Here is a 72,089-nt window from a genome sequence, read left to right as displayed (position 1 = left end):
AAATAGTTTTCGGTCCAATGAAAGAAAATATTTCTAGGAGGAATTTTCCATTTTTTTTTTTTTTTTTGAGAAAAAAAGTTTATAAAAATCCTAGGAATTCTTCTTTATTTTATTTAGCTCGACGAAACTCGGGCTCAAGTGTTACGCGTCAACGCGTAGTAAACAGATCAGACTGATGCGCGAGAAAGGTCACAATTCGAGCCGATATGTAAATGTCCCTGATATAGACACTTTGCACAATACTGCTGTTGTTATTTGAAACCGATTCATTACATTACGATCTATTCACGAGTCTGGCTCAACATATTCATGTTTGGGCCAATTTTTCATTACGAATCAGACTCGTTAAAGCACGGCAAGGGGTTAATTATTATTTATTTATTTTTTCAAATCAAAAATTAAAGCTTGAAATATGTCCTTTAGCCCTTAAGCTGCGCGAACGGCATCCAATACAGTTACCTAAAATTCTGTCTTCCGTTATTGCTGACAACATAACCTCATGAACAAGCTGAGGTGTAAGCAAAACTTTCATAACTTTCATTATTTTTATTCAAAACACAGTTCTTAGCCACTATATGTGAAAAATAACGTCATTTAAGTATAGTGGCGAGTGTCAAAAAATTGCCATGAAAAGCACACATAGAAGAGATGGCGAGAAGGGCCAGTAGTCATGACGTGAAAATCGATTACAGAGAAAAGTTGGGGAGCATAACAAGGTTACTGCGATGGATCTGCAGGGCTATAGCCAGACCTATGACTTCCTACGAAGCAGTAGTCTGAGAGAATTGCACGACGAAACAAATAGCAATAAATACACCAACAAGCTTTTATTCGAGCTTACAACGAATACTTTAAAGAAGTGTTTCCCCACCCACCTAGAAACGCCAGCGACGAGCCCTCTTAGCTAAGACAGGAAAGCCCCTAAAGACCCTACCGCATTTCGTCGAATATATCTGCTGGACAAAAACTGCTGGCAAATAGCTAGCGTAATAGCAAACAGATTAACAACAGATACCGAGGCAGTTGGTATTCTATCAGAGACACAGTTTGGTTTTAGGAGAGGGGGTCTATAGTGTATATGGCCATACTGATGAAGCAGATCGCAAAAGAGACGATTAGCGGAGTTAGATGGAAAGGGGGCACAACAGAGTAATATTTGAGTAAGACTGGCAAAAAATTGAAAAGTTGTGTACTTTCAATATACTTAAGAATAATGGGGCTACTTGGAAGATGAGTGGTAGTATGTAATATGAAGGAAAGAACATAAAATCTCTGGAAGGGTGTCACAAAGAGCTGCCCTAGGCTCATTACTCATGAATGTAATGTAATGTATGATGGCATTCTGTGATTGCAAATCTCTAAACGTTCAAAAGTCATTGGCTTTGCAGACGTTATAGCTGCGAGTATTGTAGTCGTAAGGCAAGTATAAACATATATTAGCAACTTCACAAATCCAGACGCGGACAATCTACTTTCACCTTACAAATATTTTTAAGTTAATTAAAGACACATTATGAATTTATAGATAAAAAAACATGTTATTCATTTATTTCTTCATTATGTCAAAAGAGGAAAGGGTTAAGTGAATTGATTGTTGCCTGCCCTTCAGTAAGAATAGCTACGCTTCTGTTGTTAGTGAGGTTAGTTCAGCAAGAATATCAAACTTCCTCCGATTTTGAAGAAGGCCTCAGCCGATGGTAGCTTTGGTTCTTCTAAGGATAGCCCTCCTCGCTTGGGATGGGATATCAATGTGAGGAAGTGTGAGTTCTAATAGATGCCGTGGGACATATACACATGGCTCCTGCTATTCATACCCACGCAAGTCTTTGTAACCTTGTTGGTGTTTTTCTTTTTTGCTATTTTGTAGAGGTGGCACAAAGCATTGAAAGCCAAAATCGTTAGCCCAAGAGTGGTTATTTGAAAACTGGTACTGGTCTGAATATTTAAGACCCGAACAACCAGATATGTATCCTATGAGTTCCAGAGCACATACAAATTATTTATTTATTTATTTATTTACTGGGAATGAAAAGGCAAATAAATCACCAAGGCAAGGATGGCGCCCCCTTTATAGGCCCAGAGTCATTTGGTGGACTGGCCTTCTCTTTTCTTGTTCAGGATGTAGAGAAAATCAATTATAGGTAGCTTTAACCTAAGCCGAGTTCCATATTGTATGGAATTAAATAAGAGTAAGTTTAGACTCATCTAGGAAATAATTTTAGTTTGACCTACCTGGGTATATACTCTAATGGAATTTGCAGATTCTGTAGGGAAGATGAAATGGTCTAACATGCGCTGGCATCGTACCAGGACTGATTCATGAGCGGTAAAAACACCTGGGTTAACATATTTTACCAGAGAAAGAAATAAAACTCAATAAAATACGACAAATATTATATGAAAATTTATTGAGGAAATAGAGGTAATCGATTTTTCAGATCGCAGCGGTAAGCCCCCCCATAATAATAATAATAATATGGTTCGTTATTCATTTGACACGCACGGTTATGAAACCAGTAGATTATCCTGTAAGACATACACACCTTGCCCTCGTAAAGTATCTCAGCAGTTAATCAGGTTCATACGCATATGCTTGTATTTATGTGCCACCAATAGATTTTAGATACAATGACTAAAACTATAAGGATTTAACAAAAAGTACTTAATCCCTTTCAACGGACATAGATCCAGTAGTTGCATGCCATTTACATTCATGTGAAATTTGCAATTACGTGCAAATATTTTGTAGCGGTTCTTTTCTGCACAACCTCTATTGGTTTCTCGAAAATTTCGTTGACGGACGGAAGAATTTATGGACGAAGTAGCGAAATAGAGTTTGTTTGTGTATGCATTATCCTGTAGTCGTTCGATGCTTTCACGTTTATAAACACCCATCGTGTATGCGTTTATGTCCATATACACATCCATACATACATAACTCACTTGTAAGCAAACACTTCTCAGGCACTACAGGTGTTGAGACACAATAAGATCACCAAAGGCGAATAAGCAAATAGGGGAGTTCTCACGCAACCTGTGACATGTGTCGCACACATGTTGGCTGTCAAAGGCACATCGGCGGTATTTGGGAATTTCTTACTGGTTTTTTCAACTACTACTCAAAGTCAGTGAGCATAGAATACACTCGTATCGCCTATCCTATCCTATCTTATATCCTTGTCATTCACGCTGGCATCCTTTAACGCAGTGCGGCAAATAGTCGCGAAGTTTACTTGCTATTCCCCCATAACATGAATTACGAAATGTGTTTCTACTCCACTATTTACCTTCACTTGGTCTTCATCGACCGAAAATTTGTGTTCGTCGTTGTGTTGCAAAAGTCCAATCTCGAATTCAAATTCCACTTACGGAAAAGCAATTTTTACGATTCTCAGTGCAATTTGTGAGAGCTGTTGAAAAGCTACACGAAGAAATACATGAAAAAATCCCTATACACTTATCTGAATGTACACCTACCAATTTATGTAAATGTACATGTGTGTGTCTAAAACTCATTACCCTGTGGGAAAATCCTTTTCATCGTACTGGTACGATTCTACATAGTGAATTTAAAACTATATGAACTAAATCGCGTAGCCAATTCCATTTGGGCATGGCCGTCATTGGTAGCGATCGAACTCTCGATCCCCTGTGAGTATGAAACACCAAATGATAGAAACGAGACCACTCCTCAGTAGGCAATGGCAAATCTTCAAGTAAGTTATTTTTGTCATGCAAAAGCTTTATATAAAAACCCAACTGCTCTGCGGAGGTTGAATAAAAGTGGATGTCCCTCCATTTGACCAACAACCTCAAGATACAAACCTCAAATAGAGGAGAGTGGTCAAACACCCAAAAAAGGTTGTAAACACCAATTATACATGAACATCCAGGTATAAATGTTGTCTGTTTTTTACCGGGATGACGTCCGTGATGAGGAAACTCTCATAAATACTGCTATACCAGCATAGCTGTATGACCGACTTGTAGCCTCACAGCAACACCAATATCATTAGCATTCAAACAATACGTGATAAATATCTTCTTCAGTTTCCGTGCAGATCGGGCAGTTTGGTGAACTATCATGGCCAAACCTATGGAGGTATTTTCGAAATACCCCGTACCCCAAAAGAAATTTAGTTAGGTCCCCATGATTCCTTTCTAAATACTTCGTAAGGATGGGTATTAACTCATGTGCCCATCTAGTCTTAGGTAATCTGTTCCACCGGCTTTGCCAGTGGGCTATCGAGCAATACCTTTCTTTTGCTGTAATATCTTAAGCCTTATATATTTTGTAACATCTGCATTTCTTTTGCCAAAATATCAACCGAAATTAGTCCTGCACTGACCAAGAAAGAGTCATCATAAATTGTGGGGAAGCCGTAGATAATCTGCAAAGCGCTTAGCCGATAGATGGCTCTCACAGATGGCCGAACTGACTATATAATATTATTTTGCTATGGCTAGGGTCAACGTTGTTTAACATTATTCGTAACAGACAGAATTGCACACCGGTGCTTTCATTACAGCATTCCATATTCCAGGCGCGCTTAAAAGTTTAAACGAACATCAAACATCATTCCTAGGTATATAATAGCGGGGTTTGAATTGATGGTTGCAGTCCCAATATTTAAATTCGCCTTCCTGCTGCTTATCTTAGACCTAGACCATTAGTTTTGAGCTCAGCTAATGTCAGATCTATGGACGTCAACAGATCCTCTCAATTTCTTAGATATGTAGCGTTTTTCAATAAGAGGTGTTATTTTGATATTCGAAGAAAAATGCTATTTTTTAATATAGGGTTATTCAATAGGTGCGCTTCAACTTTTTTCCGATAGGGAGGGCAAACGACGCAATATTTTTTATTTTTAGCTTGTCATTTGTAAACTTCATTAGTATACATTTCCTCATGGAACGCTACACACTTGAGCAACGATTGCAAATCGTGCAAATTTTTTATGAAAATAATCGTTCTGTTGCTGCTACTTTAAGAGCATTACGGCCATTTTACGGTCCATTTAACAAGCCGTCCCGTTTTGGGGTTATGTGAAGTCATTGGTCTACAGTAACAAGCCGGCGACGATTTGTGAGCTCAGAGCCAATATTGAACGCGAAATTGCTGGAATTTCGGCCGATTTATGCAAAAGAGTGGTCGAAAATTGGGTTCAACGATTGGACTTCGTAAAACGTGCACGCGGTGGTCATGCAAAAGAAATCGAATTTCATACTTAAATGTATATGTTAAAACTCGATAATAAAAAAAAATTAGTTAAAAAAGTCAAACCGTTTGTGTTTTATTCAAAAAAGTTCAAAAGTTGAAGCGCTCTTACTGAAAATCTAATATAAATCATCGGAAGTCTTTTTCATTATAAAGAGGAAGGTATGGCGTTAATAGTGGAAAATAACAACGGGCACGACCACGAAATCAGAAAATTAAATAATTTTAATCTTTTTTAATTTTTAGCAATTTCTGCTTTTTCTTTGGCAATAATATAATCAGGGTGGCACTAAAACTTAAAACAAATATACATTCTGAGACTATTTACGTGCTCACTTTGCCTCGAAAGTCTGTGAGGTTAGCGAAAAGTGATATGCATGTAAATTCTGGTAGTTCTTCTTTATGGTACATTGGGTCTTCAAGGATTCCAATGGTGGTCAGATGCTGTCCCCATGGGTTGTGCCCTGTAATAATACCAATCATCAGCCGAACGTATTTCCTTCCAAGTTTTAGTAGAAAGTTTGGCAGTTTTCTGTTCGAACTTGTTACAGCATCCAACGATACCCATAAGAGTGTTTGTTTTTCTGCACTCTTGGCTTCGACACTCTCCCAAAACAGAAGTCGCTATTGCAAACGAGTATCGTATTAATTCGGTTTTGGCAATATCGCACTAGCCTCGAACTAACACTAACACCTGAAACTATAAATTTCCTGCACGTCTCATAAGCCTCATTCCGTGCACAACAAACTTGTAAATGTTTGAGTGCGGATATGGGTGCAGTGTACGTGGTTTAAGTATAAATGGGAAATTTTCTCGCCATCTACTCGAAAGAAAAATATTGTTACAAGCACGTATTAATGTTTCAAAATAAGCCATGACTTATAATCATAGAAAAATCACGAAAATTCGAAGAATTCAGTATAGTGTCCTTGCAAAAAGTAGTCAGCGTGATACCTTTAGCAGATGCATGTTACTCACTTTGCAACATAGTGCAGGTCTAAGGATATTACAAAACGCTTTGGTGCGATGAATAAGCCATGCAGAATTATATGCTCTTATATGAGATATGCCCATTTATGTTATTACGTTTTGACATAACAGACAAGCGTACAGTGATTCGATCAGAGCAAGTTGGCTGGAGAAATTGCGGGAGTGTTAACTTCCGATAGAGTGATTAATTTTGCATCACTTTGAAACATGTATTTATGCATTGAAAAGTTTTTCGAAATCGAGTTTATTTTTTGTATGTAAAATGAAAAACTTAAGCGGCCGCCGTAGCTGAATGGGTTGATGCGCGACTACCATTCGGAGTGCGGAGATTCGAATCACCGTTCAGAAAACATCACATGATAGAAAACACCTCGGCAGGCAATCGCAAACCTCCGACTGCACATATTTCTCCCACGAAAAAATTCTCGTAAAAAACCATGTGCCCTTCGGAGCCGGCTTAAAACTGTAGGCCCCTCAATTTTTGAAGCAAAACCAACGCGCATACCACAAATAGGGGGTAGCTCGGTCAAAACCCAAAACGGATGTAAGCGGTAATTTTATGTAATGGAAAACTAAACAGGTATGCAAAAAGTAAATAAGAGATCTTATATCAAGAATAATGCATTATTGTATTCTCCTATTTCATGACTTACATCGTATTAAAGGTCTTGGAACTTAGCATTCGAAAATCTAACTGATTGAACCAAAACAACCCCATATTTTACAATACTGCCATTTTCGCTGACGGTGTCCAGTAGGGCGAGTCGATTTAAAAGTCACTCATTGCTCTGTGAAAATCGTATTCTAGGGATCAAAATAAGAAACTTTGCCGAAGGAACCATACCTCTAAAACGAATTCTGATGTCCCCCAATTTCAAAATATCACCATTTTTGGCCTTTACATGACAAAATCAGCTAAATGGCTATGTTTTTTCTTTATTTTTATTTATTTATAATAATATTTATTATTTATTTATAATAATATCTATTTTTTCTCTTAAGAAATTTATTTAGTCAGAACATATGTAAATGAAAAAATTTATTTAAGTGAGTTATAGAAAAGAAACTAAAAAGTTCGACCCAAATTGGGCGACATCAGAATTCGTTTTAGAGGTATGGTTCCTTCGGCAAAGTTTCTTATTTTGATCCCTAGAATATGATTTTCACAGAGCAATGGGCGATTTTTTTGCCTCCCCATAAAAGACTCTAAAAGTTTGACCCAAATTCGGGGACATCAGAATTCGTTTTAGAGGTATGGTTCCTTCGGCAAAGTTTCTTATTTTGATCCCTAGAATATGATTTTCACAGAGCAATGGGCGATTTTTTTGCCTCCCCACAAATCGACCCGTCCTAGTGTCCAGTCTTTCTTCTTCCATTTATACATATTAGGTGCGCAACTAAGTTCCCGCTGCTTGTCTATAGATGTGACCAGCAGTGTGTGCCAGTCGATTCTAACATAACCTAAACGTCATAAACCAAGCTTAGATATATGGTAAACAAACTGCTTCGACACATTAGTGATTTTGTTTTGGTATCATATACTTTTGGTTTTGTGAAAATGTCTAATTTTGTGCGGAATAATCGTCACTTGTGGGAAGTGTTGATTTTCCTCTTTCATTCGAAAAAAAATGCGGCTGAAGCGAATTGAGAGCTACAAAAAGTTTATGGAGATGCTGCGTTAAGTGAAACAACGTGCCGAGATTGGTTCCGTCACTTCAAAGACGGTGATTTTAATGTTGACGACCGCCGGCGTGAAAGAAGGCCAAAAACCTTCGAAGACGCTGAATTGGAGGCATTGCTCAATGAGGATCTGTGTCAAACGCAAGAAGAGCTTGCTTCAGTATTAGGTGTTACCCGCCAGTCTATTTAAAATCCATTGCATGCTTTGGGAATGATGACTTGGGTTCCGTATGAGTTAAAACCAAGGGATGTTGAACGTCGTTTTTTCGCCTGAGAACAACTGCTCCAGCGGCAAAAAAGGAAGGGTTTTCTTCATCGCATCGTGAGTGGTGATGAAAAATGGATTCATTACAGCAATCCAAAGAAAAGAAAGTCATGGGAACTGCCCGGCCATGCTTCTACCTCGGGCCTCGGCCGAATATTCACGATGCGAAGGTTATGCTATGTATTTGGTGGAACCAAGTTGGTGTTATTTATTATGAACTGTCTAAGCCAAGCGAAACCATCACTGGGGATCGGTATCGACTTCAATTGATGCGACTGAGCCGAGCACTGCGCGAGAAGCAGACGCAATACGCGGAGAGGCATGAAAAAGTGATTCTCCAGCATGACAACGCTCGGCCTCACGTTGCCAAACCCGTTAAAACCTACCTGGAAACTTTGAAATGGAAAATCCTACCCCACCCGCCATATTCTCCAGATATTGCGCTATCCGAGTATCACCTGTTCCGATCGATGGCACATGGTCTAGCTGACGAACATATGAAAACATAAAAATATGGCTTGATCCGTGGATAGCCGCAAAAGATGAACAGTTTTACCGCGACGGTATACGAGATCTACCAGAGATAGGTAAAAGTAGTAGCCAGCGATGGGCAATACTTTCAATGATTCTCTTGTAACCAGTTTTTCAGAATAAAGTTGTATTTTCATCAGTTGGTTACCTAATATATAATATTATATAATTTTGTTATTGTCTTTAAAATATTAGTTGGTTAATACTTCGTTTTGATTTTAATTTCTTAATTTTCATTTAATTAATTTTCCATTTAGATTTTTGTGTAATAATAGGTGACAAAATAAAGAATGCGTAATTCAAGCTACGAAACTTGCAGAAAACGTAGTCTGAGGGCTCGACATTCTAGAGTATGCGAGCTTTATTTTTAATTTCTCACATTTTTCATTTACTAGAAGGAATATTTCAAGTGTTTAATGGCAAAATAATTTTTGTTTCAACCAGCTTTTCTGAGAAATTATTATTCCACAACGATGGAGTAGAACTTCCAATAAATGTACAAAAAACTATTTTCCAAGTACTGGATGCATTTTCGCATATAGTCTTATAATTCATCTTTAAACATCTCTTTTATTTAATAATTTTAATGTATTTATTTAAACATTATAGACACTAACTTTACATCTTGCGCTTGTCGTAATCATTTTATCGATTTTCTTTTAATATGGTTTAAATACGAGGATATGCAATTGAATTGAAATAATTTGCATCGCTTCATAAAATAATTCAAATTGTCGTACATAGAATTACTGGTGCAAAATCTTTTAACTAATTTCACTATTTTGACGATTGTTGTTTACCTAGAGCCATTCGAGTGTTTTAAACCTTTAGTTGGGCCTTTTAACTACGATGCGAATAATGGAAGCAAAAGTTCTCGTTATCTGCGTTCGCAGTTTCTTCTTCTTGTGAGAGTCCAATATTTTATGTTACTTTTAATAGTCAAATTATTTCTTCTAATATTTTCTGTAAAATCTTTAAAGCCGTTTCATCATTGTTAGTATTAGTTAGCGCAATATACAAAATTAGTTACCTTATATCTAATTTGAATACAAAAAATAGTTCCAATTGTTTAAAATTAGTTCGCTTATACGGCTTAATATTTGTCATGTTGGGAAAGATCCCCTGGGGATCCAGTGTCAAATCCTTTGGACTGCTCTTATTAAAGGGTTTTTCAATAAGGGCGGGTAGATGTTGAAATGGAATAAAATGGCGTTTGCTGTGTGGCACGTAGCGCCGTCCTGCTGGAACCACATGTCGTATGGGTCCATATGGTTCAATATGGGTCATAAGAAATTGGAAGGGCCACCACGTCTACCGAAAAATGGGCGCAATGAGCGCAACGTTTGCGTTAATGAACACTCATTTTGAAAATAAAGTTTTATCATTTGAACGTGCTGTTCAATCGTGTAACCTGCCATGATGATTTGGCTTAAACAACTGAATAATAAAAAAAGCTTTGACAGATGTCACAAAACCAAATGGCTGCCACAGGGCGCCAAAATCGACTCGCGCCAATTGAAAAACCCTTTACTTCACCTACATAACTGTACTATGTTTTAAGCCTAATAAAAATCTAAGCACTCTTAGTCACAGTTCTGCCACTCATTATGAATGTGGATGAATCATTCGTTGAATAGATTTGATGACAAATGACAGAATTATGAAGATTGTGACCAACAGGGATATTAACGGAATCCTTAACACAGCGGGAGCCAATAAACCTAAGTCAGGCTATTTATTGTGCGTATTGTGTTCTCTGAATCACCAGTAGTCATTAGCGCCACTTGACTTCCTCAGAGAGTAAACCAATAGGCAGAATATCAATACTATACAATGGAATTTTGTGAACTGCAACATGCATGTAATATCCGCAAGAAAGAATATTTGTATATACTAAATGGTGATCAGATTGGAGGTACTTTTTCTAATATGATATTTTTGACAGATCACGCATGTCTACTGTCAAACTAAATACATAATTTTTTTCAGTAAATCCATTGAAAACAACCGTTTGGTGCAACATAAGGGCTGGATTTCTCCACGCTATCGCACCATGATAAACGACTTTTTAATACCGGAAATTGAAGCTTGTCAAATTTGGTCCCAACAAGACAGCTCTACTTATCGCACAGCCCGTAAAACAATGGATTTACTGTATCGTCATTTCGGTGAGCAATTTATCTCTCGTTTCGGACCAGTGGATTGCCCACCAAGATCGTGTGATATCACACCTTTGGGCTTTTAATTGTGGGATTATGTAAAGTCTAAATGATTTGTGGGTAAACCAACTTCGATTGAGACTTTGGAAGCCAATATTAAGCTAAAGCTACTCACGAGATACGGATCGAAGTCCTCCTACGATTCATTCACAATTGGTTTTTACGGATGGCCGAATTTCGATGCAGTTGCAGCCAACATTTTCGTAAGTTAAGGAGTTTATTTGTTAACCCTCCTGATGGAAGGAGTTTTCTTGTGATATTAAATTTTGTTCTCGTTGATAAAGTTCTCTCATTAAGCAAGCAAACGCATCAAGAAGGAAAAAATAACAAGGTGAAGAATTTTTTGGAAGATACGCTCTCGAAAAAGGAAGAAGTCATAGAAACGGTTGACGTTTCATTTAAACCCATTTTGAGGTTTCACCATGATCATCTCGGTTTCTCTAAAGTTAGCGTAAAATAGTACGAAGCAACTCAACTCATTTCAGAAGCAACAGCGTGGGAATAAGTTCATGGCGTTTTTATATTTTCTTTTATTTTACAACGATTTGCTTGCAGTCAGGCAAAGGGTAAATATTCATTCGATATAACTCTTTTTGCTCTACAAAACTATGTTAATTGTAAATATTTTTGAGCTCGTTAATTTTTTATTAGTTTTGAGGCTTAGAAATGGAAAAATCAGAAGACAAAAATTACAATTTTCAACAACTGCCCTTCTTTGCTTTTCATCGACGACTAAAGCAGATGAAGCCCGGGACATGTGCGACGTACATATATGGAGAGAAGGTCGCCGTAGCCGAATGCGTTGATGCGTGACTACCATTCGGGATTTCGGGGAAACATTAGTTCGAATCTCCGTGAAACACAAAAATGTAGAGAAAGTTTTTTCTAATAAAGGAAAAATATCAAGGCGCACACCATAAATTGGAGGAGGAGCTCGGACAAACACCCAAATAGGGTGAAAGCGCCAATTATATATAATATATATATATATATATATATATGTATATATATATTTGGAGAAGTGGTCATTGGCGAGTTTACAGCACGGATATGGTTTGCAAAGTTCAACTTTGGAATTATTCATCCAAAGAAGATCATGATATGTGTTTGATGGGACTGGGAGGGCATGGTGTACTGGGAAATTCTCGAAAAGAATACCACTGTCAACAAGGAGCTCTACATTGCCGAATAAGGCTGCCGCGGGAATGAGGCTGTACGGCTGAAAAGACCTAATCGGCATGGTTGAATCCTACTCCTTCACGATAACGCCAGGCCCCATGCAGCACAAGTCGTCAAAGCCGTACTCCAACAGCTCGAATGGGAGGTAGTTCAGCATCCGCCATACTCTCCGGATCTTGCACCGAGCGATTACCATATTTTCCGCTCCCTGTCAAACCATATGAAGGGCGTTATTTTTGATAACAAAGAGTTCCTTAAAAACTTCTTTGACAACAGACCGGGCGATTTTTGGCGAAATGGTCGAGAGGTGAGAACAGGTTGTAAACAGCAACGAGGAATATATAATTGATTAACTTATTGCTATAATTATTGTTTTTTCGCATTAAAGTTGAGGCATGCGCCTTACTCGATTCTCTGTATTTAATAGTTCAACTGACAGCAAGTCGAATTCAAGCAAGTTTCGGGCATACATAAACACCTACAAAGGTGGCTTTTCAGTAACGAGACTGACGCCACAATAGAAAACGTGCTCATGTAACAAACGGCAGTGACGACCAGCTGCTTAGCGTCATGCCTTCTCTTCCATATGCAGTACGTCTCGCTTCTGTAAACACATCAGTGTAGTCATAATCTTCGTTCACGTTGGAGTTGTATGTATTTTCGTTTCGCAGAAAAAATGCTAAGTGTAGCAAAAAAAAAATGAATCGATTGAAAGTTGTATGTGAAGTTGGAAAAATCTGCTACAGAAATTCATAATTAATTGAAAGAAGTTTATGAGAAGGAACCTTTATTGTTTCCACGAGCTTTGAGTGATGCAAACGTTTCCGAAATAGCAAAGAAGTCGTTGCATTTCACCAACGCCTAAGACGTTCTTGCACATCCAAAATAGATGATTATTTATATATTTGCCAACTTTACTGGATTCCTTAAGGTCAAACTAGCAAATAAAATTACTAACTTCGCGTGCTCGCTGAACTCCCTGAAAGAATAAAGAGAAATTGAACATGAATTGGGAAACGACAAGCCTTGGGAATTAACCAAAGCAATATTCTGGTTCTTTCCGGATTGGTTCTAAAGAGATTTCTGACCAAGTACTTACAGTATTCCAGTAACAGTGGCCTTATTCACCGGCAGCCAGTTTCATCAACGAAAAATATTTGTAAATATATTTACTCTTAATTTATAATAATTAAATTAAATAAATATTTAGTCTCTTAAGCTGAAATCTGCCTTAAAAGAAACGAGGCTTGAGTGGTGCGTGCTGGAATAAGACTTTCAAGCTGCAGGCTCGATGAAAATGTTGAGAAAGTGAAGAAAATTGTTATGGAGAATCGCCGTCGTCGTTCAATTATTGAAGTTCCTGAGGATGTCGCATATCGGAGGATATGGCACATCGGTTGGCTCACGTCATGCAATCTTTTCCGAAATGTTGGGCATGAAGCGTATGGCAGGAAAGTTCGGTCCAACATTGCTGATTTTTTACCAAAAACAACGTCGCATGAGTATCGCTCAGGAATTGTTGATGATGATCCAGATTCGCTTAAAAGGGTCATAACTGGTGACGAATCATGGGTATACTCGTATGATTATGACATCGAAACCAAAGCCCAATCACCCCAATGGAAGAGCCCAGCAGAGCCAAGACCAAAAATGCACGCCAAGTTCGATCAAATGTTAACGTTTTGCTCACTGTTCTCTTCGATTACTATGGCGTAGTGCATCAGGAGTTCTTGCCACAAAATTGTACGATAAATAAGTAGTATTACCTTGCAGTTATGTGCCGTTCGCGTGAAGCAATACGAAAAAACCACTGAAGTTGTGGAAAAAATGTAATGCAGCTCACTCATATTTGCTTGAGAGATTTTATTATTTGACCAAAAACAACACCGTTATCATACCTCAGCCATCGTATTCACCAGATTTGGCCCCCTGAGACTATTTCCTGTTCCCAAGGTTGAAGAGGCCCATGAAAGGAAGGCGTTTTGCGACGATTGATTTGATAAAAACCGAATCGCTGAGAGACCTTAAGAACATACCAAAAAGTGCATATCAGAACTGCTTCGAGGATTGAAAAAAACGCTGGCACAATGGCATTATATTTGAGGCAGACTATTTTGAATGAGATAAAAAGAAATTGATGAATAAATAAATATTTTTTGAGAAAAATTAAAATTCCCTTTCTTTTCATTCAAATAAAATTTATAACATTTTTAAATGCAGTGTCATAAGTTTTAGTCTGTGCCGAAAGGCTTTTCACTTTTTTATTAACCTCACACTTGGAAAATTTTTTCGATAGTAAAACTAAAAGCATAACGCATTTTTCTCACTCCCAAGCTCAAACAAAAATATTCATTAATCAACATTAAACTGCGCTCAACTACTACTGCTCTTAATTGGTTGGACTTTAAATGATCAAGATTATGGAATGAGGAAGTCAGCAAGCAGTAATGAGATGTCTGGCTCAAGGGTCACATTGGAATGCCATTTGTAAGACGATATCATAAGCGCATATCAATGCCCACTATGTCAAGAGTTCGTATATATACTTGCATACAGACAGCGCAACCACCCACTACTCTGCAGGAAGAAGAAGAATGTAATAATAACTCTGGGATTTGAACAGTAAGCCAAGGCGGCAGTGCAATTTTTCGCGTTTCGGATTTCAAGTGCACAACATGTCATTGCAGCTTAACCATTGCTACGGCTAAACATTATGTATGAATGTATGTATGCATGTATGTATATGTGATTTAAGTACAGTACCACCCCTGTGATACACTACTATTAAAGCAAGGTAGGTATGTCGAACTGCCACTTCGGACATGTCTACCATTAGTCTCGCTCAACTGCTGGCATTGCATAAGTTATCCATTGGGGAGTGCTTGGGGAGTTCCCGAGCAAAACGAAGCACTTCTATAATACAAGTAGAAGGGTTGAAAGTGAAACAAAGAGTGGGTAGTAATCAGGATTACAGCCGTCCCAAGTCTGCGCCCATACCATCCACGACCAACAAGGGAACTGTGTGTGATGATGTGAGGAGAACACGTAATCACAACAGAATAGTTGCAACATGCGTCGTTAGACTAAGTTCACAAGCCGAATCCGTACAAGTGCAACTCACTCGGTAACTTTTCAATTTCACTCGGTAACACTTCAATTCAATAGTCTAGGCACCGTCAACTCGCCTACACCATTCGAAAGTGCCAGACGTGGCAATAAAGGTCGTGCCGGTTCACTTGACGACCCTCAGACGGCGTTATGGAGGTTATGCTTCATTGAAGCAGCATGCAACAGACATAACAAAACATGGGACGGCCATGTGACCATTCCTTCATATCCTTTTATAAATGTTTCGTCGTTAGTATAAAAAATTAAATCTAAATTGAATATTTCTCACTCAACTTTTTAGTTTCAAATGCCAAATAAATACTCTATTAACTTCAACCAAGTAAAAATGTCGTATTTATACACCCTCACCAAATGAAGTTGGAAAAAAATTGAGATTATGAACGAAAGTTCCACTTCCTGTCTAACTTTCGTAATAAAATGCCCATTAGAAGCACCCTTGCATCCTTAACCCCTCACAATATGCTGCTTTGGTGCAGCTATATGGTATTCAACTGCAATTCAGAGGCGTGGAGGGTTCCATAAGTGGTTACTGCCCCATTAGAACCCGCCACAATACTTGGCATTCTGCATGCTTTTGTTGTAGCGACGCCTAACATGCCGCAAAATGGCAACTAACTACTTGCCACAGTAATTAAAACTGCAATATGCCAAGTTGACTAAATGACACTTTACTCGTTCGCTCGTGTGCTCGTTTACTCATTAAGAATAAACTCAATCCGCACTTTTTTCTTTCGTTTATTTTTTGGGTGGCGAGAATATGAACTTTTTCATATGAACGAGTCTTAAAAAATTTTTTGTCTCCATTAAACTTTTCAGTTATTACACCACACATACATAACAAGCTTCAGCAGTCCAATAAATCATTAGTTATAAGTTATGGATGGTAGTACTAAGTGCAAATACTCATCTGTATGTACATACATACACATATCGGAACACTTGCTGTAGCACATGTCAACATGGCCGTTGCGTCGAATCAAACAGTCAACCGAATGTCCAGAGAGCAAACAGATCCTTTCGCTTGACTGCAGGAAATTGCACTACTTTACTAATATACTTGGCCTACAGTGGGCAACCACTGTTAGGCGGCAGTAAAATGTCCGACGGCAACGTTATTTGGCACTTATTAAATTCAGTTCGCGACTCAGTTCACTGCAACTGGGTCAAAAACTATACTATAATTGCCAATAACTGAGCCAACTAGCCACACATTTTTTTATGTATACGCATACTCTCAAGTTTGTTTGTGTGATTCTTCATATTTGACTGGACTTTCACGGAAACACTGTAATTGAAAAAAATGTACAGTGTCCTTAAGTGTGTCCCATTAGCTGGCTCTAAATCTTCATTTTTTTAAAAGGGTGCGCTTATAAACTATCGGAGCGCTAAGATTGTTTATCATTTCTATTGGTGCTGGTTTGATAGGTGCCAGTGCACAATAAACTTATTTAAATGTTCACCTACTTCTCCTTCTCTAACTTACAGCTTTGTATTTCGAAAAACGATACTTCATTTTAAGTGTTTTATACTTAGTCCACACAAGACCAAGATATTTATACAGAATATGTTAAGACGTCGCAAAGCCTTCTAGTTAGTAGTGACAGTCCACATCAATAGAGTTAATCAACCGATAAAGATATTCTTGAAATCTTTTAAATACCATATCCTATATTATAATTTCTGATCTACTTGATATCGATCCTTTCAATGTTAGGTGTTATACTCTCATATAATTTAATTTGCGCATACATCCTCTTTCGGGTATTTGGTCGAGCTTCTTTCGCAGAACCTTTTTCATTTCAGAAATATACTCAGAGCAGTCGCCTTCGAGCCCGGGACCAGCAGAATGGTAGCTACGCAAAAGTTGGCTGCAAGTTTTTAGCCCGTTAAGGACACCAAGTGCATATCCGTACGGTATTCCAATATTCCGTTCGGCCTCAAGTTCCAGCAACTCTCAACTTGAGTCCGAATACTCAAAAGCCTTGTAAAAGTCTCAGTTTTCCCATAAAATTTTGGGGAATCACGCTGAAGTGACTGCTCTTACTCGACTATACTAAATCTCAATTAACAGTTATTTTTGGTTTTTATTTTACACATCTTAAGATAACAGTTATTAAACAATTTAACATTTTTAAGGCTCATCTGAGTACATAGCGACATTGCAGGAAACTGCGAGGTGGATAAGCTGGCCAAAGAGGGAGCCTGGGAGGTAATTTTCCCGCAAAATGAGAGGACTGGGATTCTGTTGACTACCTGCGGTCTGTTCCTGTGGAGATGAGCTTCCCGTCTACTTAGCGAGCGCTGGTCAAGCAAACTACTAAGGTCGCGAAATCTTTCTGACCACGGGTGGATCAGAGGCACTCTATGCATCCTTTGAGGCTAACAAAATCTCAGCTCCTAAATTTTGCGGGTGCCCTAACAGGACATTATCCGCGATGTGTGCATTATGTAATACTTGGTATAACTTCGAGTCCTTTTAGCGTCAGTTGTTTGGAGGATGAGGTGGAATCATCTCAGCACTCCTTAGCAGCCCTGCTTTGGCTGGGTTAAGATTTAAGTTTCTTGGCTGCCGTCTCTTTGCTAAGCCCGATATAGCAATTTTCGATATTAAAACCTGAGGAACTTCATCTGCAATACAAAGCGGAACTCAGTCATCGTTCGGTCGATATCAACAAATGCATATCTTTTCCTAGTTTGGGAATGCAGATTACCCTACTTTCCCCACAAAGAGTAGGAAGGTACCTAAATATCAGACAAGCCCTAAACACTCTTATTAAATCCCTTATAAGTTTGTCAACCCACATTTTAACATGTATGGTACACATCAAACGGTCCCGGTGATTTAATAACATTAAAATAAGCTACAGAAAGCTCCCTACCTGGTAAAGCTTAGTCTAATAACTCTTTCTCAGTCGCGCTGTCCACTTCCATATCTCTGCCTTCTCTGCTAAAAAAAAGGTACCTACTACTCGGGAAATGGGTTCTTCAAGAAAGTATTTTATGTGCCCAGCAGCGGAACACCAAATCAAAGCACCCGTTGTGCCTTTTTTTATTGATTTAAGATTGCTGTGTGTATTCTCGTAGCAAGGAGCATCTCAAGCGTTTCTTAGTTCGCCTTCCAAGAATTCCGACCTTTTTACACTTGACTAGTGTCAGTTTTTATCCGAAAAGCAATAAATCTATGATCAAATAGAGATTCCTCTTCCAAGACCAGTCATTCTTTGAAATTATCCGCCATAACCTCATTGACTAGGATTAACTAAATCACTTGTAATCTTCGGCTGGAGACAAAACCAGGTTTGTTACCTACAATTTGTATCCGACGACAGAATATCGCAAGCCACTATTAGATCCATACCATTTAACTTGGCTTGTTGACCGATTCACATAATCTCCCTCGAAGAAGCGGAGAAATATAGAATCATTTGACAGGTAGGGTAATACGTCTCGGCAAGGTTTCGGGACGTTGTCCGCCAGCACCGTGTATTCGATCGAGTGTGGCACTATAATGTATGTGCATGGACCTTCAGTTTATTGAAAGGAAGTATCGAACGAGGCACATATTTAGATTAGAAAAGTCCACACGTGATTACAAGGTGTCATTAAATGTGCAGAGAATGACAGTTTGAGGGTGATTTTGGAGTGGTGGCATCGTCATTGCCATTTTAGTTAGCCGAAATTGACAGACAGGAGTTTAAACCTATTCGGTTTCAGTAAGATGGCTCACTATGGCGCACAACACACCGGATAGCCAATCAATCCCACTTAGCGCTACGTTCGATAATCTTTAGTAAACTTAATGATGATATGATGGCAATTGATTACCGCAAATTTGGCTTTGGCCTAGGAAAACGCAGCTTTCTAAATTAGGTTATATTTTAAAATAAATTCGAATGTTTATTTTTTCCAAGCGAAATAAAAATCATTGATAAATAGAGAGAGGCACTTTTTACTGCACTCTTAAAGAAAACATTATAAGGGTTTTTTTTTTGATATTCAAAGAAAAATGCTATTTTTTAACACAAATGATCGGATGTTTATTTCATTAATAGTGGAAAATAACATCAGGGAAAGGACCACCACGGCCAAGCTTACAAGACAATATCCATTTCATATGTCCTCGATAGCCTAAATCACAAGATCTCGGTGGCCAATTGTGATCACCTCTTCGAAAGATATCACAGTCCGGAAACTTTTCCCGTAAAAGATCAATGGTTTCGTTTCTTGTATTGCACGTAGCGCCGTCTTGTTGAAAATACACGTTGTTGAGAGTACCATCCAATTCCGGCCATAAAAAATCGTTAATCATCTCGCCTGTTTAACACCTAACAAATATATATTATAGGAAAACCCTATATAGTATATATGAGTATATACACAGATACATATATTCTCAGAAGTGCAATACTTTAATTTTTCGGTGGGTCAGCAACAGGCAGATTTAAATTAAATTATATGCAAATATTCAGTTCTTTTAAGCAGATCCTTCAGCAGTGGAGATGAACTAATTCAGAACATTGCATTTCGTTCAATCTTAAATCATTTGACAACCCAGTAAAAACAAAGCCACAAAATTGGAAAGCAAACTAATTAGCATTATCAGGGCCCTCTCAAATTTGAGCGCTCACCTTTACTTAATTGGGTTACTTGAACTTGAAAATGAAACACTGTGATGCATCTATACAATTTCAAATGGCTCTGCATTATTTACACTTACTTGGAGCCATGCCAATAAAGTACAGAGGCCGGCAAACACTGCCCATCAGAAATATGTAGATACATCTGCAAAGTTGAGGCGAACTTAAATAACATCTTTTGGTCTTCATACTCACTACTATCAAAGTGCTTCTACAACATTGGTGGTATTGCAAACCAAAGTGCTAGAAATACATAGTTACGAGAGTCTTTTTTTTTTGTTGCTTTTAAGCTCAACTATTTTCACATATTTTTGTTGTAGGGTGTGATTGAGTCGAAAGTGTGGGAGTTTTTGACATTTTTCATTAATGCGAAGTCAAACGCAAAGCCAAAAGTAAAAGCTGATCATATTTCGTACCTACACATGTAGATATGTATTCTGATAGCTTTACTCAGAGTTATTGATAGACATCCTTCTCCTTGATGATGGTATGTGAAAATTGTCCTTTATGCCTTACACTACAGAGCCTTTCACGTTCGAGTTCACGCTTGGGTAATGGTGTTTTTGTTTTTTTTTTGGTTTTTTTGACGGTAGTCACAATTCACAGGGGTTTCGTTTGACAGATGTTAAGCATCATAGAGTACAGGATAAAATCAATAAGAAAGTACTAAACTCGGTCCGGATCGAACTATAGTGCCAGCGCACATTTTAGTAAAATTTAATCTGGGCTGGCTGACGGACTTTTATCATGACTGACGGAAATTTAATCTTAACATTGAGCGTAAATGAGGTGGCGAGTAATACGTATACCAAGTTTGGGCGAGTTTTATTACGTCATTATCGAGACACACTTATTTATCCAAAGTGGGCGTGTCACTACGCTGAATGAATTTTTTTTAGTAATATAGTTTCAGGAACGCAATTATTGAATTTTGGTATAAGAAAAGGCAAACATCAAGTGGCTCAAACATCGTGTAGATTTTTGACAATTTTATTTCGCTCCATATACCGAATATTCAGAATTTTTATATAGAAGAAACCCTCAAATCGAGAGAGGACAGATATCGAAAGTAATGACAATGATATGGTAAGTAAGAGAGAGGAGTATATGAGTTAATTGCGTGAAGAGGAAACTTTTCAAAGTGCAGCACTTTTGAAAACGAAGTTATAAGCTCTGAATAGTAGATTTCCACAATACTCAGTTGAAAAGTATGGGAATTCCCTTGCTCGAGCTCATTCGGCTCTTACATATAATATTTCTATAGTCTATTGTCACTCATCGTTTTAGTGGGATAGCCACGGCGTTCAATACAGGCAACAAATACGGTGAGAAATGAATCAGTTGTGAGGTTGAACCACAGCTCAAAGAAAAACATTCAAACACGACAGCATAACCCTTCAGTACTGTGTATGATCGTAGCATTGAGATTTGAGTGCAAAAAAAAACAGCGAATTTCACACCAGCAGTACTGGGTAGAGCATATAGGAGTCGCATCACTCATCCTGCAAAAGGCGCACGCATTTTATTGCGTTGAATACAAGCTGGAATGTGCTTTCATCCATCCAAACCACACATTTCCATTGATTAAGTCTCTACTCTACTTTGCAATCATGCAGCATGGTGGCATTTTAGGCGCAGGACTGCTTTCATAGCCAATGCCACAGAAGAGCTTTTGAAGTTGCCAAGGAAATTACACGACCAAAACATGAGGCAAATTTACAGTTGATTTCACAGTTTGCAATAACACCATACGCAATAAGGCCACAGCGGCTTTATTTCACTTTGCCATTAGAAATAAAACCACAATTTCGATGTGGCCTTAATTCCAACTGGAAATGCGAATAAAGCCATTATGGTTTTATTCCGGTTTTGAAAATTTCTGTTTGGAAAAAAAAAAAAATACTAGCTCTTTCCAGACTCCCGCCAAGTAGTGCAATTTCAAAATTATACACTTACATATCGGACCTTCGTTATTTACAATTACTTCAAAAATGCGTGTTGGATTACATTCATCAAGTAATTTAAGGTAGTTTAAGGAGTCGTTGATAAAGCAGCTTTCATCGCGCGAGTTCTTCGAACTCCAGTTCCATTCTCATACAATTTTCATCTCATTCTCGCACTTTATATGCGAAGAGTATCTGGAATAGTTAATAAATTGTATTTATATTTGACAGCGTATCTTTTAACATAGGGACGGGCAGCAGAGCGTGCTAGCAAAGTGCTAGATGAGGGGGCGACAAACTTACATCAGAAGGGTAAGCAATAGGCGTGTACGTATATTAATCAGTTCTGAGCAACGCATATGTGTTTGTAAAAAAGAGAGTGAAGCTTTGCCAATAGCAAAGTTACCAGATAACGAGACTTCATTCCATGTTAGGGGATTTTGAAGTGTTGGGATTTGCTAGATCGTTCATAATAAATAATAAAATCCTTTCCTTTTTTTTATTGGAATTTTTTTTTTTGAATATTAACATCATCTTTGCAAATTTCTATTTTATTTACTTTTATAATTTTTGTAATCAAGAAGCATAGGCGATTTTATAATCAAGAAGTTTGAACATTCGCATGTCAAAGTTTCATAGTTTCAAACTATGTGGAGAAAAATTTGTACTGACAAATCGGTGTATATTTTTCTAAATGAAAAAATTGTCTTCGTTTACATATGAGTATGTATGTATATCGTATGTCTTTATGTTAGTGAATTGTTTTAAAGAAATGCAGCAAACCGTAATCTCAGCCAGCCATGTTTTATTTAAACAATGCATGTTATAAATTTTATGTTGTTAAAGAGGACAATTTATACATGTTTCCATTAAAAAAATAGAGGATTTTTTAAAAAAATTATCATAGCAGAGTGGGTATTCTTGGTGAGTACTTAGTTGCTCTCAAATTCAAATCACACGCATATGGCAATGCGCACAGTATGACAAAATACACAAAAATGATTAGAGAAATTTGTTTGCATCCGCTCATGGGTTTCGCGCCATCGGTGGCAACGCAAACCACTTTTCGCCATGATACACCCATGCGTTCAGTACATTCATTAACACATTGAAATAAATCTTCACCTTTAGTCGTCCCTTTCATTGGAATAATGTCCAAAAGTTCTTCACATATATTTGGGTGGGCATCATCTCCTCGGATAAAAATCGCTAATTGGGCTATGTCGGATATATCTGTACTGTTGTCAATTGCCAATGAAATCGCTGTGAATGATTTTATACGCTCTTTTAACTCCGATTTTGTAATTTCCGCTATTTCATCTACTCGTCTGCTTATAGTTCTACGAGATAAGGGGGCAAAATTCCTACTGCTTTTAATATACAAGACTTCACCAATTCGCCATCCGAAAATGGACGATTCTCACGAACAAGGTTTAACGCGATTTCATAAGTTGCACTCTTTACATCTACAACGTAATCTTCGTTTTCCTAAGAAATTAAACAAAAATTTTAATAATTTGAAATTTTCCGACCTTCTGTAATTTGGCACATCGAATCGGGCTCTTCGTTTAGACTTAAGGATTTTTATATACTTTTCCTTTCTTCTCCTACATATTCATCATATTCACTCCTGTGCAGCTCATAATGTCTCTTTATGTTAAAAACCTTACACACCACACGTTTTTCACATACAAGGCATTGTGATACTCCGTCTACATATTTGCATAAAAAAGTTACCCTCCACTTCGGATTCAAATTTAACAATGTTCTTTCATTTGAGGTCATGCTGAACCAAATGTTTTATATTTAATATTTCATTTAACTTTGTTTATCTAAATTAAAAGTTAAAACAGAGTAATATATTACACATTAGAAATAAATTTATGTTTTTGTCGGCAGTTGAACACTGTGCACTTTGTTTTGACGTTCGCCGTTTCAAATTTTTAAATAGAATTTTCAGCACTTTCACTGCATCCACACCATACAAATACACTTAATATTAGTGGTTTTTTATGCGACAATAATATGTAACTTACGGTCTCAAAAAATATCGTCGAAAAATGAAGAAATCACGAAAAAACTGATTTTATTTATGAAATGTCAAAACTTATGAGTAAGAGTTGCCGCAGTTGTTAAATGTGGGAATCAATTTTGGAAATTGTTGATTTTATTATTCATGATTTATATACATAAGTATATACTATTGGTTGTTTATTTTTATTTGCAGTTGTGCATATGAGAGTGCATTGGATTTATATGGGCGAAATTAGTTGTCAATCACGTCCACTTTTTATGAAAAATAAAAGAAAAAATGGTATCATTCAGTAGCTAAAAATTTTAAAACATTTAACAAACTTCGGTAGCTAAAGAGAGTTTGCAAGTTCTATAAAGTAATTGCTAAAAAACTTAAAAATGTGGATTTCTTAGCTCAATTTAAAAAACATCAATTTAAAAAAATATATCCGAACTCAAAAACCACTTAAGTAATCATAAGATAAGTGTGAATAATTTACAGATTCGTCAGTATATGCAGTGATCAATATTATTGAAGGTTTAACTGTCATTGTAAGATTTTACTTTAGTCTCAAATGAAATATTTTCAGAGGCCTTAATCTTCTTTACATCTAGCAATTAAAAAACAGTATTACGCGACTTTTGAAATGTTTTATTGCATGTTTATTGTTGTTTATTACCTTAATTCATTATTATAATAGAAAGTGTAATATGTATTTAATTTAGTTATTAAAGGAAAATCTATCAAAAAACCTATTTTTTTTTTAAATTTGTTGATATGAAGTTAAAAGTTGGCATCCCTGGTAAGAATCCATGAATAATTGCTCTCTCATTCAGGATACAAACACAGACACAACTCGCTCAATTTTTCTGTTTCTTCCCCGTGCTTTGTTATCCCCCTTCACCTAGCACTTTTACGCACGCAGAAGCACGCGCTGCTGCACAGTGCAAATGTGCTGAGTTTGCCCATCACTATTTTAACACACGTTTTGATGGTTTTGAAATTTGTTTTTGATCTTTCTTCTGACTTCCAATTGAAGATTATTTTATTTATACCAAAGACTTAATTTCATCTGAACTTCCTCAAAATCTCCTCTAAGTCATCGCTATAAATAATTTTAATTTTTTTTTAATTTAGTGTAGCATTATAGTAAATATGCAAGATTATCTTAAAAAAGCGAATAAAGCCAATAGAATATTTCTATGTGTCATAATCTTCATACAACCTAAAAATTGAACTAGTGAAAATTCATCGACGTCGTTTTCAATGCCATATTTCATTTGGATAGATTTGAATGAAAAAGACGAGTTTCTGAGTTGAAATACTTATTATTGTTAGATATTTATTCCTGTTGGGCAATTGGACAATTAAATACCAGTGGAATGCTGGATAAGTTAATTACGTGAGCCGAGCGGTGACGCATTTGGTGCAAACAAGAAATGATGTAATGATTGGAGAAAAAGGAATCCATTATTTTCTCGGTAGATCGCTATCTCGTAAAGTATCGATCAAACTAATATATTTAAAGTTTTTGTTCGTTTTCAAGCAGAAATTTCACATTAAAAAATTCGTATGCTGTTTTTATTTGTTTGTTTTTGTTTTACTGGGTGTTACCAATGGAACTCAACAAAGAGAAAATTCGGTGCATTTTGCATTTGTCTGTGATAAAGGCGAAAATGCAAGCCAGCGCGCTGAAATTGTGAATGGTGCTTAAGTGCCGATATTGTAACAGTGGATTACGTGAAATTTTGATTTTGTCGATACTGTATTTTCGTTATTTTCGAGGCTGTATTTACGGTATTTTCGAGGCTAAAGATGCACCTCGCACAGGCAGGCCCGTCGCCGAAAATGTCTATTAAATCACAGAAATAATCGAAGTTGACCTGCATGTTAGGAGTCATAGCATCGGTCAGGAGCTAAAGATCGACCGTAAATCAGTTTCACTCAAAATAAAGAATAAAAATAATGGATTTCGTTTTCCCCAAACTAATATAGGGCGAAAATGTCAACGATATTTGTGAATACAGCCATGAACCATCTATTTGACTTCCACTAGCAACTGTAGCAGGCAAGCAATATATCGGCTGGATCCACGCCATGTTCACGTATACCATATAATGGAATTTGCTTACATTCCCATAGTTTCGGAGAAATGCTGCGCTTATTCTTCCCTGTATACCGACTATTGTTAGGCTTCCAAATACGGTTGTAATTTCCAAACATAATTAATCTTCGAACAGATGCAAGGCAAGAATTTCAGCTCATACTCCTCTGGCTTGGAAGGCATATACTACCGAAAACCGCATCGGTCTCGAAATCACAAAAATTTCTCGTCTATGGTAGAGCACTGAAAAGGACTTTAATAATCTGGTAACACATCAGCCAATACATCAAACAGATTTAGGATCGGAGACATATTTGTCTGTGTTATAATTTTTTTGTGATATACTCGTAGTTGAATGTACATTTTGACATAGTTTACCGAAACATCGGGCGCCTGTGTTCTGCATCAATTGATCAAGCGATTTATCCGTCGAACTGAAAACCAACAAACTGGTTAGCGGTAGTCACTTACCGATAAACACCTGCCAAAATCAATATTCCAAGACATACGTAAAGTAATTCAGAAACCATTTCGACATATTTTAACCAATCCAACGTCATTAGTACCCTCAATTAATATTTTCTCAAGATGTGATAGAACAAAAAGCATCACCCATGGTTTCAATGCATTATTTTGTATATCTCGCATTGCCTTTCCGCAAAGAAACAACAGCCTCTCTTCTAGCTTGCCCCATTTGGCTACGCACAGTCACAGAATGCCAAACTCAGCCATTTTTTGATAATGAGCCAGAACTCATTATTTTACTTTCACTTTCACTTGGAACACTTCATCGAGAACAAAGTGCTCATCATCGCTATTCACGCAACCATTGTCAACACCATTCACGAATTCATTTTCCAATTCCTCAGCACCCAAAAAATGTTACCTTTCAATCCATATCTTCTGCCTTCTACACACTAAAGGTCGTATACAATTCTTCTTTCACACTATAAGCACAAGAATAACACAGATCAACAATTTCAAGACTCAAAAAGTAGACTATATGTTTATTTCTTTTTCAAGTTTTTGCCTTGAATGACTGTATCTCTCCAGATTTAAGCGATATTTTAAGCTCAAAGTGTAAAATGGTCTTCTTCTCTCATAAAATAGAAATCTCTATTACAAATCCTACTTATTTAACACAACCTACTTACTTGGGCGCATGTGCCAGTAATACATTACTCCAGCGCTGGCTGAGAAAGGTCTGAATAAATAAATAAATTAGTTGTATTCCTCCGCTCTTAATATAATACTTACTTAAAACAAAAACTGAGGGATCATGAAAAAATTCAAATATGTATTCTGCTTAATTTAATTAATTAAAAATGACGTTATAAATAATAGGCCTATTTCTCAGCTGTCAACTATTTCCAAAATTTTTGAGCACGCGGTCTATGCAAAGCTGAGTTTTGCCGTTAAATTTTTAATTTGCCCTAACCAGCATGGGTTTATTGCTAACAGATCTACAGTATCTAATCAGTCTGTTTTTAGTGAAAACAGCATTGATTCTTTCTCCGTTGGCTTCCAGGTCGACTGTATTTACACCGACTTTTCGAAAGCCTTCGACAAAGTTTCTCATAGAATCTTAGTTAAAAAATTAGCTAGTCTTGGCTTTCATTCTACATTTCTGCAATGGATAAACTCTTATTTGAGCAATAGACGCTGTGTTGTAACAACTGAAGGTATTTCATCTACCTCCTTTGCTGCCACCTCAGGTGTTCCGCAATTAATGACATCAAAAGTTGTTTCACATTTGCTAAATTTTTGCTTTATGCTGATGACCTTATGATCTTCTCAGACGCAAGATGCCATTAAACTTCAACCCGATATGAATAGGGTTTACTTGTGGTGCCAGAATTCACGACTTTCGCTGAACTTATCTAAGTGCTTCCAAATATCTTACACGAAAACATCTAACATTTTGTGCACTCAGTGCAGGATCTCGGCATGTGTCCTGCAGTGTGTTAGCGAGTTTAAGGACCTTGGGGTCATCTTTGATAACAAATTCTCTTTTAATAGCCATATAAATTATATTTTTTTTTTATTTGGAGACCTTGTAGTCAGAAAGCTATCAATAGAATCGAACGTGTGCAAAAAATATTTCTCAAATATGCCCTTCGGCCCCTGAATTTTATTGATCCCATGCCATTATATTCTGCTCGTCTCATGCTTATAAGTCTCAAGTCCATAGAGATTCGTAGGTCTATACTGTGTCTGTCTTTTACTCACAATATTATTACTGGAGTAATTGATTGTCCCTACTTGTTGGAAAGGATTCGATTTAATGTTCCTCAGCGATCTCTTAGGAACTTCTACCCTTATTATGGGGGAAACTTTAAAACTACGTATGCCAGTAATGCTCCCATTACTCGTGCTTTACGGGAATTAAATGCCGTTCATAATGATGTTCTTCTTAATTTCTCACTTTCAAGAACAGCATTTTTAAATCTTTTGAATTCTGTATTATAGATAGTTAGTAGCTAGTATAGTTTTTAAATACATGTAATATATTTGTAGCTTAATCTAAGCAACTTTTGTGTCATAGTCTTTAAGGATTGTAATTCATAGACTTAAATAAATAAATAAATAATATTTTAGTTACTACCATAGTTAAGGTTTTGCATAAGATTATACTACAAGGTGGCACAAAATTAGGTGTATAATCAGGTGTATAATTTTTATAATATTATGTATGGTAACATAATTATAAGATTTCTAATTTTTGCATATGGCCTCTTACGTCAGCCACATTTGACACAAGCAATGGAGCGCGTAAAGATCCAAACAAAGATTTCCATTACTCAAACTCAATTCGTTTTTTATTTAATATAAAAGTTACTAAAAAAAAATTTGATGCTTTGTTCCACCTTGTATCATTAATTACCTCATCTAAAATAAAAAAAAAAAATAAAAACAAAAACATCGGGGAAATCCCCATTTGTTCTCCCGCCCCTTTTAAAAAAAGGGGTATAAGGGGGGGTAGAGGGGGTATTCTACTATCCAAAAGTGAAAACCTCACTGGCCGGAGGCTTATAGTTTTTAAGTTATTTGAGTTTAAAAATTGTAAAATTGACCAAGAATCCTCCTATTTTGGTTACTACAACCAGCCGAAGTGCTGCCAGACATCGTATAAATAAACAATTTTAGAAGATAATAAATGACTAGAAATACAAAATTTTACAAATTATTTCTATATGATATACGTCTATTCATATATATATATATATATATATATATATATATATATATATATGATATATATATTTTTAATTCCACATTTTCACTATATTATGAATATATGATATATATATATACATATATATATTTAAAAAAAGGAAAAAAAGCGCCGCAGGCGAAAATCGCGCGATTTTTAATTCCAAATTTTCACTATATTATACATAATATATATTTAAAAAAAAAGAAAAAAAAAGCGCCGCAGGCGAAAATTTCGAATTAAAAATCGCGCGATTTTTTATTCCAAATTTTCCCTATATTATGAATATATGATATATATATATACATATATATATTTAAAAAAAAAGAAAAAAAAGCGCCGCAGGCGAAAATTTGGAATAAAAAATCGCGCGATTTTTAATTCCAAATTTTCACTATATTATGAATATATGATATATATATGTATATACATATATATATTTAAAAAAAAAGAAAAAAAAGCGCCGCAGGCGAAAATTTGGAATAAAAAATCGCGCGATTTTTTATTCCAAATTTTCCCTATATTATGAATATATTAATATATATATATTCTTTTTTATATATTAAATATCTATATATAAAAAAGAATAATTAAAACATTTTGCGTAGAACTTTTTTCTGCGTAGGCGGCCTACGGCCGCACTTCAAAAAAATAACCCTTAATAGTGCAACACCGTCTCCGCTGCACATAGGAGTTTTACGTGAAGCGGAACTGTATTTCGAAAATCATATCGATATTGTATTTATATATATTTATGAACTCAATATATACACCTTAGAGGTTGTAAACCCCCATTCCTTCATTATTCTAACAGAAAAGAGTGTGTGGAAATTATGTTCCTATGTTGCTTCGTTTTCAATGGCATTCTATTATTTTTTGCTTCTGGCAGCACTCCATTCAGCCATGCTTTTCAGTTATTGTAAATTTAGCTGGCATATTTGGAGTTAGCAACTTAAAAATGCAATATAAATGGTTAATTTGTGGTATAAATAAATAAAAAGAGTTAAAAACGTATGTGTATGTTAATATAGTTTCAATATTTATTAAAATAAATGTGATAAATGCACTTATTCTATCAAAATTTGGTGAAGATAAAAGACAAACTTTATCAACAAATAACTTAAAAACTATTATTAACAGAATAGTGTTGGTGCTAGTTTTAGCAAAATAAGCACGAAGTGAACATCTCCTGTGAATTTCATTGAAAAATTCGTAATATTTCTCTCAAAAGAAGTGATGGGAGAACACATGGGGTCGGAGCCAAAACATCAGCATTTTGTACTTTAGTTGAAAAGCAAGGGAGCAATATTTTTGGACTAAAAATGCTTCGTATTTTATTTGTGGCTAGAATTACTCCTTACAGAAATTCGCGTGTTTAAATGAAGACAGCCAACGCAATAATAAGCTTGGTAAGAAGTCTTTACCAGCAGCCAACACAAAATTGGGACAACAGTATCAAACTCTTATACGCTGGTTTTATGGGCTGAAATCGAGCATTCTTTGATGTAGATCCAACATGTTTGATGGTTTTTCATAAAATTGCAGACTGCAGGGCAAACATATGTGCGTGCGTATTTATGTTTTTATAGGAGATGTATAGTAGGCTAAATGGCCATTTCATTGGGGAATACTAAAGAGCAAAACTTTAACAGAATTTAATAGTAATTAGTAAAACTTAATAATAATTAATAAAAAAGGAAAACAATATTATTTATGAAAAGTGATCCTAAAGTCCGTATTCAAAACATTTAGCTTCCACTTGCACTTTTATGCACGTACATACATACATATGTACTTGTCCTATAGGAACTTATCAATCAATCAACGTGCCTTTGTTGGTACTTCCTTCCGTTCCAACTGTAAATATACGCTAGCAACCACAGCTTGTTTGAAGACAACGCACAGAAGACAGCTGGCGGTAACAGCTGCCAAGTGGAGTGTGCCCATTAAAGTATCAAAAAGCATGCAAGCTGATATACTACAAGCACTTGAATGTGCATGCGCTTCCACACGCACACATAAACACACACACACATGTATATGGGGAAAGGCCATATGCAAAGGTATGAAGTGACGAAGCCGAACGAGAAAGCAAGGTGTATCGAACATTAAGTCAAACTAAATTCTAGACACGTCCAACATGTATGCAACGCTCAGCTGTTTCACCCTAGCTATTTTTTATTCAAGCGATACACAAACAATTTTATTGCGACACGTATGATTTGAATGTCGAATTGGACGGCCTGCCCAGCTCGACAACCAACCAGACAACCGAAAGCAGCAAAGTAAACTAACAAACCAACGGCAATGCAACACTAGACATTTGGATTTGGTATTTGAGGGCCGGTCGCACGAAATTCACAAACAGTTGCGTGCGGAACGTGAACAAGTTTACGTGTTGTGTTATTTGAAATAGAAGTTTGGTTGTGATGTAGTGTAACCAATAAAAAGTTCTCACATTTATTTGAGAAAACTCGGCGAACGGAAATTTCAAAATAAACGCAAATAGCGCACGGAATAACGTAAATTGAAATAAAAAAAATTATATTTAAGAAATAATTCACTCAAACGCACAATAACATTTATTCAACGATTTCCCTTTCACTACGCCTACGAAAATCATAAAAACATACACATACAAATAAAAATCTCGTTCAAAGAAATATATCAAATCAGAATTTAAAAATAACAAAATTAATGACAAAACCGCGTGAATAAATACATTTGTGTTTATATGTATCTATGCATGTGTGTAATGCAAATAAACTAACTGAAAACTTAGCAAAAAGTAGGAAAAAGCAAATGAATTCTGTAAGCAAATGAAAAAGCGAACAAACTCACAAAACAGCAAGAGCAACAACAACGACACACAAGCATGTGCATAATAAATTTGTTGCACAAAAAACAAATCGAAAAATAAAATTTAGTGAATGCTTTTACTGCCGTTTTTTCTCCTCTTCTACTTGGAGTGTGTATTGTGCGCAAGGTGAGGCAGTGGTGGTGCATTCAATACTTAATTACACGGGAACAACACGAACAACAAAAACGCCAAAGGACTTGTGCATTTTGTAGCAAGCAAACACAAGAAAAAATAAACAATAGCAACTACCAACAAAGCAAGTGTGAATAAAAAACAAAAGGGGGCATAAAAAACCTCAAATTGAGAAATTAAAAAACAACAGCTTCCGATAAAAAACAAACTGTAAGGAACCAATAAAAATCACAACAGCCGCAATAAACAAAAATAAATAAAACGTCTAAATAATAAATAAGTAGGTTTGTGAATAAGAAGTTGCAATTAGAACAACAATAACAGCACAATAACAACACAATTGGATTAAAACGAAAATAAGGAAGCAGATAATTTCATATAAAGAATAGGTGAGTTACAATGTTGAGCTGTATAAACGGTGTGGCACGAAAGTCATAACGGTATACCTTAAAGAAGTCACATACGCGTATTACATTGCCGCATACCTAGTATTTATGTAGGCGCTTAGTTGCTATTTCCTTGGTACCTACTTCAATATTCAGGGGGGTACCCTATATCTGGGTGTTCGGTTGTAGCGTTAGCCTACGATGGGCTCATATGTAGCTCATTGTGATGTCGCATGCAAGACTTGCCTTGATCTCTCGTAAAACCAAATGAACTGACCAAAAACTTAACAAGATTCATAATTTCTACAGCGCTGAGATCTTTCAACTCATCTATCTAAATTTATTTAAAAGACGTGTTTACTCTTTCTCATTTATAAGACGTTTTTAATGAAAAATCAAATTAGCATACATTAGGCATCGTCCAAATTTTCGAAAGTGTTTGATTTTTGATCACCGAACAATTTTTCTTACCACTCAAAGCTTAGACAGGGTAGAGCAAAACTAACCACCCTATCGAAAGATTTCTCATTTTTGTAATTGGCGTCATACGTCAGTCATATTTGACACTTGTGAACTAGACAGCAGCAGTATACCAACAGCCAAGCCACAGGTAAATAGCACGTAAAAGTCCAAATAAAGATTTCTATCACTCAAAAAACATTTTTTTTTGTATTTAGTAAAAAAGTTATTCAAAAATGTTTGTTTATTTTTATGGCACTTTGTATAATAAAATTTAAGTTCGATCAGCTTAAATTTAGTTGAACTGAACTAAAAAAAATTATAATATATTATTTCCTGGATTCATATGTTTATTTAGTGATGTTCTGAAAATAGATGGGTAACACTGGCAGTGCCTTTACGCGTGACTAGCATTCAATTGGTCCCTCATTCAACTAAAATTAGCAAAATCCATATCTCGCTAAGCAAAGTGTCATTGTAAAAATTACGTCGGACCCATTCAAGATTAAACCTCCCGGCCTCAATATTGGCAATATGAACTTTAAGAAGATAACTAAATGCCGAAAATAAATAATTTAAAGAACTTAAAAATTTTAATTTATGTATATAAATATAAAAATTGGTGCATTCCAAATCTGCTGTGCAGAGTGCAATTACAATTTTGTAATACTACTAATTTCTATATATAATATATATAATTGGCGCGTACACCCCTTTTGTGTGTTTGGCCGAGCAAAAGTCGCTCGTAAAGTTTTTTTTTTAATATTTAAGAAAATGTCTGCAATTATGCATTACCTATTACCGACGCCTATGCTCCATTTCCAAATAATTAACCAAAAAATAAGATTCCCCGAAAGTGAAAAAATGTTCCAAAATTATTCAAAAAAATATGAAATATGGCAAATTATTGTATGTAGAAAAGGTGACAAATGTTCCAAAATTGATTAAAAAATTTCTGAAAAAAATGAAGAAATTTGCAAAATTTATTTAAAAAGTTTTAACCTCGAATTTAAAAAACCGTTACAAATGAGATAGCTTTCATTTGAGAATCAAATCGCAATGCAGAGCAAGTTCTTTAATATTGTTTTATTTAATTTTTTTTTTTTTGTAGAAGTTTTAAATACATTTTCGATCATTTTCTAATTTTATTTTTAATATTTCAATTCTTTTTAATTATTACTTTGGGAAATTTTTTTTTAAATTTTTTTGAAAATAAAATTAGTATATGTTCATATGTATATCTTTAATTTGTTAATTGATAATGATTGTCTAAAATGTGTCTAGTTTTAAAACCTATTCCAGTCATTAAAGACTTCGTTCAGTTTTTTATTGGGTCGCAATGATTTTAATCGTTTGTAAATAGTCTTTAATTGTCTTTGCGTTGATTTAATGGTTTCATTTGATTCTTTTTTTTTTCAAGCACATATGTTTTCCAACCAAACGTGTAAGAATCTTAAATCTCTTCGAAATGGAATGACAACGACTAATTTTGCGTTCTTCAAATTTTTTGCAACCGCACGGATTTACACCGCAATAGCACCACGTAGATGGGGGAAATACAACGCAGCACTGTTTTTTTTTTTTTTTTTTTTTTTTTTTTGTTATTCTAACATTATTCGCATTCAATGTTGCCCTTAATGACAACTGAGGCCGACTGTGATGATGAGCAATCAAAAGTGTTGCACATTAAGCCCCAAAATCCCCACCGAGCCCCTGCTTCGCGATATGTATGCATACAGTGTGTACGATATGTTTGTACATTTATATCGTGAGCACCTAGTCAACCCACCTGCTAAGTTGACATTCGATAAAACGTAACAAGTGTAGGCAATAAAAAATGCGTACAAATATGCCAATACGCTACAAAAGGGGCAACAGCAGCAAGCGGTTTTTGCTGCCTACACGCAAATTCTTACCATCTACTCGCTCGCTTCGTGTGAGTGTGTGTATGTTTGCAAGTACGTACTCGTACTTCACAAATGTGTATGTACGATTGTTGTTGGTTTGTTTAACTATATGAGGAGCAGCGTCAATGTTTGCCATTAGCAGGGTGCTGACGTGCAAGAAGCAGAGGATCATATGAGAATGTGAATACAAATTTCCAACCAATCGACCTGAACACAATGTTGGTGGCAGGGACGGCGACGGCGACGGCGGCTACAACAGTGACTGCAATAGCCATTATGCGTTTATTGACTCTTACAAAAGCGGCCAATGCTGTGTGCGATTATGTTTTTCCGCCAATACTAAATATGTACGAATATATGGATGTAATTATGTATGTATGAGTGTACGTATGCGAGCGCACAAAAACAAATTGGTAACGCCCGGAAAATGTAAATAATCTCGTAATAAAAAAACAATAATAAACATAGTGAAAATGCTAATTCGCATAGCACCGTCTGAATACAACACACAAACGTTCCGCTAATGCTCGCAGCAATGGGACTGCATTCGCGTAGTTAGGCCGGTCGTTTCCAAGTGACCGTTCGTTTGTCCGCCTCAAAAAAGCAACAATAAGTACATAATGGCTAAAGGCGCTACCGGCGGTAAATGCAGCCGCTTTTCGCCGATACATATGGATGTGTGTATGAATGTTTGTACACGTACGTGCAACTGCTTAGCGGTAACAATTTTGCCATTTACAGCATAATTTGTGCATATCTAGTTCTTCACACTCCCATACATATATATGTACATACATACATACGTACTTAACAGGAAATTGTGCGCACTCGTACGTGCAGCTAATTTGAATTTGCTGCAACTATAAAAAAATGCTACTTCTGCAATTGGTGCATTCAATTACCATTACAGTTGTTCAATTGTTGTTTGGCAGCTTGCGCATTTGTGGCACGCAGTTAGGCGAAGGTCACGGGAATAAAATCGCAAGAGATTTCGCTTGATATGGATGATGCGTCGTCGCAGGCAGGTTTATAGCAAACAACACAGACAAAACGAATTTTGGAGTGTTTGTGGGCTCATTATTGAGCGAACTTGGGTTGTTAGAGTGGGAAAAGTAGAGTTTGTGGGACGTTCAATTTTTCTGCCTAGAATTCCATACTACTTGTATAACCCTCGTTCAGATAGTGAAAAGAAAAAATTTCGAATTTAATATTTCGAGGAAAAATTCCCACACACATACGCATGCATGTGAACATAAACATATTTGTTTATTTAATAGTTTATTCAGTTGCTTCATTGCACAAATTTAACATTTCTGTTAGAAATTTTAAACTTGTTTTAGACTTAGGCTTTTCCATAACGGTACGAAGAAGTTTTAAGCATATTTTAGACTTAGGCTTAGGCTTTTCCAAAAAGGTACGAGTTGCGATATCTACTTATTCTAAAAGAAATAAATTATTTGTTACTCATTCTTCTTCAAACAACTTAAATGCGTATATAAAATAATACGATTGTGTTTGTCAATTGAAGATTAGAAAGAAAAATGTATCTAAGAAATTTTTGTGTACAAACAGTTCAAAATTAAATTTTTAAAAATTTAAAATTATAGCGATGCGGGTAAATTTTATCAACTGAAAGCCAGACACTTCACGAACTTAATGCCTTCACAGAGAAGTCCTGAAAATTATTATTTTTCTATAAGTTACTAAAAAGAAAATTAAGATGAGATTAAAATTTGGTATTCTAACGAATCGTTAAGCAAAAGTGTGTGTGTACATGCAAATTTTTGTTTTCATATTTTCAATTTTTAAAAATTATTTCAACAGAAAAATTTTAGAAGTGTTTTAAATTAAATTTACATATAAATTAATGAAAAAAGTAAAAATGTTATTTTTCTACATTTTTCCTGACTTTGGCTTAAGAAAATGTTTGTTGTATACTCCAGTGCGGCTATTTTCCAAACACATTAAGGGGGGAAGTACCTTTAGAGGGCCGAAAAAAACCAGTTTTTCGTGATTTATTTTTGGGAAAATGAAAACAGTGCACATGAAATTAATATGATATATATTTAGGGCAATGCTCCAAGAAGAAAAAAGCGTATTTAACATTTTTATAAATAAGCAATTAATTGAGTTATGGCGGTTCACGTAAATCGTGTCGCCGCTGACATCGAATTCGGCGAAAGCGATCCTGACCGCAACTTTCATCTGAAATCATAAAATCAAACATTATTTTACTCAGGAGGGTTTTTTATCCTAGATAGACTACAATCTCTAGCAAATTCGAAGATTAACCATTAAAATGAGGCTTCAAAAAAAACTTTTGGTTTTTTTTGCAAAAATTTTCAAACATTTTTGTGTTAAAAAGTATCTAAAAATTATTTTTTCTTTTCGTCCGTAGTCTACCTAGAGTAGCTTTTTATGCCCTTTAAAATGAAACCTTGATGAAGAAAATTGGTTCAATACTTTTTCCGTAATCACTTACGCCAATTTGAAAAACATGGTTTCGAGAAAACGCCGTTTAAAGTTCGCGGTCAAGGAAAAAGAAACTTACCGAAGTTGGACGCTAATCAGCACCACCAGGCTCATAGAGCAAACCCTCAGCTTCCTCAAAGTATTCGTTTTCGGCGAGTTGTGCCTCCCTTTTTGAAACGTCCCCTTTTGAAACGTCTAAAGGTACTTCCCCCCTTAAGTAAAAACTACATAAAAATTAATATTTATTGATTACTTAGTAATTTCAACAGCCAGCGAGTTAAGCAGATTTTCCATTTTTCTGCACACTAAAATATTGGCTAAAAAAATATATATAAATGTTGACATTTTTGAATCACTTTAAATGTAGAAATTCAAATTATTAAACATAAAACTAAAATGTAGTATTCGATAAAAATCTTCACAAAATATATCTGTGAAGATTTCCCAACAAAAACAGAAAATTAATAAAAGAAGCACTTAAGCATTTAAAAAACTATTTCATTTCATTTATACACCATTTTTATATATGTACATATATTTATTGTATAAATAAATACCTACTATACGTATCTTTGATCATGTGTAGTAGATATTCATAAATATTCGCACTTACACACGCCTAGCGCTTAGCGCTCAACACTCAAATGAATTCATTTTCGTTATATTCGAGAGCGTGAGTGCTGTCAAGTGTGGAAAACGTATGAAACGCAAGAGCCATTCACATTTTAAGTGCTTAATCGCGTTGCAACATTTAAGCTGCTCAAAAGCGCCTAGTAAAACATGACGGTTTGTAGATACATATATTAGTATGTATGTATGTGTACATACATAGGTAATTGAAAAAATTATGATTTTTTTGCAAGATTTTCTCTTTCTTGCTTATTTACAATGCATTTTTGGCTCTAATAACTTTATTTTTGCACACACTCGAATAAGTGCATTTTTTTGCTAATTTTCGAAACAATTATTAATCAAGATTTTTTATTGCACATACACATACTTTTTTGTAGTGTTAGTGCCTACTTATACAGATTATTTTGGAATTAATTAACAGACGGTTACGCGGTGCAGCGCGAATGCAACATGGCATACATACACTTCTATGTGCGATTGAGTGCTTCTGTGCATATGTGTTGGTGCAACATGCCACGCTAGCTGCATTTTTAGTGCATTTTCCAGCTAATTCGTTTATTTGGTGATGAAGATATTGTTTTACGATGTTGGTTTTAATTTTAATATTTTTAATTGCTTTAAAATTATTTATTTCATTCTTTAGAAATGGTTTTTTTCAACTCCTACGCTATCGAAAATCTGAAATGCAGTCAAACGCTTCGTTGCGTGTGTGTTTCAATGAAGTAATTAGAGTTACAAATGTTATTGTGTTGCAAGTATGTGTGCAGTCAGTTGCAGATGCTTAAAGGCTATGAAAAGCTTTATATGCTCAAATATACATACATGCGTACGTAGATATGCATGAATGAAGCAATTATATTCATGTACGAGAACAATAATAGGAATTTAGAGATTTTTCGTTCAGATACTTAGGCAAGAAAATAAAAAGTTTCATTGGAGAATATATTTCTACAGCAAAAAATAAAAATAAAATATTTCCATCAAATGAAATTTGTAAAATTTTTATGGTAAAAAATAAAATCAACTGTAATACAACTAAAATGTAAATTTTATATTAAAAAAATTTGGTAAAATTTTCAAGAATAAATTATGGTGGCAATTTTTCCGAAAAACATAATTTTTTGAACACGCCAGCAAATCATTTTTTAATTTTTTTTTTAATTGTTTCTTAATCCAAATTTTTTCAATTAACAAAATTAACTATCGACAATTAGATATGAAAAACGCTGAAGGCGACTAACGTTTAAATTTTTATATAGCTAATTCAAGGTATAATTTTTAATGAAAAAAATTTTGTATAATTTCTATTTAAAATTAAAATCAGATTTAGAACAGATTTTTTATAAAAGCATATCGAAGTTATTTTAAAGAAGCTTAATTTGGAATTTGTTCAAGCAAACAGCAACAATAAAGAAGTCTTAACTACATATTACACCTACAAGTACAATACTTAGAAATGTTACACTAGAAATTATTTTCAATTGAAAATTAAAAAAAAAATATAATTTCGAATTTATTTGAAATAATTTGTATAATATTTTCAATTATCGGTGCAAAAATTATGTGGCCAAAATAATACCCAAAGACAGCAACACTGTCACAGCTGCAAAATAGCTTCAATATGCAAAGAAACCTGAAACAAAGGTACTGAAAACAATTAAGGAAGGCTAAATTTGGGACAAAACGAACTTCACATAGCCGCGCTCACCTTAGTAAAATTTAATTAGGTTTATTTCATTAAACTCGATCAAAGGTTTCAAATTATAATTTCACTTTGTGGTATGCATACGTACATACACACGCACATATATGTAGGTACATATATTGTTGGAAGCCACTGTATTGCGATTGCTCATATTAGCCAGATGCTCATCACTTTGTATCAAGCAAATGATCAACTCCCGCATAAATGACACAATCTGTGTGACATTTAGGCATTATTTCCCTTGGAACCATATCCACACACATGTATTCGTACATAGGTATGCATATGCGTACGTACATATACATAGGTAGCTACTTACATACATACAAATATTTTACCACCTAAACAAACCATAACAAATTGAAGCGCGTGCGCAAAAGACTGATGTTGCCATAACAATAACAACTACATAACAAGTATATATACATGCATATTCCAATATTTTGTTGTAGCAACAAGAGTCACCAAAACCAGTGAACTCGTTACCAAGCAACAGCAATAAATAACAAAACAACAACGACATTTTTTTCCTCGTCATTTTCAAATTTTTGCTGATTTCATTTTGCTTACATACATACAGAGATATTGTAATTGAAACGGGTACGATTAACATAATTTACTTATACTTAGCATTATTGTTGTCACACAGCAGCAAGTAATTGTATGTATTTAGTGTGTAGTGTGTTTTTGTTGTGGTTTCTTGTTGGGCCACTAAGCGCTGGTCGCAGGGCCATTTGTTGAGAATTACACTAATGATGTTGGTTAAATTACATGGCATCTACTTACATACCTATGTACATATGTACATTGACGTACATACGCATATGTGTACATATATGTAGATATGTATGTATGAGTATAGCAAAATTGGGAGGCGCAGACCTTGTGTGTTGATTTTCTGCAAAAAAAAAAAAAAAAAAAAAATTTTAGAAAATTACAGAATAAACCGCAGGCTTAGACACATTTTATAATTTATTGAAAGCAACGATTTGCAAAGTGTTCAACAAAAATGTGTTTGCTTTTGCATATATTCATACTAGAGACTTCAATCTCGGAATCCCAGTATTTTGTCAGGCACCAAAAATATCGGAATTCCGAAAACGATTATGTCAAGAGTTTTATCTTACATGCAAATGAGAAGCAAATTTTTCCGGCGCTTACGTTGAATGTTGAGCTTTGGTGTTTTAAAAGATTTATAGTAGAAGTTTATCACAAATATTTTTGTGGTACATTTAAAATCGTATATCCCTCTGATACTCTGATATGAGTGTTTTTGGTCCTTTCTGTAAATGAGAAAAAATCCACATCTGAATGTTTCACGAAAATATTCGCCCTTGCTAACAAAGCACTGTTATACCCATCATTTATCTAAAATAAATATTACATAGTCTTCTAAGACGATTTTCCTTAAGAATTGAAAATGGAGAATACTTTAACACCCACTAAAATAATATTCTGACGTAAACTTTCAAATAGCCGATGCAAGTACTTATTTTTTTGTATTCTCTACTTGAATCCATTGTCGGAATCTTTTTATTAACTTTTTTTTTGTTTGGGCTCGCTGTGTATTTATAATTATATTTAATTTTTATCATGATATAATAAATAAATATTTCTATTGAAATTCAACTTTAATAGAATTAAATTTTTTCAATTGAAAACTCACATAAACAAACTAATTTCAGATTTCTGCACACTTTTCTGCACATGTTTTTTTAACCCAAAACTATTTCTTTTTTGTCTGTATTTATTTTGTTACAGTTTAAGCGAATCTCTTTGAGCTTTTCGCCTAGAAACATTTAAAAAATTAAAATGGCTCCTGTCTGGCGACAACAGCCGATAAAAGTCAACTGAGAAAAAATATTAATGGAAGGCAACAAATTTCGCAAAAGTATATCATAAATCAGTCAAAGCAAATTAAAAGTAAGAAATACTATAAACATCGCGTTTAATATTGAAAATTGAAATCAAAAAGAAAAAATTTTGAATATTCAAAAATAAGAATATAAAAAAAAGAAACAAACTGCCACCCACAAGAACTGTGCCGGCATTTATATATATGTATATATGCACTTGTACAAACATACATTTACGCGCTTTTCATATGAGAATGGCAGACAGGGAATTTTTTATTTGCTTTTTTTTTGAGTCATCAGCCCAAAAACAGGCACACCGACAGCAAATACCGCCAATAAACCGCGCGATATAATAAAGAAGCGCACACAGCTTTGCTAGGTAACAGCGCAACGTAAAACAAAAATTAATTTAAGAAAAGTACTCCCCTTTATTATTGCTAAGTGTTGTGCTTAAGTAAAGTCTTATTGTAAATATACGTACGAGTGTGCGAGCATGTAACTGAACAGATGTATGTATGTACATATGATGGGTTTTAAGAATTTTTAGTCTCTGCATTTGAATCGTATGCGTGGCCATGTAATCAAAATTATGCATGTGGTTGTTCACAAATTTGTTTGTTTGTTAGAAATCTTTTGCAATCACAGCAATTCAACACATTGCCCTTCCGCGTGAGCTAAGCAAAATTCCCAATAGTCCGAGTCAGAACACATGCAGTTACATATATGTATGTATGTGGAGTCGTGAGGGCGTGAGGAAGTGGCTAAATTCTAAGTAGCATGATTGTGGTTTCATAATTTGTGTGTGTGTCTGCATACATATCTATGTATACACTCTACTACATACTTAGATGCTGCTCCCCACTATCCCGACCGCCATTTGCGGCTTCATCAACGCTGGCCATTAATTATGTACATGGCAAATCATATCCATTTGTATTGCATACACACATACATACATTCATACAAAGCTATAAAATGTATTGGTCATAAAGTTAATCTAAAATTTATTCCTGGAAATTTCAAATTACGACCAACAACAAAAGCCACAATGATATCGTGTTGTTCATATATGTACATATGTGTGTTTGAAGGTGTGTATATATATATATATATACATATACATACATACAGATGTGTGTATGTATGCATTAAAGCTCAAGGGACTGGCTCAACATGGCTGCCGTTCTAGGCACTAAATTCGTATCAGTGAAGTAAGACAGCATTGTGTTGTGTATGTGTACATACATACACATATGTATGTATGTGTATATTTATACATGAACATAATTGCGCTGGAATGTAGGGCACAACAATCATAAAATGGCATCAAGCAACTTATACAGACACACGCACTCGCACAACTTCAGATGGGTGTAGATATGTGTTCGTCACTCAAGTATGTTTGTGTGCATGTGAAGAAGAAATGGAATGCACGTAAACGCCTGAAAACTCGCTACAGCTCACTTCAAATTGGCGGTATATTTATGGATGCCTTAGAGGCACTGTTGTTTCAGAACAAGAACAAAAAGACGACAACATCAACTAGAACAATATTTACCTTTTAGCTCTTAGTGGCGCAGATTTTTTTCTTTTTTCCACTTTTTTCGGTGCACTGGATTGCAAATTTTTGGTACCTCAATATGAGTTATGAATGAACGAAAATGTATTAGCCACAGAAATTTTTTTCAATCTGGAAAAAAGAGTGTCCATCGATTACTAATATACATTTCTAAATATTTTGAGAAAATTTTAATAGCAAATGTTTTATCATCAACTAAAAATGGTGTTTAACACTGTTTTGCCCTGAAATTGCTTTTGTAAGAAATATTAAATAATAAGAACTCGTTAAGCAAAGAATTATCAAAAATCTGCAATAATACTCGGGGTTTTTGCCAAACAAATGGAGTTCTAATAAGTGAATTTGTGGTGATGAGATTCTGCATTCTGGTTTTTCACACTTTCTGCAAATCTCTATCAAACCTTTCGTCTTGCTCCTCAGTCGTATGTACATAAGTACTTGGCGTATACAACTCCATGCTTACGCATATTGATTTTCGACGCGATTGAGTAGCCGCTGATTGAGACTTCTTAAATCTATTGACGATTCACTAAGCTTGGTGGAAGTGGTGAAATGGCCAAAAAATTTAAAATACACACCCGTAGTCTCCGCTTTATTATATATATATGTATAAACAGATGCGTGCATACATCCTTGCACATTCACACAGTTCATTGCTACGGAAACTTTTTCTCACACCTCGCAGAAGCTGTAAACTGATTTTTTTCTGTTGTTTTTCTCTCTTTTCAGTTGCACTAAAAACAGAAAAGATGCAAGCGCCGCGCGGATCAACGACTGGTAGGTAAACAAAACTCCTGCACAAGACAACAGGAGAAAGAGAAAAGTTAGATTTTTATAAAGACAAAAAAAAATCAAACCGCTAGTCAAAAGTGACGCTAACAACACCTGAAAAATTTTGAAAAAGAGACAGTAAAAATTTTCTCTTTCAACACTATCAACAAAGTGAGAAGGAAGAAAAAAGACTATAAGCACACAAAACAAATAAATATAAAACTAGGCAAAAATGGAGCAATTCGCAGCACAAATATGGCAACAGCAGCAGCAACAACAGCAAGAACAATATAAGCATCAACAGCAGTCCACTGATGAGGTCGAACACCACGAGATGCAACAACAATCTGCTACCACTGTTGTTGTTGTCGACGAACCACCAACCATTGAAGCGACCATCATTGACATTCCACTGCCGGCAGCGACGTCATTATCCTGCTCCACAGCAATACACACACCCACCACAGCCACAGACGCAGTCCCACCATTGATATCTTCGTCATTGTCGTGCTCCTCCTCCTCCTACGACACTGATAGCAGTACAACGGGTAGCACTTGCTGCACGCGGCACGGCGAACACATTTATATGGAGAAGGCTCAACATAAACTGCAACAACAACAACAGCAGGAGCAACAAAAACACCTGCAACAACAGAAACAAAAGTATGCTTGCAATGCGGATACGGAAGAGGAGTATTTGAAGAGTGATTTGCGTCTGCATTGGCCATTCTTCATGCTAGTGATCTCGATCATTGAGGTAAATTTGAAAAACAACTAAAATAATTATGAAATTTAGAATTCTTAAGAGAGTGCAGAAAGATTTGAAGCTACATAAGATTGTGCTGAGTAGGCAGTGGAATGCAAGGAATTCGATGTTGAGAAATTTAAGCGACTCTGAATGTATATACCTATAATTGGCACTTTCACCCAATTGGGTGTTTGGTCGAGCTCCTACTACAATTTGTGGTGTGCATCTCGATGTTGCTCCAAATGAAAGGGCTCACAGTTTTATGCCGCCTCGGTACGGCCAATGGATGAGGAGCTTTTTATCATGGCAGAAATACGCTCGGAGGCTTATCATTGCTTATCGAGGCGCGACCGCTATTAGCAAAATCTTTTTCCATCATTTTGCGTTTCATGCTTGCGTTTTCAAACCTTAGCGCTACCGAATGGTAGTCACGCACCGACAGACAAAATCGTAAAAAAATATTTTCCATGCTGAAATTCCAAACATTTGTTTCCTAGCCTCCATATTTTTCGAATGGCGGAAATGAATGGAATTAATTAATTGAAAATTGTATGAAAAGTTCGAATGCCTAATATTACCCAGAATTTCTGATTCAAATATTTACTCTCATTTTTTAGTGAAATAGCGCAAATACCAAATTCGCATGAAAGCTGCTCAATTTATAAGCTCGTCAATGGAAGCACACACATTTTCCAAATTAAATGCTCTTCACTAATTTGTGAATTTATCATTCAGTTAATTTTGCTTTGGTTCTGTTTTTGGCAAACATGAGAGGAGCTCCATGGTGTCTAATTAATCATATTTTTTGCTACTTAAATTAAATTTTCTGTGGAATATCCACTAAGCTTGTTGTTTTTTATAAAAGCTTATGGAGGAAAGGCTTTTTCAGCGAATCTATTTCTACACTTTTTAAATATAATACATGCATATTGACATACGAAAAAAATAAACATCAGTACAGTGAAATTCAATTGAGCATGCCAACTCAAAACAAAATATGAGGGATTGTAAAAAGTCAGAAAAATAATGTAGCCTTAAATTTTAATAAAAACTCATTCAGCGCTTCCGTGCTACCGACAAAAATTCCTGTTTTACAAGGCAATTCACAAGCAAAAGCTATAGCCACAAAAAGGATTTACCACAGCTACATACATATGTATGCACATATATGCCAATAAGATTTAACATACTCGCACACCAACACATGCCTAGCCCTACAGCTCCAAATCAATATGGCGTTAGCATCAACGCCGGCATTGTTAACTAACGCAGCACAGCAGCGGAAGTAGTTTTTCTTTTACTGCTAGTCCATGTATGTATAACTATATTACGTAGCGTATAGGAACAGCAACAACTCTAACAAGCCAACAATTGTAGAAAAAGTGGCGCACGAGTCGCTTGGCGCCCCAAAATCGATTACACACTGTCTGTTGTGGTCTGCGCTGGTCTGGGCTGCTTTAGCAAAGCCAAAAACAAAGAGTATTTCACTTGTACACAGCTACTCGTATAAACTTCCAACTTTGATTGCTATGTACAACTACAAAATATTTAACTGGCACTTTATAACGATAAAGTTGTGACTCCATAACGAATTGAAGTGGCGACCGACGACTTTTAGCCGCACTGTGCTTTGGGCTCACTGAACACGCACACAACTAAGGCATTGTATATACAATGTATACATACATATATACCGTGTGTGCATGTACATCTGTGAGAGAGAATGCTCATACTTCCTTCCGTAAGTGCTGGCTTAGTTAGCCGTTTTGCTTTTTTGCCGTTTATGTGTGCGTGTGCGTGAGTTTGCTGCAGGCGCATTGCTGCTTTTGAAGTGCCTAACACTTTTATTTTCCTTGTTATTTCTTTCTTAAGGGGTAACACCACTGTAGAAATTTCAAAAAATTGATTTTTTTTTTATAAGCTTAAAAAATTCTTTGAACCTTTTAAAATACAAAACAAAAAGTTGTATACGTTACCGAAGTCTATTTCATAAATATTTTAAGCTTTTAACCAAGCGTTAGTGACTACTACCTAACGACTTCTCCAAATTTCCAAACTTTAAACGCGTTTTTCTCAAAACACGTTTTCTGAAATTGGCACGCAGCATAACTCAAACAATTTTAAGTATTTTTAATCAGGTTTTTCACTACGTCTGTATAATAACCTTCTTAAGAGAAGAGCGTAGGGGATTTTCGATAGATTAGTTTAAACGATTGTTTTAATTATTTAAGTGCCGTTTTTTTAGTCCAAAATAGAGTTTTTCCTTCAAATGCTTGCTAATTCCACAAAAATAAATATTTTTTAAATCCCCTACGTGTTTCCCTAGCTATTCTTATCTAGATTAAGAAAAAAAATGTTTCTTTGTTCCAGATTAAAATTTGCACCCTCTGTGCTGCGTGCCGCGGAGCTCCTTCAAGAGAAACCACATTACAAAAATGTCTCCAATGCCGCCATTTTGTAAAATTTTTCGATCAAACTTTGTAGTTTTGTATTTTAGTATATAAGTAATAACTTCCCAGATCAGAGTGATTGTTTCCCCTTTCCTTCTATACAAAAAAATTCTTTAAAAATCGTGTTTATTTTACGCGTGTACAGTGGTGTTACCCCTTAAGCGAAATTTGTGCGCTGTCATTTTTATAGTTTATTTTACTATTTACTTCCGAAACTTTTTTATTTCTTTGCCAAGCGCATAACATAAATGGAAGGAAACACCACAGACCTTTCAAAATATGCCAAAATCGAAAATTTCATGCATGTCAAAATAGTCAAAAAAGACACTAAAGGAATACTTGTACTCGTATATGGGAAAGTACAAAGCACCCTGCTAGGGTGTTACCGTAGGCCTCACCCATGCAGACATCTGCTTGAATCTGAGCTACCTCCCAGGCAAGGCAGGAGGCACTTCCTCAATTACGCGGTCGAGATCCACGACAAAACAGACAAACAACTACTAGATCCAACAGTGTACAGACAGACCATAAACGACATTCATCGGGAGACCATTACCAGCTTCCTAAGCTCTCGACCCCGAATTCCGTTATCGGAGTCCAACCACCACCTATCGCAGACGAAGAGCTCCAACTTCCCCGAGAATCCCGCGTAACCTTGGCACAATTACGTTCTGGATATTGTAGCAGGTTAAACTCCTAATTATGCAGAATCGACTCCGGCATACTAAACATATGTCCGGCATGTGAAGCCACCCCGCACGACACTAACCACTTTTTCACATGCCCCATTAAACCCACTCATCTAACACCCCTCTCCCTCTGGACCCAACCTGTCAAAACAGCTAGTTTCCTGGGCCTACCGTTAGATGAGCTAGACCAATACGACCGGTTATTACACTACACTGACAGGGCAATGTTACTGCTACAACAACAACAACAAAGTACCAAAATACAAGCAGCAAATAGCAGTAAAATCACGCACAAATTTATTAAAGCTTTCTCGCCATTTTCTTTACTACGAAGTAATATTTTGATTCAGTTGCGTTTTCTGATTTTACAAAATTTTCATTATTTTTAATATCTCGCAACTATGATATGACTTTCTTACCCTATAATTTGTGTTGTTCACTTGAGGAATTCCTTTGTTAATTTCGTAGCATTCGTTAGTATATTTTCGTAGTATTTTCACTCATAGCATTACTGCAAGGATTTTCTATAGGTAATATATACATCTGCATATATATATGTATATGTGCATACATTTTATGTACCAAGCAAGTCATGTATGAGTAAAATGATTCTTAATAGTAATAACAGTAATAGTTAGTGTGTGGAACTCACTTATATAAGTATTTCACGTCCCACTAAAAATAAGCAATAAGCAAAAACAAAACGCATTTCAACTCCTAAATAAGCAATAAGATAGTACTCACTACCTGAAACATCAGCTAGAAACGTTCTCATAGAGTAGCAGGAGGACACTCATACTAAGTGGTGTACTTTTTATATCTCCTTTTGAATATACTAAGTACAATTTATGTAAATGTTTATGAATACAAGTAAGCTTACTAAGTATTTCTGTGCCTAATTTAAAAATATTGCTTATACTACGTTTACATTTACCGCTCAAATTTTATTTAGTTGGTTGCACCCACAGATTTCATTTAGTCGAAAATGCGTTAGTATAGTACATAGCATGCCTGCTCAACTGCTCGGCCTATGATCATGGATAATAATGAATATTACTTCTATATGCTTGGTAGACCCCATTGTCAAAGTATTTAGACCCATTGAGTACATGGAAAGAATTTTCGGATTGTTGGCTGACTCTCCCGCTTTTCGTATCATCGTGTATGTCTTCAAAGGCATGGCTACATCCACTTAATAATGCTAAATCTAAAACTTCGCCAAACGACTATGTTTGATTTAGAAAAAAATAAATCTTCCTACATTCCAGCGTAAAAAATATTTCGTTGGCCGACTAAAAGCGTTGTTGCTGTTGTAGCAGCATAAATATTCCCCCTGCATACACGAGGAATGCTGCTGAAGTGACAGTCCTTGGCCGGATATACCTAAATTCGGGTCGTTCCGGTTACGTAGAACCGACTGTCGTGGGCACGTGACTAAAAGCGTTGTCGGTTATGCCAACATATAGCTGACTAAAGAAACTTAAAAAGACTCAATCCTGATAGAGTTACTTTAACGATTATCTAATGTTCAGGAAAACAGAAAATCGGCCAACATTACAACCAATTTGGCTGCCAAACAGCTGTACAAAATTTGTTTTTGCTACGAGTATTTATCCCATTCTCCCGAAATATCGCTTTATATAATAAAATTTATTAAGTTGGAAAGTCACTTCAAGTTAGTTTAATAGCTATAAGACTATTTGTAGAACGCCAGAGCCTTGAAATGGGTATTTTACTATCGATTTCTCAGAAACTTCTACTCAGAAAAAGTCTAACAGCTTTCGTATGTCACACTTTTGGGTAAATAAAAAAATACTATCCTGATGCAAATGCACTCCATTTTTATATGTAAATAGTTGGAACATTCCGATTTTTACCCCAACAAATGGTGTATTTCCCTTTTTTCTCAACCATCTCTTGTTTGGCTGCAATTTGGTAAATAATATCTCTTATTCTTTGTTTCTTTTGCGCTTCTATTGCTGGAAACGAACTTTTTTGTTGACGCAAATAAGACTATAAAGAGATCACCTTTTATACCGGCGCACTTTTGTGCACAAAGATATTATACGTTTGTGCACATAACGGTTGTATCTAACCGTGAAAAGGAATCGAGATAAATATATGTATGAGTAGATATATGCATATACATATATACCAAAATGCTCTAAACGTGCGTGGGCACGATAACTTGCCTCCGCCCAGGTAGGTTGGTATTGAAATGAGCGAAATCGGTACATAGTGCTCGCCTCGTATATAACGGTAATTAAATAAAAAAAGAAAACCAAATGTCATAGCTCTGCCTTAATTGAAGCAAAATGACTCAAATTTAGTAAAAATGACGCAACCAAAAAAGAACACCCACTTGCTGGTAAATGCGCGTATCTCAATAATGACTTAATACTCGTATGACTCGCGCAAATGTGGCACACATGTTGCTCCCCATCTCATTTTGATCCGACATAAATTTTATTAAATTTCCGTCAGTCTGTCTGATGTTAAAAGCTGTAACTCTCATTGTTTACAAGTTGATTTGATTCTAAAAATTAACAGCCAGCCAATTTCAATTTTATTCAAATGTTCACGGGCTTATAAAGTGCAGTTCGCATCGAATTTCGCACTTCCTTCCTTGTACTGCTTTCCATATGTACTGCAACAAATCCACAAATATATTTTTTCTGCAAAAATACAAAAGTATTTAATGGTTCCCTCTACGTCTCCCTAAGTTGATATGAAATTGTTTCCAAGCTTTTGCGGCTTTCTTTTTTTTAATTTGTTTTCTTTGCATTTCATGCATTAGTGACAAGTGACTGCACAAAGTGAAGAAAATTTATGTGAATTTTCGACTGCTGCTAAATGAATTTCACATCAACCTCCGCAGTCATAATCCTATACTATAAACTATCCGAGTATTCTCATATTAACTTCCGAAAAAGTAGTTCTTACACTTTTTGATCAGAAGCAACCCTCGCAAAACTATTCCCCAATAAACAGCGCCAGTTACTGCCAAACTTAAAGCTGAACGCAGTAGCGATAGCTTGTTGACAGGGGAAAATGCATAAATAACATCAGCAAAATATGAAGTTTACAGAAGTGTGAAATTTTGAGGAATTCGAATTTATCTGCAGCAGAGTTGTTATTGTTAATCATAACTGCGAATTTCCGTTTTTGAAGATATACAAGGAAACGTAAAAGTAATTATTGCTAAAATAACTTTTTCACTAAATAAAAAAATAAACTTTAAGTGATGAAAATCTTTATTGTGACCTTTTCGCGCTCCTTTATTTGTCTGTCCATATACTACTATTGTCTAGTTCACAAGTGTCAAATATGATTGAGGTGCGATGCCATTTGCAAAAATTATAAAACTTCCGATTGGGTTATATTTTCGTATTTTTATAAATTCGGAATAACGAAATTTCGCAACTGAACCCGAATAAGAGAACCACGAACAGAGAAATCGGTCAAAAATTCCTAATTAACGGAAATTCACAGATTTTGGGAGCATTAAAATTTTGTTATTGTAAATTTTTTATAATATTTTATAATTTAAATTAGCCAATTTACGCCAGATTGAAAAACAAAACAAAAAATTTAAGGCAGAAGTTCGGAAAATTCGGGAGCATACGAGTTTTGAGAAGCTTTTTTATAAGATTTTTCTTACAAATTCTTGCTATAAGTCAAGTGAAGACATTCAGCACGATCACGGTCTGTGTAGCCGCACCTTGTAGGCGATATTATATTACAATCTTAAATATAAATAAATAAATAAGCAAATTAAATCATAAATTCCTATACTAATCTGTTTTCGCTCTCTCTCTCTCTCTCTCTTCCTTCCTTTTCTTCCAGATCGCAATTTTCGCCTACGATTCGGCAACCGTACCGGGCACGGCGACAACGCAACAACTTCTCCCTCACATGCCCATCGCCTCCGATTCGGTATTCATCTATCGACCCGATCGCCGATTGCAGGTGTGGCGCTTCCTCTCCTATATGTTTCTACATGCCAATTGGTTTCATTTGGGCTTCAATGTGGTCATTCAACTCTTTTACGGCATCCCGCTGGAAGTGATGCACGGTTCGGCGCGTGTGGCGATCATTTACTGTGCGGGCGTCTTTGCCGGTTCGCTTGGCACCAGCGTTGTCGACTCGGAGGTGTATTTGGTGGGCGCTAGCGGTGGCGTCTATGCGATGCTTGCTGCACACTTGGCCAACATCACACTCAATTACAGGCAGATGCGTTATGCGGTGGCGCAATTGTTATCGGTGCTGATATTTGGTGAGTTTTGAAGATTTTTGTTTATGTAACTAACGCTTATGAATGCCTGGGAAGAAAGCTATGAGTTGTTTACTTAGTTCAAAATATGTGTGTTCTAAAGGGTGATATGAATTGACCTCATTCGGTTTTAACACTTCAACTCATTTCACTCTGCAGGCATTTTTGTGTGTGCAGTAGTATTTTTATTTTAAACAATTATTAAAATCTAAGTCAAGCCACATTTATACTAAATTTAACTTTTTTTCTTCCATTTTGCTCTTCTCTTGTAGTATCTTGCGATCTGGGATATGCATTATATTCACAATATCTGGACGCTGATGCGATGACGAAACCAGCTCACGTCGATCGCTCGTGGCTCAATCTTGATCCACCGCCAGTTTCATATGTTGCCCATATGACTGGTGCGCTAGCGGGGTTCACCATCGGCTTGCTGGTGCTGAAGAATTTCGAGCATCGCGCCTATGAGAATCTGATTTGGTGGCTGGCATTGGGCGTCTACAGTGCCTTCACCGTCTTCGCCATTGTCTTCAATTTGATCAACACGATGACCGGTCAGCTAGTGGAGGAGCGCAGCGAAGTTGTGGCACAGCAGTTGTTGTACGATTTGGGTGTGTCGTAAATAGTGTGTTTGCGAAGAAAAAATTAGACGAAAAAAATGCTAAAATAAATACGTGAAACAAAGTTTGAGAAAATAATGTTCGAAAAAAACCTATATGCTTTGAAAAGCATTAGCAGAAAAAGAAGAAGAAAACAATTATTAAAGTACGCTCGAATTTAGTGCCGCGCGTGAATTAACTAATAAATAACCAAAAAATAGTATAAACTCAGCAGACGTCAAATTCTTCTATTAAAGTTTCAGTTATCAGATTTTTGTTATACTTCTTTTTGTTACTATTTACCTTAACGTATTTAAAATGCATGTAAATACTTTCAACAGCTCTTGTTTCATTTATTTTCTTTTGTTTTTCATATTTATTTTGCATCGAACGCAAATAAAACCCCAAATCGTATAAATAAATGTTGTGATAATACCAAAGACTGAATTAATTTTGAAAATAAAAGATTTAAATACACACACACACACACAAGTTCATTCAAGCACGCTTGAATGAAATTTAGTTATAGCATTAAGAAGTGAATACAAATTTATTTATTTAATTACATTAAATTTTTTTTAATAAAATTTTAGACATCAGTGCACATTCGGGTCACACACACACATACAACCAAATAATAAAAATTCGGTTAGGTGCATTCTAGTGCATTTGTAAATACATACGAATAGAAGCCCTTTAGGCTTTTCAAATAATAAAAAAACAAAAAATAGCTTTGTTTGTATATATGTACGTATATTTGAAAAAAAGGAACATCCTCTCCCCCGCAAGCAAATATATTTAATGTAAATTAAAGTGTACAATAGTCGCTAAAAATCGCATTTTCACAAAATAACACACTAGTCAAACAACCAACAACAAATACAAGCATGCAGTCGACAAACGACAGCCGAAAGAATGAAAGCCAAGCGCAAAAGTGTAACGCATAGATAACTCAATAGTGCGTCCTATGTTGCATATGTACAGTCAGATAAAATTGCTGATAAGTGAAAATTTACAAAATTTCAAATAGTTATTTAAAAAAATTCAAAATTATGGATAATTAGAAATAATTATTTTGTTTAGTTTTAAATTAATTTAATCGTTTAACACAAATGCACAGACCATTGAAAATGGCAGAAAATTAAAAAAATACTCTGAGTTTTGTTTTTCAATTTTGCGTATTAACTACTGGTAAGTGTAAATCTTTCAGAAACTACAAAATATTAAAAAGAATTAAATCTTGTAATTTTGAAATAATTAGTTTTTCTCTTCAATTATAAAATAAATTTAGACCTGAAATTTAAAATAAAAATAAAAATTCAAAAACTTTTTAAATAAAGTGCAAAATTCAATTTTAAATAAAGTTCAATGCGCAATCTTTTAGACAATTTAGAAAACTTGGTATTCAATTTTGTTTCAAGTTTTAAATCAACCTAAATTTAAATCATTCTTGAATAAAAATTTTAATTTCAATAAATTTAAATCATTCTTAAATTTAAATTTCAATCAAAAAGAAAAACAAAACCTAAATTCTACATTTTCTATAATATTTTCCACAAATTTTTTTCACCATAATTTTTATATCTGAAATTCAGTTTTTGCATTTGTTTCTTTAAATTTAGCGAATTCGGTAAATATTTAAAACTTTGTTGTAAGGTAAGTCTAAAAAACTGTATTTAAAAACAGATTTAAATAATTGCATTTCAAAGTTTTCCCATAAATTTTTTAATTGAACGAATTAAAAAAGAACAATTTAATTTTAATTATTGTTTTTTTTTTCTTGTGTGGGATCAGTTTACATGTTTCTGTTAATTCTTTTGAAAATTAATATAATGAGAAACTAAAAAATTTTTTTTTTCTGACAATCATAAAAAAACTATGTGCCCTGTTCAGATATATAAATATATTTTATTATTTTGCATTTGCTTAAAAAACTATTGGCAGTATTTACATTATTCGTACAAAAAAGTCGAACTAAAAAAATCACCCCGCGTTAGCTTTCACGCTGGCTTTATACGCCGTATTGTTAAAACAAACCACAAGAAAATTTAAGCTACCTGCATAGCTACCTTAGAACTGCAAAGCCGTTATTACTCTACATATGTACATAAATACATACATACATAAATTTAATATTTGTTGCGAGATTATTTTGTTCTAGTTTGTAATGTTATTTTTATTCTAATTTATACTGCAGAAAATATTTTTAATTTTAATATTTCTAACGGTTAAGTTAAATTTTAGATTTAGAATCTGAGTGTTTTTGCATACTATTTACATACAAAATTACTAATAGAATAAGTGGAAATATCTACTAGCAACATAAGCGCATGTTATTTCAAATGGAACGGGAAGTACATTTCAAAAAAATAAAAACAAATAAATAAAATAAATATTCGTAAGGAACACTGAGAAAAACCAAAGAGAAATCAGATAAATAAATCAGAATAATAAATTGCAAGAGATACAAAATTCGATAATAAAATAAGACGTAAAAATAAGTTAAGTCAACAAACCAAACGTCCGAAAGAAATTACACGTCCAACATACACGCCTGTGCTTGTTCAGGGTATACAAAGCTACCGGGAAAGTCGTCCCAGATACTTAAGGACGTTATTAATTAGGTCGTTTCTTATTAATTTCATTACATGACAGGATTTCCAAAAGGCAAGCGCTTTTGAGATTTTGACCATAAAGAATACTTCAAAGAAATATTTTTTTGTACTTGTTCATCGTTTTTAAGTGCAACCAACGACTTCACGGACACCACATTATGAATGAGAGGAGAAACTTGAGCCCAAACAAGTGGTTTGGGTATATGAGACCCCGACACACCCTCATGTGGTATGGCAACCACTGTACCCTAGCAGTTACAGTTAAAATGGTTGCTTAATAAAGTTATGCATTCACGTATTTTCACTAAGTGTTTCCTACTTAGCAGCATTAAAAAATTTGTATAGAAACTACTCTGCCAATTATTTTTAAAGCTAGCATGTGTTTCCAAAAAAACAGTTTGACTAAAATAATCAAGGAGTAATGTGATTTGAATGGAGTCAGAAGATAGTTCAACATAGGGAAACATCAATGCCACACATCACCGGCTTACTACCTGGCTTAATTTAAACAATGGCCGGAAAACCATCGGTGCGTGCGCGCCTCACTTTTATACTAAAGGGTTTGGAAAGCTTTCAGTTGCTTTCTTTAGTCTGCTCATGCGATTCACCCTGTGCTTTTGTAAAATATCTGTAAAACAGTGGCTATTTTTTCTTCTGACTGCGCAACTTGGCTTATTAATTGGAATTTTGTCTTTGCATGTCAGCATAGCACCCACGTACATCCTTTGTTGGTTGTTTGACCGAGTTCCTATTCCAATTTTTGGTATGCTTCTTGATGCTGCCTTACAAACAAAGCACTCTACAGATTTATGCTGTCGACCGAATGGCAGATGGTTTTTTATGAAGATCTTTTTCATGGCAGATATACACTCGGAGATTTGCCATTGCCTGCCAAAGGGTGATCGCTATTAAAAACACCTTTTCTATACTTTGGTCTATCAAGCCCACAGTCACGCATAAACGCATTATGTTACGTCGGTCGCTGAATACGCTGGCATTCCAATGATTTACTAAGGAATGTCATCCCGGGCAAGTGACATTAGCATCTTTGATGAAGCTTACTGACGACTATTAAAACTGATTCCGTTATGTGGCGAACTCATAGGAGCGGCATCGTATTTTTTGACGAGGAAGAAGCAAAAAATAAAAACAATTTAAAACGTTTTTTTTCTTTTAAGAAGTCACGTATTTTTAAGACATTCTCCTTCATATAAAATTTTACCCTCCATTACAACAAAAAAACAAATATTTTTTTAAATAATCTTTAAAGTCCTGCACCGAAAACGGTAAAGTTTTGAATATCATGTCATGGAATTAAATGAAGTAAAAACGACCTGATTAATGACGTCCTTAAATATATTAGACAAATTTCTTGATTTTGAATCATTTGCAACAGCTAATCTTTTCCAAGAACAAAACTATTTCAGATAAGCAACAAGGCTTTTCTTGATGAAAAATTATAGTACACTTGCATACTTTAACACTTACATAATACCATAATTTTCATCTCTACACCAAAATATTGAAATCCGCAAAACTTTTTCGACACGCACGAGACTCCAATAATTTGGCTCAAGTAATCGGCATCACCAAACAATCAATAAAACATACGTACACACATTCATACGTATCTATGTGACCGCTAATCAAAGTAAATTACCAACCGAAAACGCCCACTAATACTAAACACCCTCGCAATGCTACCCATACTCAACCATGCATACATGTATTTACATACATACTCCTATATACATGCACAAATACATTTGTACCACCAGTCCATGTAACCAATAAACTATTCTCAATACTTAAATGCAATGCCAAAAAAATCCCAACAAACAACTTTTTAATCTAATAATTACAAGTACATGTATGTACATATACAATAACAATAAAGTAAAGAAAAAAATCACTGTGTATCTATGAATGTATGGTATGTACATATTCATATCCTCAAATGTTACAAACAAATATACGTATGAAAAAACAGCGAAACAAAAAATACCGTCAAATGTTCACTCAAAATCACAAATTATGTATGTATTAAAATGTACTGTACTAAATATGAGTAAAAGAAAAGAATAAAAAAGAAAACTCACACAAAAAAGCACGAAAAACACAAAAGTGGAAAATGAAAAGTGTTAACTGAATGCAATGCATTTTTCAAAAATGTGTGCGAACCTGTCAGCAGCAATGAAATCAATAAAAGATTAAATGTTTAAAACAAAAGTTCAAAGCGACTGTATTTTCATTTAATTTTAAAACTTTTTAGCGGACGATAATGTTATTTTACCGAAGGTAAGTTTGAGTGTGTTTGTGGGGGACAAATTCTGAGTAGTTTCTAGTTTCGATTCACACAGCGGACATACTCGTAGAACATCAATATCTATGTAGTTGTTTTCTTGTTGCTTTCTACTAACGATCGCCCTTCGTTTCTAACCCCACAACTCCACCTTCTCTAGACCATGTTTAAAAGATCTGTTAAAACAGTAACGCAGCTAATTTCCAAGAATGATAGAATATACGATTGCGCCTTCCGAATTTGCCGTGTCGTAAGCGCGGATGAATAAACAAGCAAAAGGAAGGAGAATTACTTGTTTGTGAAGAAGAAGAATAGGCGAAAGCAATTGAAACAACCAAACATAAAAAATTCTACGCACACTCACACACTTTCTAACAATGGCGTCTTCCGCATAAAAACGCAAACAAACTGAATTTAAAGGCTTTATATCAATTTGTGTTCTCACAATTTAACACACGGCACTTCGTTTTCATTAGTCTGATTAGTTTAAATCTCACGAATCACAAAACTACCAAGCCATTCACTGAATTTTCACAAACATGCAATTTCCACTACTTTTGTTTGTCTTGTTTGTTTATTTTGTATTGCTAAAGGAGCTGACGTCAGACTTTTCAAAAATAAGGTAACTGGCAAGGCGCCACTTATATATTCAATTCGCGCCACTTATATTCAACATATCTGTCTTACCGAGCTTTTTACCATCAGTGTCCTAACATCAGCTGTCATTTCATAGTTTGACAGCCCAGTTTTGAATTCTTCGCGCCATTTGTAAGCGACGACAGCGACCCGGTTTGTTTGATGCTATTTACAAAACGAAAAGTTAAGGCAGCATGGTGCCCACATGAGAAAAAGAGACAAAATCAAAACAATAATTCGACAGATGCTAAGACAAATTTAATAGAAGGTGTAGATGTGGGCTAATAAAAACCCAGCAACCTTTCACGAGGCTTCAACGTATACGATGTATGTATGACAGCAGAAGAAGCTCCAGGTTTGCTAAAATACTGGGATATAGTTTTATATATATAATTGACGCGTACACCCTTTGTGGGTGTATGGCCGAGCTCCTCCTCCTATTTCTGGTGTGCGCCTTGATTTTATGCCACAAATGGAGGGACCTACAGTTTCAAGCCGACTCCGAACGGAGATATGTTTTATGAGGAGCTTTTTCATAGCAGAAATACACTCGGAGAATGGTAATCACGCACCATCACATTCGGTTGAGGCGGCCGGAATAATATGGTACTGTGGAATACGGGTACTGTAGAATAATGTGGAATGATGATTTTTCCACAGTGAGACATCTATGCTTCCAGCTAAATAGCATATAGCACATTGTTCAGCAAGCAGTTTCTGCTGAGGTCCTGTCGTAAGAACCACCCCTGCAGGCATTTGTTGGAGACTGAGCTACTTCATAGGCAAGTCTAGATCCAGTATACAGGCAAGCCATAAACGACATCCATCCTTATCACCATTATGAATTCCCGCTCCTCGAACGTCATGGTTGACATCCAACCAGCACTTATTTCAGGCGAAGAACTTCAACTGCCTTGTTAAGAGCCGCCTAACTTTATTAGACCCAGCACAACTGCCGTATCAGGTTAAATTCCTACTTATCCAGAATCAGCCCTGATATACTCAAATTATGTCCGACATGTGCAGGTATCCCGCACGACACTAATTATCTATTTTTATGCACCCTTACATTTTACAGTACAATAATTAGTAAAATTGCAATGTCATTTACTTATTAAAAACAAGTAAAATCGAATTTATTTAAAAATAAAAATGTATTTATTTTCCAATTTGGGAATTAATTACGAAATTGAAATTGAATTGAAATTTATACTTAGTCCTGCCATAAGTTCTGTTACAAGTTAAGTCCGTTATAGATATGAAATTATACATATATAATTGGCGCTTACACCCTTTTTGGCGTTTGGCCGAGCTCCTCCTCCTATTTGTGGCGTGCGCCTTGATGTTGTTCCACAAATGGAGGGACCTACAGTTTCAAGTCGACTCCGAACGGCAGATATTTTTATGGGGAGCTTTTTCATGGCAGAAATACACTCAAAAAACAGCGTGTTACCGACGTTAATATTGAGTGATCGGTTCTCCAGCAGACCAATGTCACCCATATACACAAATACATATAACTACAATAAAAATAAGCTCAATCATTATAAAATATTATATATAAATAAATGAGCACAAAACTCAAAAATTGAGATTTATATGAAATTTTCCTAAATTTAATGATTGAAGCCATGAAGAGAAAAACATTTATTTATTTTATTTATTCACTTAGGAAATGCATAAAATATTGCAATTTTTTAATATACAGTCTGTGTCAGAAAAAAGGAACAGCGATTATTCATGAAGTATAAAAGATATATACCTATTTAAAATATTTTACATGAAAGTATGTACAAAACTACGAGTCGCAATTTCTCAATAAGCCGTGTAGTCTTCATCGTTGTTGAGTATAGCCTGGCTGGCATCTTTGTCATGCTTTGAACCAGCTTTTCTGCGAAGCTTATCTACGAGTTGCTTTAAATCATAGACTGACCTTCCGGAAAGATGCGTTTTCATAGTTTCCCACACATTTCGGGGTTGGCGTTTGGGGACTGGGAAGGGCAGTCCAATACTGTGACACCATTTTCTTGTATTGTTGTTTCTCAATGTGTTTTTCTGAGAGCAGTGGTTCTGATGATGTAGGACGGTAGGATATGTTCGCCTCATTCAGTCGACGTTCGATGGTGTTGATACTCACATCTATTCCCTTTTTTGCAAGAATTGTGCGTGCTTGGCATATTCGCAAAGAAGGGTCCCACGTAAAATATTGGACGATCACTTTATCCTGCTTTTTTTCATCACTCGCTTCAAGCCGCGCTCGGAAAAGTCAGCAACATTTTTGAACACCTTAATTAATTTTGCAGCCACGGCGTAAGATATTTCAGTCCCTTTCAAATGCGTGCATAAAAATACCGCATCAAAACGCTTTGAATACTTCTCACCCATTTTTGACACTAACCTGTGTTAGCACTGGCATCGTAGCCCTTGAGTGGGGCTATTATGCAGCAAAAAGCAGAACGAAATATTACATATCTTAATGTTACGACAAAAAAACCGGTTCTTTTTTTCTGACACAGACTGTACCATAAAAAGTGGGTAACCAATTTGTAAAACAACAAACAGAATGAGTTAATAATAACATTTTTTACAAATTCAAAATATTCAACCTAAGTATGCTTGTAAAATATGTCAGCCTAAAGAGATCACACCTCAAATTCAATTCAATTGCCTACGCCTTTAAAGCAAAGAAAAAAATAAATAACAGGATATACATTTTAACATTAGCCGACACCCAGTGGTCAATGGAATTAAATACATATATACAAAATGTATTCAGTAAAGTGTGGTTGAATCTGGCAGTGCTCTCATAGGAATCATACTACAACGCATGTATGTATGTACGCAAGATGAATTAGAAGTACATATATAGAAGCCGCAAAGAAAATAAGCATTGATTTTTTTTCAAAACTAATAAATATCACCTTGATCAAAAAGTTCCCGGAATATGTTCAGAAAATTCAATACACAAATTTATTCTTCAAAAGTGACATTATCAGCTTTAAAGTACTCCCCATCAACTGGAACGCACATTCCTGAAGCTCTGTTTTCGGTATAGGCATAGCCATCAGAGCCGACTCCGATTTTTCCTTTACTTCTTTTCAGCTTTTAAAACGAGTTCCCCGTAGTGGTTTTGTGTGCAATTACTCGATCAAATAGAAGAAATCACACGGAGCCATATCAGCTGAATTCGATGGCTTATGGATGGTAATCGTTTCGTTCTTGATCAAAAATTCACGGATAATGATGGCACTGTATGCACTCATGGTGCAAAATCTGCGATTTTTCCCCAACAAATACTCTTTTTTTGTTTGGCGAATCGCTTCACGTAAACGTCTCATAATGCCCAAATAATAATCCTTTCAAACTGTCAGACCTTCTGACAAAAATTCGTGTTGTACAATACCGTTGAAATCCATCAAAATCGTTAGCGTCGCTTTCTTTTAAACTAAAAATGATGTGATATTTTGGTCTTGGTTCATTCGAAGCTCTCCACTCACTCCTCTAATATTTGGAGTGCGGCTTATACTCATAAACCCACATCTCGTCTCCAGTAACGATGCGTTTGGGGAATGTTGGGTTGGATTCCACTTTGGAAACTATGCCATGGCGATATCAACGAGACCCCTTTTTTGTATGAAATTCAGGTCCTTTGGGACTAACTTTGCGCAATTTGTAACACGACGCAAACCCCTATCACAAATTACAATGGCCTGAACTGCTTGATAGTTAATTTGCGGTTATTAATCAACTTCGCCGTAGTGCGGCCGCCATCGCCGAATGGGTTGGTGTCTGCCTACCATTCGAAACTCGGTGAACGTAGGATCGAATCTCCCGGAAACACCAAAATGAAGAAAACAATTTTAATAGCGGTCGTCTCTCGACAGGCAATGGCATACCTCCGAGTGTATTTCTACCATGAAAAAGCTCCTCTTAAAAAAAATATCTGCCGTTCAGAGTCGGCTTAAAACTGCAGGTCCCTACAACATCAAGATATAGGAGCTCGGCTGAACACCCAAAAATAAATTTCGCTTCACTTTTCATGAGTTTTCGATGTCGACGACCTGCCACTACGTTCGTCAACCTCGATGAACACAAGATTTTTTCCAAGAATTGATACGACTCGTAAACGACTATTTGCTTTGTAAACCGAAAACGTTTTCCAACATTTCTGATATTTTCGCACCATCGGATCCATTTTTAACACGAAATTTAATACAAACTCGTTATTGCAACTTGAATTCCATTTTTAAAGCCGTAAAATATCGAAAACACATGCAAAGGCGGTGTAACTTTTACAAATTACAAGCAAAAACCATGGCAACCTAACAAAAAAACACAATTCAAATCAGTTAACTCAGTAATCTCCTGGCGGTTGATTCGAGAACTTTTAGAACGATGTGGTATGTAAACCGCAACACTTTTCCATTATCGTAAAAAATAAACTTTTTCATCAGTTATTTTTGGTGCCCACCATTGTTCACGCGCCCAGGATTTGCAGTGCTTCCAAGTACACCAGCGAGTTCCTGTGCCCGCTCTTAGATAAAATGAAGGAGTTTCGCATGTTTTCATCCTTGGTTCCAACGGCAAGGAAGTAATCCCTATATTTGCGAGCCTCTGATATAGGCAAATCGCTAGCATACGGTTTTATTATTATTACAGGGTGGGCCATATAGCGTTTGCTTTTTGAACCACCTATTTTTTAATTTACTTAAAGGTTTGACATTTACGAAATGGGACGCTATACGCTTGAACAAAATTGGAAAATATTGAAAACCTATTTCCAAAGTGGTGAGTCTTCTTCTTCTTTTCTAATTTTCACATCGGTGGCTACGTCAATAAGCAAAATTGTCGGATTTGGGGCTCAGAAAATCCACACGTTACTGTAGAGAAGCAAATGCATCCACAACGAGTCACTGTTTGGTGCGGTTTTTGGTCTGGCGGCATCATCGGGCCATTTTTTTTCGAAAATGAGCGAGGAGCCGCGGTTACAGTAAATGGCGAGCGTTACCGTGACATGCTCAACGAGTTGTTTCCAAATATTGAAGAGGATGACATGGGCGACATTCGGTTTCAACAGGACGGTGCAACTTGTCACTCTGCCAAAGTTACACTCGAACTTTTGACTACCGTTTTTGAAAACCGAATAATCAGCCGAAATCCTGATATGAATTGGCCGCCTCGGAGCTGTGATTTAAGCCCGTTGGACTATTTTTTGTGGGGAGCCGTTAAGGACAAATGCTATGCGAACCATCCAGAGACGATTGATGCTTTAAAACAAGAAATTGAAGTTGCCATTCAAGAAATTGGAGCCCAAACAATCGAAAATGTGCTTAAAAATTGGGTTGGTCGAATGGCCTACTGTAAAGCCAGTCGTGGCAGTCATTTGAACGATATTATTTTTCTTTCATAAATGACAATGTTCAATCTTCAAAATAAAAAAAAAGTTTGAAAAAATATTGATTACTTTTTTTTTTTATAGCCGATTCCAAAAGCAAAGTTTACATGGCCCACCCTATACAAGGCGTTTTATCACTGCATAAATAAATTTTAATACAATGGCGACATAATCAGGCGGTTTTTGTACCTGCTTCGCCTAGCCCATTAGCGTTGAGTTAATGCCCATAACTAAAAGGCGTGGATTTTTATCGCCTCTTACGAAAAGCATCCGTACGGTGGCAAATTCTAACACCCTAACCCGTTGGGGGTATCCCTTATTAAGTCAGTAAATAAACTGACTTTTTCAAATTCTGTGAAAACCGATTAACGCTTCGATGTTGCCCACACATTTGTGGCTGAATGGCTCTCTGATTTTGTACTTTTCTCCTTTTCCGGTAAAAGGAAACATTCCAACATTCCAACATTCCTACGAGTATGCACACAAGGCGTTATGTGCGTGTGAATAAAGCATGTGACTCTTGTTTCTTTTAGCAAATCTTTAATAGCAAATTATACATGCATTTCATATGCATTGGTGAAAATCCTTGCATGTGTTCGAAAATCGATCATCGAATTTTTGCAGGGATGTGTATACATACATACACTCAAATATATTATATGTGTACGTGGATGAAATAAAACCGCAATGTCAGTAACTTTTCATTTTACAAAGCACACAAGCAGCTATGTTATGTGGTTGCAATTGGCACTTATACGCTATACGTATAGGGTGATTCAAGGCAGATTCAGATCTTCAGGAGCAATTATTGTGAGATGTTAATTTTTCCTCCACAATCGGTATTACAGGCTTGGGGAAACTTAATTGTGGGGCGACACCAAGTTGAACAAGGCGTAAAAATGATCAATCAGCATAACTGGGCATCTAAGCCAACAATCAAGAAGACTGCTGATGTGCTGAAGGTAGTATTTCAAGAAAACACTAATCACTCACAACGAGTCACTGTTTGGTGTAATTTTTGGGCTGACAGCGTCAACAGACCGATGAGATATTCGCAAATGCTGCAAATAAACTTACTGAAATTGTTTCAGTAATCAGTAAAAAAATGTTTTTATGGAAATTTTTTTCAGTAATCAGCAAAAGTTTACTGGTAATGCAAACTAAAGTGCATTATCGGTAAAAAAAATATGTTTACTGCATTTTTACTATTACTGCAAAATGCCTATCTATGGTTTCTATGCCACTTACCACACGGCGCAAGCAATAATGATCCTATAGCGAACGAAGTTCCCTGAATGCCACATCTCACGAAACAATGAGGTCAAATAGACGCAGAGATCTGGCAATTGTAAACAATCGACGTCTTTCTATTGTTATAAGCAAAAAGGATGACATGTACTAATAATCTCGAGACGATTCGAGAGCTGAAGAATGAAATCATACGACTTGTAAGTGAAATATAGTCCGACCTATGTCCAAAAACCAATGAACTTTTTATATGCACTTTCTGCGGCCGCCGTAACCGAATGGGTTGGGGCGTGATTACCATTCGGAATTCACAGAGAGGTCGTTGGTTCGAATCTCGGTGAAAGCAAAATTAATAATATATAAAAAAAAAACATTTTTGTAATAGCGGTCGCCCCTCGACAGGCAATGGCAAACCTCCGAGTGTATTTCTGCCATGAAAAAGCTCCTCATAAAAATATCTGCCGTTCGGAGTCGGCTTGAAACTGTAGGTCCCTCCATTTGTGGAACAACATCAAGACGCACACCACCAATAGGAGGAGGAGCTCGGCCAAGCACCTAACAGAAGTGTGCGCGCCAATTATTTATTTTTTTTATTCCTGTGTTACCGAAGAAGGCATGGTGGGCATTTGACGTATATGTATTAAAAAACAATAAGAAAATTCCTCAACCAGTTTTGTCGTGTTTTATTTAAACAATAAAATATGCGGTCTTATGGAATCACCCTGTACATATATTTGTACAGGCACACTTACATACAACGTAAAAATACCTTTGTCTTTTCAACCAAAACACAACCAGCATTCGATTGTTCCTTTTAACAAAGTCGGAGGCAACTTCTCCGAATGGCAGGTGCAATTGACCACTAAAACCTCGCAAATAACAAAGCACAAAGTATAAATGTTCGATGCATGCACGCATAATCAACAGCATGGCGCTTGAAACAGGCTGAGCTTGCAGCTGACACTCGGACGAGTATTGGCAGAAGTTTGATCACTTGCCATTTGCCACTCGCCAACAGCTAACAGGCAAAAGGCAAATCAAATTCCACCTGCCACCTTACAAAAAGTTTATGCTTCATATTTTGGTTTTCAAATTTCGTTTTTGGTTGTATTCGCTTTCAATTGCCCATTTGGGCTTAGTTTCTTCAATCCATGGCGTCAACTGTCATTCTTAGCATTCGTAAACAACTTTTGCACATAAGATGTCAAGCTTTCAGAACCGCAGCTGCTATTTCTACTTACATATTCATTTTCTTTCAATGCTTAGAGGGGTAATATAAAGTGTGAACGAATTTCAAAAGCTTACAGCGTGCATAAGTAAATTCATCAGTTCGGAATCGTGTTGGGATCTCGAGCTTTTCAGAAGCGTCCCAAACTTATTCAAACGTAAGTTAGGCTAGTTACTTTTCGTTTTTTTATTTTTTTTGATATATTGAAGGGTGTGCCTTGCCTTAAACCTTAGCCGACCATTATGCAGTCGAGTGCTTTAATGGCAGGAGGGTGTAAATGCATTCCAATGATTCGCTTTTAGTATCACAGCGTGGAGCTGCTTGTCTCCCATCGGATGAGCCCCAGATGGGGGATTGGGGAATGCTCGGCAAATATGCAGGGTTGTTGTTATTGGTGGTGGTTGTGTACTTGTACTAAATAGTCTTAATTATAATATAATCATAATAATATTACCACTGTTCTTTTGTGATGTCCGTTTTTCTTTTTTCCTTTTTTTTTTAAGTCATTAATTTGCTGTAGGAAAGGTTTACCGACTAGGCGAAGTCTTATTCTGACTAAGCCCGGACATTTGCATAAATAGTGGAAAAGACTTTCTTTCACCCACCGCTTGACATCTTCTGCAGATGGGATTGAAAGGAAGGTTAAGTCTGGCTTCCAGTGACCTGTTTGAGCGAGAACATCCTGGCTGGTAGTTGTACGACGATCTAATTGGTCTTGTTGTAGTGCATGTAGTTAATTGCTTCCACTTTCTTTTGGCTAAAGCATAGTAGTGTGACGCAGTGGATGTTTTTATTGTAGTGAATGGGGTAGCGACTGCAACCGCCTCTGTTATGTCTAGTGTCGAACCTTTTCTTGCTAGCTCTCTGCTTTCTCATTACCCTCTATATTCCTGCATACTCTTTACAATGTTTCGGCCGGTATCTCACATATAAATGCTTTAATGTTGTCTTCCAATGCGTTAATTGAGGCAGGCTTGTCTGAATAGACATGAGCTTTAACGTAGCCCCACAAAAAATAATCTAAAGGCGTTGTATCGCACGGTCTGGGTGGCCAATTGTCAGGTCCCAAACGTGAAATAAAATGCTCACCGAACTCACCTCTCAACAAGTCCATTGTAACGCGTGCTGTGTGGCATGTGGCACCGTCTTGCTGAAACCACATGTCATGCAAGTCAAGCTCTTGCATTTTGAGCAAAAAAAAATTGTATATCATTTCACGGTAGTGCTCACAATTCACAGTTACGTTATGATTCGCAGCATCTTTGAAGAAGTACAGTCCAATGATACCTCCAGCCCATAAACCACACCAAACTGTGACCTTTTCTGGATACATTGGTAGCTCTTGCAATTCTTCTGGCTGATCTTCACTCCAAAATCGACAATTCTGCTTATTTACGTACCCATTGACCCAAAAATGAGCTTCGTCGCTGAACACAATTTTTCGATAAAAAAGTGGATCTTAAAGTTTCTTCACAGAACACGCATTTTTATAATGCTGATTTGCAAGCGTTGTTCGTTTGTAAGACGATTCATGGTTAAATTATAGACCAAACTGAAGATGTTTGACAGTGAAAACAACTGTTATTATTATTATTATTAGAAGGCCATTACGCACTGCGACCAGAGCTGATCTTTTGTGAAAGGCCTATTTTGTAACCCTAGAGTTTTAGGCTTTTTAGAGATTTTAGCACAGTTTTGGGTTTGTTGTTCCAAAGATTGCATGGAGATACTACGATACCACCAAGGTGGTGAAGTCTTTGTCTGCCCAACGCAGGACATTCACAAATCACATGTTCTGAGCTTTCTATGTCCATTTCGCAAAAGCGGCAGACATTGGTCTCGGATAGACCAATATTGTTTAGATGGTACCTCAGGCTGCAGTGACCTGTAAGGTATCCGGTTAAAAGACGCAGATCTACTCTGTTTAGTGAGAGAAATTTGTCAGATATTCCTTTGTTGGGACTTAGGAATAGTTTGGCTTGACGCTGACCGGCACAGTTTAGCCAGTGTGCGGCAAGTTTTCTTTCCTCCCATTTCCTAAGGAATTCATTAATGTGGCCTTTTGTCAGTCCACAGAAAGGCTCAGGACCAGTAAGTTGCATATTTGCTCCTTGATTTGCAAGGTCGTCAGCCATTTCATTTCCCTCATGTCCTTCATGTCCCGGAATCCAACATAGTGTTATTGTGTTGAGGTTTCCTAACGTGTTTAGGAAGTTTAGGCAATCGTTTACCAATTTAGAGGTGATGGTTGTTGATAGAAGGGCTTTTAAAGCCGCTTGGCTATCTGAAAGTATGTAGATGTGAGTACCTCTCATTTTCCTTTTAAGGCATTCTCTCACACATATTTCAATGGAATGTATTTCTGCCTGGAATATTGTTGGGTAGGATCCCATCGGAATCGATTTTTTGAATTTGGGCCCATTGATTCCTGCCCCTGTTCTACCATTTTCCAATTTGGACCAATCAGTAAACCATAGCTGGGAGCCAGGTTTGAAGGTGATAGAGTTAGTTCTCCAGTCTGTTCGTTCATTGATTATAACTTGGAAGTTCCTGAAGAGTATTGGTTTGGGTGATAGTATATCATCCCTATGAAGAATGGGACTATGTAGGAAGTCTTCTAAGATCTTTAAATGTCCTTTCATATCCCCACTTTTAAGTTCAGATATACCTTTTAGTCTTAAGGCACTCGAGCGAGCTTCCCTTTCAATTAGAATTGGAAGCGGTGGTATGTTCAGGAGCACACCCAATGCATCCGTGGGACACGTTTTCATAGCCACTGTAATACCAACACATACCAGGCGATGCAGTTTGCTTTATTCGTTTGCCGCCTTTCTTTGCTTGACCTTGGGCCACCATGCTAAGGATGCATAAGTGACTATGGGTTTTACAACTGTGGTGAATGTCCAGAAGGTCATTCTAGGGCTTAGTCTCCATGTCTTACCAAAAAGCCTTGTACAGGCAAAGAATGCCCTTGTGGCTTTTGAAGTAACTCTCTCAATATGGGAGTTCCACGTAAGCGTTTTGTCAAGACTAACGCCAAGATAGTTCGCTTCTGTCGAGAGTTCAAGTGTTGTTCTGTTAAGGGTCGGACATTTGAGATTTATGTTCCTTCTCCTAGTAAATGGTACAAGTGTTGTTTTGGATGGGTTGATGGAGAGCCCTTTTTCCGTGCACCATTTGTTTATTAGTGTAAGGGCTTGCTGCATGCGATCCGAAATGGTTTCCTCATGCCAGCCTAATACATAAACTACTAGGTCATAAGCGTAACCCTGAGTGTGAAATCCTAGGTTATTCAGTTTGTGGAGAAGTTCATCTATGACTAGAATCCACAGAAAAGGAGAGAGTACGCCACCTTGAGGGCAACCTCTTGTGGCTTTAATAGATTTGATTGTTCCTCCTAGTTCGGTGCTGATCGTCCTAGATTTCAGCATGAATATTATACATCTAGTGATGGGTTCAGGTACCTCCTTTAGATATAGGGCATTATAGATTGCCTCATAGGAGGTGTTATCAAAAGCTCCTGATATGTCAATAAATGCACATAGAGCTATCTGTTTGGACTCAATAGCCTTTTCAATAACTGTTACCAGGCTGTGTATTGCAGTCTCAGTGGAGTTTCCCTGTTGATAGGCAAATTGAAGTCGATGCAGTGGGAATTTAGCTAGATTGTATTCCCTAATATACTGATCAACTATCTTTTCCATTGTTTTAAGGAAAAATGAGCTGAGACTAATTGGTCTGTATGATTTAGGCAATTGTTCGGGTTTTTTCCCTACCTTTGGAATAAATACGACCTTAACCTCAGCCCATTTTGTAGGCAAATATCCTAGCAGTAAGCTTGCTTTGTATAGTCTGGTCAAATTAGGGATAATATGGTGTGCACCCTGCTGTAAAAGACAGGGGAATATCCCATCAGGACCAGGAGATGTGTATGGGCTGAATGTTGATATCGCCTATTGTACCCGCTTTTCATGGAATAGCTTGTTTGCTAGTTTTAAGTTCTCAGCACCCGCAGATGTAGTGGCTTCTGCCGGTACAGAGATCTCGTCTAGCACAAGTGATCCAGGGAAGTGAGTGTCCAGCAGAAGTTAACTGGTTTCCTCTGGATTCTTTGTGTAGCTTCCGTCTGGCTTTTTCAGGGTACTAATGCCGTTTGAGTGATCTTTTAGTAGGACTTTTTGGATACGAATAGCATCCGGAAGACTACAAATCTTTTCACAGTGATTCCTCCAAGTAGCCCTTTTAGATTTCCTCAATTCTTTATTGTAGTTGGTTAGGGCTGTTGAGTAGGAGGACCAGTCCCCCATTGCTTTAGCTCTATTCCATAGGGTTCTTGTTTCTTTACGCAGGTTGGAAAGTGTACTATTCCACCAAGGAACATTTCTTTGTGGCTTTTTCACTTTTACTGGGCAACTTTCGTGAAACGCAGATATTATGTTTGAATGTAGTTCGTTCGATTCGAACTCAAGCTCAGGTATAAGCTGAATGTGACGCTTAGAGCAGTTAACACTTTGTTCTAAATAGAAGTGAAAGTAGTCCCAGTTAGTTTTTCTGGGGTTTCTGTAAATTGTCATTTGTGGTTTGGTTGCACCTATATCGAATCTAATATGTCTGTGATCCGACATAGATGTTTCCTCTGACACATGCCAATTTGAGACTTCGGACAAAACTTTATGGCTAGAGAGAGTGATGTCAAGGACTTCACCTCTGATTGCATTAATGAATGTAGGTTCGTTGCCTCGGTTTAGGATAGATATATTATACCTAAGTAGAAATTCAATAAGGTACTCGCCCCTTGGATTGATGTTTGTGCTTCCCCACGCTGTGTGGTGCGCATTTGCATCACAGCAGAGGATCCACCGGAGACGTTTTTGCTGGCAATATTCCACCAGGGCTATAACCTCCCTTGTTGGAGCAGTGACCTCATCTCCTGGAAGGTAGGCGGAGGCAAGTACTACCTCATGCTCACCTTTGCTCGTTGGCACTTTTACCTAAATCGCCACCAGGTCTTCTGTAATGAACTGTGATATTGGGATAAAGGTTAGTTGATTATTTATTATCAACGCCACTCTGGGACGGTCTTTGTTGGCAGCATATATCAACTTACCGTTTGCGCTCTGGAGTCCCTGAACGACTCCTTTACGTGCCCATGGTTCTTGAATGAAAGCTACATCCAAGAGTTCTTGGTTAAATCTCCTCGTAAGCACGTCCGAGGCTGCTTTTGCGTGATGGAGATTTATTTGAAGGCATCCGAGTTGCCTTCTGGTGTTGTAGGGTTTTTGCTTAGGCCAGGTCATCTAGTGATCCTTCGTTTGGCAATGGCTGCCTTTTTCTTGCCTCGATTGCTTTTCAGCAGGACTGCTTCCTCAGCGGACATCTGATCCCCCCTTCGATCCTTCTTGTGGCTGTGCGCTTTTTTATCAGCCTGCAGCGGGGGTCGCATGCGGATACCCTCGGCCACGTTATGTGCCGGATGTTGTTGGCTTTTCTGGCTCGTGTCTGGAGCAGCTGGCCTTATCGTCCTGTGCTATTGAAGTCGTTGGAGTCAAAGTTCCCGCTTACTCAGAGCTTTGTTTCGCCGAGGGGTCAGGGTCCTGTTCGGTAACCTTAGGCGGATCAATCGGGCCTTTAGATTTTGGCCAAAGTTGGGTTTTACCGAACCCGTAGTTCAACCAGTTGTTGGAAGTCTTTATGACTTCTGCGGAGATTGGGTCAATAGCAATGGTAATTTCTACCACAGTACCCTTGCGCACTCTGTTGAGCACCCGCCAGTCATTGGTGTTGAGGCCCTCGTTTTGGCCGTCAAGGAGGCTAATGATATCCTCAGTTGAGGGGCTGTCCAATTCTGTAAAGTGACCAACGAAGATTTGTGGGCGCGGTATGTCCGCCTCCTGCACAATCTTCAGCTGTGCATCTTTCCACGGCTTCAGCTTAGGAACTACTTCCTTTAGCCAATTAGCCGTATCATCGCAGCCGCATGATATAACTATATATCCTGGGCGAAAGGTGCAGCTATTGAATT

At 36.3% G+C, this 72,089-nt stretch overlaps 1 protein-coding gene across 1 annotated transcript; it reads left to right on the top strand.

Moving 5' to 3' along the window:
• Positions 1-31,476: 31,476 nt before the first annotated feature.
• Positions 31,477-53,822, top strand: LOC128859609 (protein rhomboid). The gene is made up of 4 exons (XM_054096553.1): positions 31,477-32,505; positions 43,843-44,641; positions 51,618-52,047; positions 52,317-53,822. The coding sequence occupies exons 2-4, from the start codon at positions 44,117-44,119 to the stop codon at positions 52,664-52,666; spliced, it is 1,305 nt and encodes a 434-aa protein (XP_053952528.1). The 5' UTR covers positions 31,477-32,505; positions 43,843-44,116; the 3' UTR covers positions 52,667-53,822.
• Positions 53,823-72,089: the final 18,267 nt, after the last annotated feature.

Source organism: Anastrepha ludens, chromosome 4 (assembly GCF_028408465.1).
Source record: "Anastrepha ludens isolate Willacy chromosome 4, idAnaLude1.1, whole genome shotgun sequence".
Classification (NCBI taxonomy): Eukaryota; Metazoa; Arthropoda; class Insecta; order Diptera; family Tephritidae; genus Anastrepha; species Anastrepha ludens.
This window is presented reverse-complemented; position numbering and strand designations above follow the sequence as displayed.

Excerpts from the sequence above, each read along its gene's own strand:
- LOC128859609 (XM_054096553.1), top strand. The coding sequence starts at position 44,117 with ATGGAGCAATTCGCAGCACAAATATGGCAACAGCAGCAGCAACAACAG. Across the intron at positions 44,642-51,617 it reads TAGTGATCTCGATCATTGAG|ATCGCAATTTTCGCCTACGA; the intron begins GTAAATTTGAAA and ends CTTTTCTTCCAG. Across the intron at positions 52,048-52,316 it reads GTTATCGGTGCTGATATTTG|TATCTTGCGATCTGGGATAT; the intron begins GTGAGTTTTGAA and ends CTTCTCTTGTAG.